The sequence below is a fragment of the Danio aesculapii genome, chromosome 19 (assembly GCF_903798145.1).
Source record: "Danio aesculapii chromosome 19, fDanAes4.1, whole genome shotgun sequence".
NCBI lineage: Eukaryota > Metazoa > Chordata > Actinopteri > Cypriniformes > Danionidae > Danio > Danio aesculapii.
Genome location: NC_079453.1, coordinates 19,751,352 through 19,823,440, shown reverse-complemented (window position 1 = coordinate 19,823,440; position 72,089 = coordinate 19,751,352). Strand labels below are relative to the sequence as shown.

The following is a 72,089-nucleotide window of genomic DNA, read 5'->3' as shown; positions in this document are numbered from 1 at the left end:
TAACAATAATAATATATTTTATTTATAATGTGCTTTTCTTAGACCCAAAGCGCTAAAAGACATCAAAAGACATTAATGATGTCTTTAATAATGTAAAGACATTTATAAAGAAAAATATTTCATTTCAAACAAATAAGTTATTTTGATATTTCATCAAAGGATCCTAAAAATGAAAATCCATCAATTTCACAAACCTGTGAAGCAGCAGACAATAGACAATTTCAACATTGATCATATTATTAATGATTAAATATCAGTTATAATATATCATAATAGAGCACCAAATCAGCATATTATAATGATTTCTGAATGACCAGGTAGCACTGGAGTAACAATGCTGAAAATTCTACTTCGAATCACTGTAGTAAAGTACATTTTAAACTTCAATATAACATTAACCTGTTATAATATTTCACAATTTTGCTAGGTTTTTATATCATACTTATAGGATTCTTTGAAAAACATGAAGAACCCTACCTTAACACTTTTTTTTCTTTTGCAGCATTTTTTTTAATCAAAATGTGCTATAATCTCAATAAACAACACATCTTGTTCAAATGAATAAATAACAGCAGCAATAATAATATTAATAGTAATAATAATACATTTTTAAATGATAGCTCATGCAAACTTTTAATTCTGTCATCATTTACGTTTACATTTAACATTTACGTTGACATTTAGCAACATTATTAATCCCACCTGGAGCAATTAAATTAGGGCAGTAGCATCATGATACAACAAACAAATAAAAAGACAAATCACTTGTAAACAATATTGAAAAAACACAATCCAGCATGCTTCATAATAACTTCATAAATAGTACTAAAAAAAAAAAAACATCAATAAGAAAGGACTCATACTCACCATTTAGTTGGTCCAAACTAGTTTGTGGTTATTGTTTTTTTTTTTCTGTTGAACACAAAAGATATTTTGAAAAATGTTGAAAAGCTGTAACCGGTCACTTTCATTATATTTGTTTTTCCTATGAAAGTCAATGGTTACAGGTTTCCAACAATCTTCAATCTATCCTATGTAGTGCTCAACTGAACAAAAAATCAAATAAAACTGGTAAAAGCTGTGTACAGAATGATGACAGAATTTAAATTTTTGGGCGTACTAAGCCCTATAAGTGGCATTTTCCTAATGTTGTTGTCATAAAATAATGTCTCACAACAGGCCAAACTCTCTCCTGTTTCCAAGGATATTGTAGTGAAAGTGGAATGCGATGATACTGGAATAAACTACGGCATCTATGAGGAAATACAGCAGGAAATGAGGCGGGCAAAAGTGTCACAGGCCTTGTTTGCAAAAGTCTCTGCAGCCAAGAGTCAGGTAAATGTGAACAGGAGAAATCGAATACTTTTAGGCTGATTAAAAACCATGACAAAAAAGGCTACACCAGCACATTTATACATTTATCTTAGCTTTTATCCAAAACTACTACTATCATTCAAATGCTGTATATGTACATTTGAAGTCAGAATTATTAGCCCCCTTTTGAATTTTTTTATTTTTTTAATATTTTCCAATTTATGTTTAACAGTGCAAGAAAATTTTCACAGTATGTCTGATAATATTTTTTCTTCTGGAGAAAGTCTTATTTGTTTTATTTCGGCTGGAATAAAAGCAGTCTTTAAAAACCATTTTAAGGTCAAAATTATTAGCCCCTTTAAGCTGTTTTTTTCCTTGATAGTATACAGAACAAACCATCATTATACAATAACTTGCCTAATTACCCTAACCTGCCTAATTCACCTAATTAACATAGTTAAGCCTTTAAATGTCACTTTAAGCTGTATAGAAGTGTCTTGAGAAATATCTAGTCAAATATTATCTACTGTCATCATGGGAAAGATAAAATAAATCAGTTATTAGAAATTAGTTATTAAAATTATTATGTTTAGAAATGTGTTGAATAAATCTTCTCTCCGTTAAACAGAAAATGGGGAAGAAATGATCAGGGGGCTAATATTTCAGGGGGTTTAATAATTCTGACTGTAAATATTTAATGTATATAATACAATAAATATTTATATTTTTGCAAGAACTACTTTATTTTAAATGAATAGATGTATATTTAGTTCATATATGCAAATAATTAGTATTAATAAGAAAATATATACAGTAAGGGACCAGAATCTAAAACCCTAGCGATACGGTCTTCTTTTGCTCCCCCCCATTTTCTTTGTTCAAATCAGATTTTATTTTCTAAATCTGTTTTGAACAAAGGCGCTCATATGGTTACTTGAGTGCTGACCTAGAAATACTGCAGCATTTTAAACATTTCTCAAAAATTAAATATTTATCTCCTGCACATAAATATTTATTATATATTTAAATATTTATGTCATGGAAAGCATTAATTATTTCTTATTCATTTTATATCATAACATTTTCTCATTTTAAGTGGTTTGAGATCCTAAAACATTACATTAAGGTTCAGGTTAATATAAAGCATTGAATCAGATTTTCAACACTGTCTCAGATGTGTTTCTGTTCTTGTATTAGGGCTGGCTGTGTGAGCTGCTACGCTGGAAGGAGGAACCATCTCCTCAGAATCGTACTTTGTGGGAAAACCTGTCTTTGATACGGCAGTTTCTAAACCTCAGCCAATCAGAGCGAGATATTATATATGACCAGGAAAGCAATACTGGGCAGACGTTCTACTCGGAGAAACACACAAGACCACTGACTGAACAACTGCAGGTTAGTGCTCATGCACTCCTCTTTCTATATAGTAAACAATTACAGTACACTGTGAGTAGGGCCTGACAGAATCTGCAGACATTTTCTGCTATTTCCTCTGAGAATTTAGCAAAAAATCTGCGGATTTATGCGGATTGGTTTTAGGAGTATATTGTCACTAAAAATGTAATATATTAAATGAAAATATTAGCTTTTTAACTTTTATTTAATGTTTACAATGCAAATCCATCTAGATCCACTTATTTGGCAAACAAAGCAAGTCTAAAATAATTCAGTGTTTCTCAATCACGTTCCTGGAGGACCACCAGCTTTGCACATTTTTCATGTCTCCTTAACCAAACACACCTGATTCAGATCATCAGCTCATTAGCAGAGACTGAAAGACATCTAATGAATGTGACAGACAAAGGACACATCCAAAACATGCAGTGTTGGTGGTCCTCCAGGAACGTGGTTGAGAAACACTGATATAAAATATCTACTAAGACAGAACAAATTACTTCACAAAATGTATTGTAAATAAATCACTTGAACACTTTCGTATTAGTCGATAATATTACTGAAATTAATTTAAAAACTAAATAAATATAAATTTACACACATTTACACAAGTAATAGATAGACTCAACGATAGGCTAAAAATCTGCGGATTTCTGCCCACACAGATTCCGTGTGGGCCTAACTCTGAGTAATCACCGTATAGTTCAACCTTATTATTTTTAATCACACATTAGAATTATAGCTTATACTCCAAACTACTAGGGTTACAATATATTACAATTTGTTAAAATTTGTGGAAAAAAAAGTGATTATATTAAGTACAGGTCAGTATATTGTTTCATTTTTACAAAAATATAGTTGACAATGATATGTTTGATATGACAATGTAACATTATTTCACTCATACTTTGACACTTTAATGCAAATAACATATGTGAAAATAAAGTACATTACATTAAATTAGACACATTACATTCATCAAATATGCTTTCCATGTATGTAAAAATCACAATTGTAATTTTAGACAGAACAAAGATTTTTTCACCCATGATTTGACAAAATAGCATTTTTGGAGTAGAACTTTCAGTGTATAATTTACAGGCCATCTGCAAATTAATGCTAAGACATAACATTTAATTTACATATTAACCAATGCAATAAGAGCAATACAAATGAATATCGTAACAAATATAAATGTGATTTACAATGACCAGGTATGGCACAATATTGGTTTTCCCTATCGGGGTAAGGTGTGGCTAAACCAATATGTGGGGGTGCTAAGAAAATAATCAATATTCTTAATATCAAAGTTAGCCTACTTAATAAAAATCATAAAAGCAGCTATGGTATACATATTATACAAGAGTATAGATTTATTTTATTTCTGTCTATATATTTATTTATTTCATGCCCAAATAATAAGCTTATTCACAAAGTAGACAAGCTCAATGTAAGTGACCACAAGATAACAACAAAAACCTCTTAAATACAGAGGTAGAGGACGAAGGTGAAAGAACTGGACAGCAACCATGTGCTCAGCTTGCATTCTTGCGTTTACTTACAGTAGGCCAAATCAGACAGTATTAATATCAGATCCAGTCCACAAGATGTACATTTTAACAACGGTTTTGTGTTTTTGACAGTTGCGTGATTTAATGAGTGATTCCGTTTCATTTAAATATTTCCCACCCATAAAATTTGCATTTGATTGGGAACCTCTTTCAAATGCATATTTAGTAGGGTCAGTTTAAAAACAGCTGTCTTGTATTTTTAGTGTTATTCTTCACTGCTTGTTTTGAGTAAAAACACTACTGCTTAAACGTGAAAAAAATATAATTTGCGCCTATGCAAGCTGTTCATAAATCTAGCCCTATGTTTGCATTTAATATTCTTAATAATCATTTTTTATATTTAATTCTATACGTTTTCACTTTTTATAAAATCACTGTTGTGAATTTAGAAAGTGTAGCATGTCTTTTGAACATTTTATTTTCAAAAATTCTTTAAAACACTAGACACTATACGTGCTCTTAATGCTTGCTGTTTTATACATGCTTTTTAAAAGGAACGTATAATCTTTGACCAACTGTATAAGCCATTATATATTAAATGGTTCAGTGTGTTTAGATTATTTTATTTTATTAAGCAATCTTGAAATTAAGTCTGCAACTGTTAGCTTGCATCAACTATGACAGCTGGAACACTGCAGTTCAAATGTAAATTCAGACTCATTTGCTGTTAAGATAATCTTGTTTTTGCATATATTTGTAACATTTGCATGTAAGTATACAGTTGTAAGATGTAAGTGGTGCACTGAGGATAAAATGTCTCACCAATCTGACAGCACAGCAAGAAGTGTAGGATAAAGCGCTTAATATAAAGAACATCACGTTTAAACCAATATGGCAACAGCTTATTTTTTCCCTTCATTGTTGTTTTTAAATGTGTTTTTGCAACATCAAATAATATATTGATATAAACAATACTGTCCCACTATATGGGGGAATTGAAAGTATTTACATTCATTGCAGTCTAGACATTAACAGTGGTTAAAGAGATAGTTCTATAAAAAAAATGAAAATTCTATTATTTACTCACTCTCCAATTGTTCCCAACTTGTTTCTTTTCAAACCTGAGATTGAAGGTAGTTTGAGTTTGAGGTAGTCACTGACTTCCCCTTTCTTGTTTCCTAAAATGAATGCCAATGGTTACTAGTTTACAACATTCTTCAGTGCGTGTGTGTGTGTGTATATATATATATATATATATATATATATATATATATATATATATATATGAATGTAAATATATGTATATGAATGTGTGTGTATATATATATATATATATATGAATGTAAATATATGTATATGAATGTGTGTGTATATATATATATATATATATGAATGTATATACATACATACATACATATATATATATATATATATATATATATATATATAAAATTATAAAATTAAAATAAAAAAATAATAAATAAAAATCAAAATTATATATATATATATATATATATATATATATATATATATATATATATATATATATATATATATATATATATATATATATATATATATATATAATTTTTATTTTATTTTTTTTTTCAACCACGTGAGGGTATGGAAGTCTGTTTCCGTCATTAAGTTAAAATAATTTAACACAATAATAAGATACAATAATTACTTTTTCACAGTAATGTGATATATTCTCATAGTAATGACTTTGTTTTTAATAATGATGTTCTCATAACAATGAGAATATTTTTCTTGTAATAAAGATTTACTTTGTCATAATAATAACTTTTCTTGAAATCATGAGAATCATTTTCTAAATGGCGAGAAACAGTTCTCATTATTTCAACTTAAAGTTTTCTTGTTATGAGAGTCATTTTTATGAGAAAGTAAGTCATTATTACAAGAAAAAATTCTCATTACGAGGAATTGTCATTATTATGAGAAGTTATTGAGAATCAGAAACAGTTAACAGTTATTATTATTAAAAGAAAATATATCATGACATTTTCAGTATTATGAGAAGTTAAGTCATTTTTATGAGAACATATCTCATTATTATGAGAGCGTTTCTCATTAAGAGAAGTCATTATTATGAAAAACATGTCACATTATGAGAGCATTTCTCATTATTATGAGAAGTTAAGTCATTATTATGAAAATATATCTCATTATTATGAGTGTTTCTCATTATTATGAGAAGTCATTATTATGAGAATATATCTCCTCTCCCTATTATGAGAGAGTTTCACATTATTATGAGAAGTTAAGTCATTATTATGAGAATATATCCCACCGTTTCTCCTCCCTCGGCTGCGTCAGACAACAGACAGACTTAAAGGAAGCAGATCTCACGTAGCGTTTGTGAGAAATACTACAGTAAGAACTTTACCAATGAGTGTTTGTTGTGCAGTTGCATCAATGAGTCACACACAATGTCGTTACAAAGTTCACGCACGCACACACACAGATACACAGCGCAGACACACACACACACACACACACACACAGAGAAACAGACAGAGCGCGTCTAGCTTTGCACTGTTTTTGCACGCTAATGTGACAGGATATAGGTTAATATCCACTGCTGTATGGATATCTGTTATGTTAATGTACAAAATAAACCTGATGTAACGTCCACAAACCGGGATTGAATCGTCTTCTTGTATAATTGTTCTGACACACGGCTGTGCTGATGAAGTAAAGCTGAAGTAAATCTCTGTACTTCATTACACACGTGCACTGTTTTAAAACATTTTAAACCTGTAAAACTCACTCTTGATCACATTTGATGATGATTGATGATCCTATCGAACTGAACAGACCTTTTATTCCCGGTTGCTTTGCGCACGTCTGGTCTTGTTGGTATGATCATACACATGACTACCAGGACATGTTAATACGTGCAGCTGTCAATCAATTCGGTGGGCGGGGGGACCGCACTCTTACGTCAAGTTACAGTCGCTCTGAAAACCGCTCCAATTGGTCCACCGTTTTTATGTTGTTAAATTGAAAAAAAAAGGACTGGGTGTGTTTATATCACCCCAATATGACGGTATATGCACTATACCTACACATAAGTCTGTCCATTTTTCACCATAGGTGCCCTTTAAGTCATTATTATGAGAGAGTTTGCCATTATTATGAGAAGTCATTATTTTGAGAATATATCTCCTTAAGAGAGAGTTTCTCATTATTATGAGAAGTTAAGTCATTATTATGAAAAACATCTCATTATTATGAGAGCATTTCTTATTATTAAGAGAAGTTAAGTCATTGAGAACCTATATTATTATTATAAGAGAGTGTTTCTCATTGTAATGTGAAAATATCTCATTATTGTGAGAGCATTTCTCATCATTAACAGAAGTCATTATTATTATTATTATTATTATTATTATTATTATTATTATTATTATTATTATTATTATTATTATTACATTATTTTTGTCCTTATTATGAGAGTTTCTCATTATTGTGAGAAGTTAAGTCATTATTTTGAAAAACATTATTATGAGAGCATTTCTCATTAAGAGAAGTTGATTCAATATTATTTCGCTATTATGAGAAAGTAAGCCATTACTATGGAAAAGTTTTTCATTATTATGACTTGCAAATTATTATTATTTTTTATTTAATGGTGGAATCCAGCCCATGTGAGGGTTAATAATGAGTCATTTTTTGAGTGAACTGTCCCTTTTAAACCAACACTATATTCGTTTAGTACATGTGCAAACAGAATCATAACAAAATGAATACTACTGCTAGATATAACCTCAAAGCATGTTTTTGGCTTGTTCTCATTTTTATTCATGCAATCTACATTTATTTCTAAAGGTGATTCCACAGCATATGGTGACTCTAAAGCAGCACCAACAACTGCACAAAATTCCACCTCAGCACCATCAGCTCTTCCTCCAACACCATCTCATGGCCGGAAGTCTTAAAGACACTTACATGGCCCCAAATCTCGGAGGCAGGTCTTTACCACCGGAAGCCCACGCCATCCTGCAGAGTTTCATTCAGGAAGTTGGACTACATCCAGATCAGGAGGCCATTCACACATTATCTGCTCAACTGGGTGTAGCCAAAGAGGCCGTTCTCAGCTTCTTCAGTGGTCACAATTGGCTCAGACAAGAGCAAGACAACAGGAGAGAAATTGAGATCGAGGACGTAGAAGACGATTACATGGAGGCGGAGGATGAATTCGAGGAAAACACAGAGAAGACAAATGCAAGCATGATGACGGGGAAACAAGACCTTAGTGCAGACGAGCAGAACGCAGCTACACAAACACGGTTTATCATTACTATTAAACAGGAGGAGGAGTTTCCATGCAAGGAGGAGAATGGTGAAAGCCCCGCCCACTGCCAGTTCATAAACTCATAAATATGCATACACTACTGTTCAAATGTTACAAAATTACAAAATTAATATGTGTATTCAGCAAAGACACATGAATCTATTAAAGGTCCCATGAAATATTTTTTTTTAGATATGATAGACATTTAAAATATGACAAATTCAGTTCAAATGCTGTTCTTTCGAATGAACATTCATCAATCTTGAAAAATGAATCTTCGTTTACACAAAAGTTTGACTTTAGCATCAAATCAGCATATTAGCATGATTTCTAAAGGAACATGTGACACTTGAAGTCCCAGTGAAATCAAAATAACGAGTCAGGAAAGTGGCGGTGATTCCAGCTTTGTTCAGGTGGGAGTGTCAAGTGGCGAAAGAGAGACGGGTTTGCATAAAAGGGGACGTGCACTATTATTACGTGCACTACAACTGATTTTCACAGAGGCAAGTCTTTTTTAAAAAAAAGACGAGTGGCTAATCCGGATTTCACCATTTCCAGATTCAAAAAGCTCTCGGGTTAAAAAAAAAAGTTCCTTACAAACATATTTTTGTTACGTGTTAGCAGACCACTGTAATCCACACTCGTGGGTCCACACGCAAGCTGTGCTTTCATCACGGGGAAATAGAAACAAAACCTTCATTGCGGCACATTTATAAACGCAACACTGACGACCCATGTCTCCGAACAATTCTTCTACTACTAGTTTTAATTACAGTTGGCAACACAACGTGGCGTCTCTCTGAACACTGTAACAGGTAAAAAGAGTCTTCGAAGCTTTATTATGCCTTAATTTATAAATTGCGAGGTCCAGATCGTACAGATCGGGGTAACGGATCCGGCATGTTACCAGAAGAGGGAGAGGTGTCGCGGATGAAAAGGAAGCGTGGGGGTTTGGGAGGTGTTGCGGACGAAAGTGAAGAGCGAGGCATGTGAGGAGGGGGAAAGGTATATGCTGATAGCTGTATGCATATTAATGAAGTTGCATCTCGTTCACAATAGAGCACGCTGATTGGTTCGAACCAAGTCTTTTTCATGAATAAACGCCGAAAACTCAATGACGTCACTTTGTACCGCCCGGTATAGACAGCCACGCTGGAATTTACACAATGATCTCATCGACGTGACGTAGCTTTAAAATGTAATTTTTTTTTTTTTTTTAACCGGAAGAACGAATTTGCTCTAAACAACGCAAAAACAACCAATTTTCACTTGTTAGCTAAATAATTGTTTCCTAATGACTGTCAACATCTCAAAAAATGTGTTTTTGGTGTTTTGTGACCCTTTAAGGTATTCTATAAGCTAGTGTGCTACAAAACCTTGCCAAAATTTGAATTTAGAAGATATAAACATCCAAAGTTTGCAGTTTTTCACTTCCACCTAAACAGACCAAGGTTTTTTTGACGTCACCTCATACTTTTTTCATCAAATCTTCTGACCAATCAAATGCTCTATATTATCTCACATGTCCCACCCCCTTCAACATGCTATCCGCCTGTTAAGTGAGACATCACACAAAACAGCTTCCAAGCGCTGTTTTAAAATGTGTAGGGAGACTTAACGAATGGTAATAATACATGTTTAAGTGTAAGTAAGTGTAAGTGTAATGTAATTCTTTCGAAAATCTTTATCGCAATATATATATATCTATGCCTAATATCCAATGGCCAGAAAGTGATTAGTTTTTTTATAAATTGATAAAATGTTGGTGTTTGTGATGCAGCAAGTCCAGAAACTGTTGTGTACATCATGATTTATACAAAATTCACTTTAATTTGTGATGACTAAAAAGTGGTCAAAAACTAATATCTTCTCAATTCAAATGAGTAGCGGCTTGGACCTGGAAACAGTATTTAATACGTCACGACTTAACAAGCAGATATGTGCTTAAGCTAAACAACTCTCACAAAAAATTAAAAGGGGGAGGGGCTACTCTAAGTCCCACTGTCTTCATGTTGGAGTTTAAATTGCGTTACATTTCGAATATAACGCGTTACATTTTCAAGTACACATTTCAAAGCACTTCATGGGACCTTTAAGGGTGAATTAATGGTGCTGAAAGTTTAGTTTGTCTTCAGTAGATTACATTTTCAAATGTATACACAGAAAATTTCATTATTTACCAATTATTATTTAGTTAACAAATTAACAATTATTCCACCGATTTTAAAATACACTCACCGGTCACCTCACCGGTCACCTTACTAGTACAGGGTTGGACCCCTTTTTGCCTTCAGAACTGCCTTAATCCTTCTTGGCATAGATTCAACAAGTTACTGGAAATATTCCTCAGAGATTTCGGTCCATATTGACATGATAGCATCACTGTAGATTTGTCGGCTGGATATGCATGATGTGAAGCTCCTGTTCCACCACATCCCAAAGGTGCTCTATTGGATTGAGTTCTGGTGATTGTGGAGGCCATTTGAGTACAGTTAACTTATTGTCATGTTCAAGAAACCAGATTTGGACCCACAGATCTGCCGCTCACTGGATATTTTTTTATTTTTCGGACCATTCTTTGTAAACCCTAGAGATGGTTGTGTATGAAAATCCTAAAAGATCAGTAGTTTCTGAAATACTTAGACCAGCCTGTCTGGCCGAACAACCATGCCACGTTCAAAATCACTTAAATCACCTTTCTTCCCCATTCTGATGCTCTGTTTGAACTGCAGCAGATTGTCTTGACCATGTCTAAACGCATTGAGTTGCTGCCAATGGATGATTATGAATTTGCGTTAACGAGCAGTTGGACAGGTGTACCTAATAAAGTGGCTGGCGAGTGTGTTTCTCATCACATACATGGAATTTGGCCAACTATAAGAGACTTTAAAAACATACCAGATTCTTCCCAAAACCAAACTTTTGAACAGTAGTGTATTAAATCCCATACAAACACATAAACAGCAATGAAAACCGGGTGATTTTACAGTTTAATGTAGCGTATTTACTGTTGTGCCTTTATGCACAAGGTGTTTTGGTAAAACCTCAAGACTTTGGATGGACTATGGAGGTGGAATACTGAGGATTTTATGAAGAAAATGCCACGGAAAGCATTAAATGAATCCCACTGTTCTTATTTATTAAAACTATGTTATATTAGTGTTGTTATTATTATTATTATTATTAGGGGTGTAAAAATGTTTCTGACAATGGAATTTGTGGTTGTAATATTTAAAGCAAACCGCGTCACCATTTTTCAAGCATTGAATCACAATTAGATCATTGTTAGAGCAAATATTTACACCCCTGCACTAATATGATTTGCAATTTTATAGTAGTGTTATTTATTGTTTGTCTCTCATTTTCTGCTTAAATGATCAATTGAGGACGGATCATATCAGTCAGTGTTAAAGGTGGCGTATTCAACACACAACAACTGTTACCCAGAGACTTTGAAACCATGATGTATTATACAGTATATTTAGAAGGAAAACGGCACATTACTGTATTATTGTCAATAGAACAAAACACAATAGAAAAAGCACTTTGAATTACAGTGAATAGTTCTCTCTCTAACTAATAACAATAAATCTGTACTGTTTGTTACTGTTCATTATATTTAAAGTCATTTTTTTCAAGAACCAGAGGGAAATTGGGCTGTATATGCATGTTAAATATGGCACTTTTCTTGATAATAACTTTATTTTCATGCGAATTAGTTTTAGTTGACAGTGCTGTTACCTTAAGCAGTTCTTTTAAAGGTTAAGTATTCAGACACGTTCACCACCTGCTACTTCCATTTTCTCACATTTATTCTTAGACGGTATATCGCTCTATAAGGGGTCAACACAGTTTTTTTATTGTTAATTTACTAATTTAGCATTCTGATACTACAGGACTCCAGACATACAATATTAAACTGTCATTTACAGTTTGACAGTATAACTATTTTCTTTATTTCTGACATGCATTAAGTGCTGGAGTCATTTTGTTTAGCTGTATATACAAATATTTATTAAATCAGGAAATATATAAAATACATGTTTCATTCGTTTTAAACGTTACACATTTTTTATTGAAGTCAGTAGTAATGTATGTATACAAACAGATGTAATGATTTTAATACTGTACAAACTGAATATTCTGTCACACTACACAGGAAACAATATGTAATTTTACATTTTCAAAACATGATTTATGAGCTGTTTTCTCTCATGGTAACCAAAAATTTGACCCCACAAGAACAAAATTCACTGGTATTGCTATACTTGTGGGGACATTTGGTTCACACAATGTGACGAATGCAACATGTATATATAAACACACACAGACAATTATAGCTATAGAAACATTTTGGGACCACTTGAAAATCCTGTTTTTCTGGTATGATTAGGTATGGTTTTGAAATATTTTGAAAGTCTACATGTTTGGGGTAAAGAATTTACCCCTTATGGTCAAATTAACAATATTGTAAATTCTTAAATATCATTTTCAAAATAACAAATAATATTTTTTGCATTCAATGTTATCAGCATATTAATTTCAGCAGAAGAAGTAGAAAAAGCTATCTAATCTTTTCAAAAAGATTGCAAACTCTGACAGTCAACAAATAAGGACATAAGGATTTCTCACTGTTTTTACAAAAGAAACAATCTTTCTCAATATCTGAAAATTTACAGAGACATATAAACAATATTTGTAAACAATACAAAAAAATTACATACATTGTCAATGAAAGAAAGATACAAAGAAAGAAAAAAATATTTGAAAAACAGGAAAATATGGTTTGGTATTAGTAAATTTATATTTGTTTATAGAATTTACAAAGAAAGCATATTAAATTTATTACAAAACAAGCATTTCTTCTAGTAGAAACAGATACAAAATAACAAAAAAAACATATTTAAAAGTAACAAATATATCTTGTTGTATATTATCATAAATGAGCCAATATGTTTCCAAAGTTCTAGGCTACAACATAATGACAAACCCAAAATAAGTTAATTCTGTTTCTGTATGAAATTGACAAAATGAACATTTTCATAGTGTTTACCACTCTGTTACCACACAACTGTTAACCACTCGAATTAATCAGACCAGAAGGTTCTGCTATATAAACAGTCCAAAAAAAGTGCAGCAGTTTTAATGTCAACCTCACAAATTGTACAACTATTGTGATCAAAGTTAAATCTATGTCTAAGAAACTCTGAAGATGAAATATTAAATATTTTAGAGTGTACTTTTTGGGAGGTATGGGGAAGGAAAAAAACTCAGTTCTTAATTCAATGATAGAGATCGTGGGGAAAAAAAGGCACATTATTTCGACTAGCTTGTATTGGATTTTTATCTTGGGTTAATATTGATCTTATTAATTTATTAGGTATTTCATTCTAAATAAATTATTGTCCGTTTATCAACAAAAAAGACAGATGAAGTGTGTTATTTATATTGGTGACCACATTACTAACCATCATTACAAATGCTTTCGGAATATATTGTATTGCTTATGATCACACTCAAAATTTCTGACTCAGAACCTCTCCCTCTTTGTCTGATACAGGGGTGCTCAAACTTTTTTGTATGAAGGGCCAAAAATCCAAATATCATTGAGAGCTGTGGGCCGAAAATTTAAAAATAAATCGTAAACATTACTTCAAATCATATTAACTAATGCCGTATAATTTTAAATGATAACTTATTACAATAAATAAAACATTCATAACATTTATAATCAATGCTGAATACACTAGTCAAGCAGAATCTGCCGTTGCCTTTATTTACTCACTGACGTCTCTGCATTGTCCTCTATCCGACAGTACATAAATAAATAATAATTAAAAAAAATTATTTACAGCATTTTATTGAAACATTTCATATTTCAGTTTTTTGTATAAAACAAACAAACAAAAAACAAACAAAAAGATTACATTAAATTAGAAATTACAGTCTCTAAAGCAGGGGCGCCCAAACTCAGAGGGCCCATGTCCTGCATAGTTTAGCTCCAACTTCATTCAACACACCTGCCTGGAAATTTCTAGCATACATTGATTAGCTGGTTCAGGTGTGTTTACTTGGGGTTGGAACTAAACTATGTAGGACACCGACCCTCCAGGTAGTAGGCTTGTAGGCCAGGTAGTAGGCTAGTAGATGAACAACCAACCAAACACCTCACTACTACCATTCTTTATAGAAAAAATATTTGTTTACAAATAAAATGTACATATTGTTCCAAATTGGTGAATTATGTGAGGAAAAATTATGTTTATAAAATAATTTCCAGTGTAAACGAACCTGCTTATGAAATTCTGATAATTTGTGAGGGAGTTTTTGTATTGAAAAATCACAACATAATAAGAGATCTATTCCACCTACACTCTTGAAAATATTCTTTGAAATCACGCGCACTTTTTTTTTTGATTACAAGAATAATAACATCACTGCACTGCACACACACACACACACACACACACACACACACAACACACACTCTTTTACAAAGCCTCAATCATTCTGAAAAAAGATTATCATAAGCTTTAAGAAACTTATAATTCTTATTATTATCAATATTGAACAAAAATTCAGCAAGGAAAGTATTAAATCTAGGTATTGCCTTTAGGAACTTATTTTTGTGTATAAAAAAAATTTACAATAAAATTGAGAGCATGATCATTACCTGAGAAATACAGAAATATATCTTATATAGAAACTGTTTTTATCATATTTAAATATTAAAAAAATGTTACTCCAAAGAAGTTTAACGTGACTGCAACTATAGAATAAGGGAAATAAAGTCTCTTCATCTATATTGCAGAAAGTACACAAGTTAGATACATCCAAAATAATTAGCAATTTGGGAATTTGTAGGATATACATTATGCAAAATCTTAAAACGTATCTCTCTTATTTTGTTGGACATGCTGAATTTTTCAGATAATAACCATGCTCTTCTCTATTGAATGCTGTGAGAAAAATTGGTCCAGAAAAATTTACATTTTGGGGAGGCATATACAGAGTAATGTAACACTCATCTGACATGTCTGTTGTCACATGTTTTATCAAAAAAAGACACTCCATCCAAAAAAAAAAAACGTTTAGGCATAATTGTTTTCTTCTCATTAAAGTAAAGAAACATTTTAAATAAATGCACATAACTTGATGACAAACTCTTAATGACACAATTGAAGGAATTGGCTGGCGGAGGGAAATTATACAGCGTCATAAATTCTTTATATTCCAGAATATTGCTATAATTTTTAAATAATTCCTCTTTCAAACCACCTATCAATAAAAATATATTTCCCACAAATTAAGACATTAGAGTGGGAAAAATTGTGCACGTAACACAATTTATAAGCAAGTAAAATTTGTTTGTGAAAGTTAGAGAGGGAAATTGGCAATTTAGAAGAAAAGAAATTACATTTAAAAAGAAAGTCTAAGCCACCTAATTTATCAAATATAACATTGGGAATATAGTACCAAACTGAGTTATTACTATGGAGACATCTTTGTAACCAATTAATTCTAAATGAGCTAACTAAATCTTTGAAATTTAAAACCTCCAATCCACCCTCTGAGCGCCTGTTAGATAAGACTGATTTCCTAATTTTATGGGATTTATTCTTCCATATGAAATTCAATAACATTTTATTTACATCATCAGCAATTTTGTCACTGACAAAAAGAGACATCGGGCAACACAGTGGCGCAGTAGGTAGTGCTGTTGCCTCACAGCAAGAAGGTCGCTGGTTCAAGCCTCGGCTGGGACAGTTGGCGTTTCTGTGTGGAGTTTGCATGTTCTTCCTGCGTTGGCATGGGTTTCCTCTGGGTGCTCCAGTTTCCCCCACAGTCAAAAGACCTGCGGTACAGGTGAATTGGGTAAGCTAAATTGTCTGTAGTGTATGAGTGTGTGGATGTTTCCCAGAGATGGGTTGTGGTTGGAAGGGCATCCACTGTGTAAAACATTTGCTGGATAAATTGGCGGTTCATTCCGCTGTGGTGACCCCAGATTAATAAAGGAACTAAGCTGAAAAGAAAATGAATGAAAAGAGATATTGCAGAAAAAACACAAGACAGCCTTTCAGCTTTGGATATAAGTACCCTGCCATAAATAGATAAGTCACGTTGAAGCCATGAATTAAAGATAATTGTAGTTTTTGAAATTTTTGGTGAAAAGTTCAGATTTTGACGAGATTTGTCTTTAGTATGGAAAATCTCCAGGTACTTCACACAATCTTTAACAGGTATGTTGTGTATAAGCAATGTGTATCATAGAAGCAAAAAAAATCACACTTTGTAAGATTTAATTAGTCTGAGGTTTAAGAAAAAGATTGAATAATACTAAGGCTTAAAGGAATTTGAGTTTGATCTTTAAGAAATAAAGTGGTATCGTCAGCAAGTAAAGAAATTTTACATTTTTTTGTCAAACAAATTGAGACCTTTCAAATTTGAATTTTGTAAGATGTTAAGTGATAACAGTTTAACGGCTAAAAGAAAAAGAAATGGGGCAGCCTTGGCGCACGCTTCTAATTGCGCGCACTTCAATCCTGTGGCGCGCTGATGCTTCCCGTCGGGAGTCACGTGCTTGATCAGCTGTTCTGCGGCACATCCGCCTGACTCGCGCTCGGCTCGACTGTTTACATGCAGACCGCACGGGGCAGAATGGGCAGACCCGCGTGAAGTACTGCAGGTAAAATACCACCTCAATACATTTTACTGCATCAAAACTGAACTTTACGGTTGTTGGAGCGTTTGTCGATACCGAATGCAGTGACGTCAAGAGCGTGAAACGTTGCGCAATGATTCATGTCGGAAGTGTTTTGGTGCCAGACTCGTAAGGCCTTCAAACTCATGATATGCATAAATAAATTCTGTTTCATTTACTGTTGTTTTTATGTAAGGCTCTATCAATAACCGTAAGAGACGTGCAACATGCCACGTGAGTTATTATAACGAACACTTTGAAATATGGCTGATATTTTGGCAGTAGGGGCGTCTGGAAGTTTCACATCATTTTTTAAGGTTATGCCTTGATATACTGTAACATTACAGATTCTCTTTATCTTTATTGTTTCTTACCATTAGGAAAATGTGATGTTTTGTTAACTAACTAATGACAAGGCTTGTATCCTTCTCATTTTAGAGATGGAGATGGTTAGACGTGTTACCTTTGTAGTTCTCATTTCTGAAGGATGTACCAGGCTTTAAGCAGGACATATATCCCACCTTTAAACTCGGTTTTAAATTTACACATTCAGATATTCTCCTTCAAATTCTAAATAAGGAAATCGTTTTACTGAAATAAAGTTGGTTTCATATTCGCACATTCTTTCAAGTTGTACTTGCATGCTAATTCAGACCGAATATATAAAATAGCATAGTTAAACAATATTTGGACCGTTAAATGAACGAATGTGTGAATATAAAATTATACCTCAATTACACTGCTTTGCTGAATGTAGACAATTACGTTCATCCTGTGATTTATATTAATATGATGTCTAATATTTGTATATGTATGCGATGTAACAGAACTTCATAACTAATATGTACCAGGCTTTAAGTCGGACATATTCCACACTTAAATTCAGAATAAGGTGTGAATGATTTAGTCTTCTTTGGTCTGGAATGTGTGGCCATGGCTATTGAGGTAAAGTTGATTTTATAGTTGCACATTCAAACATTCTCCTTCAAATTCTAAATAGGGAAATCATATTACTGAGGTAAAGTTGGTTTTATATTCGCACATTTGTTCAGGGACAACTTGTGACACTCTCCTTATAATGTTTACCATAATACTTTGAATATTAAGCCTGAAATCACATGCAAGTATGACTTTAAAACAATATTAGCACTATTTAATTGACTGTGAACAATGTTATACCTTGATAGCCATTGGCTGCTTATACGATTTCCCTATTAAGAATTAGCAACAATACATTAAATTTTAATACATTTCTGAATTTATATTATTAAGGAGAAAGTTAGAATGTGCGAATATAAAACCAACTACCTCAATAATTATATTAGCACCAAATGACTATCAAAGTATAACATTATTCACAGTCAATTAAATTGTAATAATGTTGTTTTGAAGTCGTACTTGCATGCTAATTCAGACTGAATATTCAAAGTAGCATAGGTAAACCATATTTGAATCGTTAAATGAATGAATGTGCAAATATATAACACTTTTCCTCAATTACACAACTTTGCTGAATGTAGACAATTACGTTCATGTTGTGATTTATAACAATATGATGTCCAATATTTGTATATGTATGCGATGTAACAGATCATCATAACTAATATGTACCAGGGTTTAAGTAGGACATATTTCATTGTTGAATTCAGAATAAGCTGTGAATGATTTAAGGCCCTACCATACACCAGGCGCAAGGCGCTACGCAATTGTTGTTTGCTAGTTTCAGCTTAGCACAAGAGTCGTTTTGACATTTTGCACCACGCTGTTTAAGTAGCAAATGCAGGTATAAAAAAGGAGGCGTGTTAAGGCGAATTGCAGGCACGTTGCTATTTTGAGGAACTTAAATAGACTGTTCAATAGACCAGATCAAATCAGGTCTATAGTCCAGCGCAGAGCGCGTTAGTTGTGCGCCTCGCATACACATTGCTTAATACACACAGGATGTATAGCAATACGCAAATATAAAAAAAGAATTAAAGGATTAAAATATTACAAAAAATATTATTTTCCAGCCTACATAAATATAAAAACCATACTTTCATGCCTTTTTCATCAAAAGGGGCTTTTTTCAGTTTATTCATAACAATTTGCTTTTGTATAATGTTATTATTATTATGGGGCATAGCATGTGTATTTGGATATAACTCCAAATAACTAATAAATTTTGTTATTATTGTTCATTTATTAGTTTGCTGGAAATTAGAATGGAATTTAGAAATAGTTTTGAAACAAATCTTTGCGCTTAATAAACAAATTTAATTATGTATAGGCTTATAGATGTTTGTGCGTACAACACGTTTCCCTATCCACGAGAGTGAAAGTGAAAGTAAATAATGAGGAGGCCCATCTCTCATTCTCGCGCTGTAGATGCTCTGTTTAACTGTTTTATTGCTAGTGAAGCATTCAGTTTTTCCCACTTACAAAGTCCGCCATGTAAATAGCAAATGCACCATGACGCGACACAACTGACTCTTAAAGGGAATAGGAGATGAGACTCTGATTGGTTTATTCTCAAAACACACCTATAACTCATTAAGAGAATAAGCTCAACCCTGTTAGACCATGCGCCATGGCGCAAAGCAGATTTTTCCATCCTTAAAATAGCAAAAGTGGATTCTGACTTGCCTTTAATGCATTTGCTCCCTGCGCTTTGCACTTTTCGCGTGGATCGTCAAAATAGAGCCCTTAGTCTTCTTCAGTCTGGAATATGTAGCCTATGTAGCCATGGCTATTGAGGTAAAAATGGTTTTATATTCGCACATTCAAATGTTCGCCTTAATAATATAGTTTCAGAAAAGTATTATTTACAAATTCTAAATAGGGAAATCATATTACTGAGGTAAAGTTGGTTTTATATTCGCTCAATGTTGTACTTTGATAGTCTTTGGCTGCTTATTTGATTTCACTGTTTAGAATTTGCAAAAATAAATTACTGAAATGATATTATTAATGAGAAAGTCAGAATGTGTGAATATAAAACCAACTTTACCTCAATAATCATATTAGCAGCCAATGACTATCAAATTATAACATTGTTCACAGTCAATTATATGGTGATAATGTTGTTTTTTGAATGCTAATTCAGACCAAATATTCAAAGTAGCATAGGTAAACCAATTTTGGACCGTTAAATGAATGAATGTGCGAAAATAAAACTTTATATTAATTACACTGCTTTGCTGAATGTAGACAATTACGTTCATGCTGTGATTTATAACAATTAGATGTCCAATATTTGTATATGTATGCGATGTAACAGAACTTCATACTTAATATGTACCAGGTTTTAAGTAGGACATATTCCACCTTTAAATTCAGAATAAGGTGTGAATGATTTAGTCTTCTTCATTCTAGAATATAATGGCCATGGCTTTTGAGGTAAAGTTGGTTTTATATTCGTACATTTAAACATTCTTCTTAATAATATAATTTCAGATAAGCATTGTTTGCACATTCTTAATAGGGAAATCATATTAGCAGCCATTGACCATCAATGTATAACATTGTTCACAGTCAATCAAATAGTTCCAATGTTGTTTTGAATTCGTACTTGCATGCTAATTCTGACCGAATATTCAAAGTAGCATCGGAAAACAATATAGGGACCGTTAAATGAACGAATGTGTGAATATAAAACTTTACCTCAATTACACAGCTTTGCTGAATGTAGACAATTACGTTCATGCTGTGATTTATAACAATTAGATGTCCGATATTTGTAATATTTGTTTGTGTATCAGATGTAACAGAACTTTATAGCTAATATTAGCATTATCAATATAGTGTATATTACATTTTTCAAAACTAAAATCTCAAAATTATAAATAATTAAATTAATTTCCTGAATGGAAATCACTCCTTTGCATTCAAAGTGATGAATGAAATCAAATATGATTAGATTTTCTTATTTATGAAGTTCTAAATGTAACATTTAAATGAATTAATGAAGCATGATATTTCGAGGACTATAAATGAATCTTTAGACCTGAAGGCACATAGTTTGAACAAGAAATAAAGACTTGCCATGGCATCACAAGACCAGCTCACCGCCTGTTTTCTCACTCTCTCTCACTCTGTCTCTCTCACACACATAGACACACACACTCAAAATTGGTGACGTCCGAGTTAAACGCCTGTCATGCTGCAGTATCTAACATAAACAAACCATGTCAGATTGTAATTAGCAAATGGCCCCAGTTAATCTGCGCTAGAAGAAAGAAGTGCTCTTTGAAATGCTGGAAAACACCTCGTAGTTTCTTGACCTCACATTTAAAAAAACGAAAGTCCATTGATTGTTTGTGATCTCATGCGTATTGCAGAAGCAGACTGTAAGCCATGCAAAATAATATATTACTGCTTTATTATTATGACCCAACATATTTCAGTGCTAATGTCATAACGGTGGGTTTTGAGTTTACCCAGCAGCTTGCAGAATTTCTCGGAGTCATGTGATTGGTGCAGGAGCCCTGCGCTGTAATTGGCTGATAAAGTGAAGGCATGTGAGTGTGTTTAAACAGGTTTAGGCCTGGTCTGCTTCTGTAACCCTTATTATCGCTGCACCCACAGGCGTTTGGATGTAATGAGCTGGATTGTGCCTTATGAAACTCCTAGCTGAAATGTTTGGTGGACTGCAAAAAATGCCTAGTTTTTGATTAATAAAGTGAGATTGTTTTGCTCAACCCATTGGCAGATTATTTTGCTTGTTTTAAGGAAAAACTCACTTAACCCTTATGTACTGTTGGGGATGTATTCGTCCACTCCGGGGTGATTCTTAAGTCTTAATTTAGCCATAAGTTTTCCTGTGTTTCCGCTAGTGGAATGATTTTTGGTGACAAATCTTTGAGTAAATGCTTTAAATAAATAAAAAAAATTACTACCCTTTTGTTATGTTAGGGGTGAAAACATCCACTGATATAAACTGCTTCAATAATGCATCAGATAAATATTTTTTTCAATTAATTGTTTTTGCATAAATCTGTTAATCAACCTTAGTCCTGATCAAAACTACTAAATTGCTTGGAAAATTGCAGGATTTTAACTCCTTAATTCCCAAATTCCCAAATGCATACATGATGTCACTGATTTGGTGAAAAAAACACACAAAATGACATTTTCAATTTAAAAAGTAATTATAGACTGGATTTTTTTAACCTTTTATTAAAGTCTTATACATGTGAAACAACATTGCGTTTAATGCATTGTTTTTAATTCATTTTCTTTTTTTCCCCCTAATTTACTGTTGGTGGCTGTTCTTGCCCCTTTGATTTCTATTAAAACCACATTTTTTGATTGCAAAACCATGACACTATATAATCGTGTGTTTTGATTGTTAGGAAGAGGTAAAATTTGTCATCTTTACTGTTGATCATCAGTTGGCACCATTAACCCTTTAGATAGGCCTGTGCAAAAAAAAAAGCTTGGTTTCTGGATTTTATATGGACTAGAACAGCAAACTAAAGTGTGTGTCTGTGAGTGTGAGAGTAACCTTTATGAACTTACCTTGATGTGTCAAAATCAAAATATATATCAAAATATGCATCTTAGCGGTCTGTTCTTCGTACCTCGCTTAAATGATCTTAGATGATTTGGCAGATCCTTTAATCTTGATAGCTGATCTCTGGCTAATTTGGTTCTTCAAACAAGTTCGCGAATCAGATTAAAATGTCTGGATGAACTTATCTGAGATCACTGCATGTCTTGTGAAGGACAGATCTATCAATCCTCGAAATCATGATCAGCAATGCAGTGATTGGCTGACAACACAGCAGAGTAATGACATCATCTGATTAATATTCAGTTATCCATGGGAGCAAAATTATATAAAATTTGTAGTGAACGGTTTATTATGATTCGCAATAACCTTTCACATTTGTTCTTGGCCGCAGGCTTTACACTTTAATGTGTCAAGGGTGTTTAGCAACTTATTTATTTAGTCATTCAGAGCAGATTTTTCTGTAGCCTAGGCCCTATCAAGTTTCTTAATCAGCGTAAGGAACAGGAACTGGTTGTTTAACTCAATTTTGCATCAAAAAAAGCATCAAAAAATGTGCGTGACTGCATAAATTATTATTCCTTTAAAAAAAAAAAAAAAAACAGTCAAATATTGTGCATGTCTATTATCATACACAACTAAAACTGGTACCTTAAAATAGTACTTGTTTGTATCTGAAAAGTTTATATTAATAAATGTTCTCTTTCAACCCCTTGTGGAGAAGCACCCTGTGATGGTCTTTGTACTTTTATTTCGGAGTGCAGATTGCATAAGTTTTATTTATATATTTAAAAAAAAAAAAAAAAAATTTTTAATTATTTTAATTTTATTTATATATATATATGTGTGTGTGTGTTTTTTTTTTTTTTTTTTTTTTTAACTATTTACTATTTTCCCAAGTGTATATAACTAATAAAATATAACAATACGGTATATACTTTCAGTAATACCTTCGCTTGAAAAGACCAGATCTAATTTTGTTTATATGAGATAAGCCTCTCGAGCAGGCTTGAGCTATCAGAACTGTTGTTATGACAACTCTCGGATCAGTTTTGAAGAACGATTGTGTCAAATCGTCAATAACCAAATCCAGCTAATTGAGTAATCCACGTATGAAGAACGGACCCCAGCTTTCAGAACTGCATGGAGTAAATAAAAACAAAGACTGTATTTATGCACCATCAAATGTGGGTATAATGGAAGTCAATGGGGCAAAAACAGCCACCAGCAGTAAATTTGGGAGAAAAAAATGAAAATCTAACAATGAATCAAAGCCAATGTTGTTACTAACCGTTCACATGTTCAAGACTGATAAGAGATATAAAAAAAAAAAAAAAATTATATTGAAAAAAAAACGTCATTTTGTGTGGGGTTTTTTCCCACCAAATCAGTGACATCATTTGTGAAATTGGCAATTAAAGAGTTAAAATCCTGTAATTTTTTTAACAAATTTACTGAGGTTGATTTACAGATTTATGCAAAAAATTAAAAAAAAAATTTATCTGATTTGAATTCAGTTTAAATCTGTGTATGTTTTCATCCATAACACAACAAAAGGGTAGTAAATTTGAACAGTGCGGAAGGGTTAAATTTAACATTATTTCTTAAAACAAGACAAGTTTTTTTTTTGCTTGTGTAGAAAATGCTTATTGATTTAGGATTTTTTGGACATTTGGACTAGAAACAAGACAAAAAAAACAAAGTAAGAAAATTACTTATTGCAGTCTGGATTATTTTGTTATCGCATATTTTAAAATGCAGTTATATTTTAGGTTGTTTTTACTAGTCTAAAGTTATGAAATTACGTTTTTCACCTTGTTACTTCAGCAAGCCATGTTCCTGTTGTTGCTTCCTTTTGGTTTTGCACAGGTTTCTGTTTCATTTATTCATAGTAGCTTCTCAGTTCCTCAAATTTTTTATCTTAACCATACACACATGCTCACTGTAAATAAGGGGTTGCTTAGTTAGCGGTAGTTTTGTGGGATGTTTATTGTCTGTTATAAATACACTACAATTGTTGTTTAAAGTTTGCATTAACTGGAAGTTGCTGAGACCTTTGCTTAAGTAAGTTGATGGACTTCCAACTAGAGCTGGGCAATTAACCAAAAAGTAATCGAAATAAACATTCAGAACCTGTAATCGATCGAATTTTTCCAGGTCAAATTTTTTTTATTACTTTGCTTGTCATGTGTGGAGTCATGTGACCCTGCTCTCTTAATACTTCTGCATCGAGCACATGCATATGTGTGTTTTAATTTTAGTTGTTCAACGTTGATGTTCAATAAATAATTACAAATAGTAGATGGTGTGTTTCCTTCAGTTTTTTTAAGTAATGCACCCTTCATTCAAAAATCTCTCACTTGTGATATGAGAGCATATTTTCTGTACAAAACTTGTCTGTGAACTATGAGGGCAAAAAATAAATAAATAAAATAATCGATCATCAATCAGAATCAAGTTAAGATGTTCAAATAATTGACATTTTCATTTTAGGCCAAATTACCCAGCCCTACTTCCAACTGAAATGAAAGATTGAGTAGGATGTGGGGCTTTCTTTTTGCGCATCATTCCCATATGCAAAGTAATTGTAAGAGGGGCGTGGTTAAGAATATTGTCAAACTGATGTCAACACAGAATCCCCACACTAGGGCTGCACAATGTAACAAAAAATGATCGTTATTGCGATAATAATGTATGCAATATCCATATTGCAGAGAAGTGCAATAACTTTGGTCAATTTAATTTGCTGCGTTCATAAGTTGTTTATGCAAATCTGACCAATCAGATGGGGCCTTTACTATCTTTATCTCCACCTTTTCAGTGGCTGCTGTTAGAAGAAACTAGAGCTGAAAATAAACACCGATGCTGAGAGACAAGAGGGGAAAACGACAACAGCCAATAAAAATCAGAATTATTATTGAGGTTTTCAGTCATTCATGGTGTTTTAATGTCTGAATGTTTGCACCTTGCCTTTTTATTTGATTTAATTAGCTCAGAAATATATGCATTACCTGTTTATTTTAGTATGATCATTACATACTTAAAGGATTTAAAAAAATTGCTGATAAAATAGCATTTTGCAAGTTAGTTATATCATAAGAATTATCGTTATCATGACACTTAACGATATCATGCCGCCTATTTTCTCAAGTTCATGCAGCACTACTCCAAACACGTAAGCAAACAGACTTTAAAGATTACCAAAAATTTTTTTTTGTGGATTAACTTGCATAGATCAAATGTTCTCCTTAAGAATAACAATGCACGGTAGCAAAATAAACATTGTGAATTATGATTTCACATGGACTTCAAACAATGTTCAAGTGAACATTATAGAGTTTTCTTAACTATCAATAATATGTCTTGAGTTCACCAGTGTGTTGAAGTCTGTTAAAATGTGATTATCCTTCTTTTTTTTCTCTTCCTTTTAAGTTCTGCTATGTAAACTAATCTCGCTGTCATCTTATTTTTCTACCATTATACATGGGTAGAGGCTGGGTAATAATGTTATTTTCAACTCTACATTTTTTTTATAACTGTATAGATAAAGAAAAAATAAGGAAAGTGACTCCCAAATTCAAAAATTGTATTATTATTGGACACATTTTTATATAAGCGATTATTTCTTTATCTAAATTATGCTGGATTTTTATTGTAATTCAGCTTTTCTCATTGTTATGCACGTGTGTATACCCACAAACGCACACATGGAAGAGAAGGAAATTTCACCCTGCTTCTAATTCGAGTAATTTCTCCCAGCGCAGTTATTGGGTGCAGTGATAAATATTTATGCGTGTGTGCTGTGTGTGTGTGTGCAAATATGTATAGCTAATGAAATATGCAAGGATTCATTTGAGGAGTGATTGCATCAGTGCTGCCTTTAGCCTGCAGCTGTGACAGGAAATGCATTGGTTGCAATGTTAGAAACAAACGGAACCAACCAAACACTATTTTACATTTCTGTTTTTACTTAAAACAATCATTTTTAGATGCTTTGTTGTATTCCTTTGTCAGGTCCGGTTCATTATTATTGTCATGTTTAGCATATTTTAATTATTATTCATGCATCTGCCTTGACTTAATCATTCCTCTAGTGCTCCCTCGGGCTTTATGCTAATTTCCTGCACTGTACTTTATGGCAGAGGATTGTGGGATTTCCCACTGTACCAGAGCTAATGCATAAATCTAATTGAGCTGGGCCAATGAGGTCTGTAGTAGCTGAAGAAAGCTGTCCGTTAGCATTCACATTCATATGGAGGGTGACCAGCTGGTGCTGGAATCTGCCATCTTTGTTCATGCAATAATTATTTTGTTTATTAGCATTTTTGTTTGGCTGAAAAACGGCTTTTGAATGACTGTTAATAAATATGGGGGCTTTTTACCTTTTATATTATGCAAATAATATATTACATCAAAGTCGTTATTAACAGTAACAGGGTGTCTGCGGGGTCTTAAAAAGTCTTCAAATAAATTAAATCTCAAAATCAAAATTTTAGGCCTTAAAGTCTTAAATGTACTGAAATATTGTCCTGTAGGTCTTATATCTTTTTTTTTCAACAGGTCTTAATTTTCTTTAGTTTATGTATTGCTACCCATACGACCCATAACACCCATATGTTCACCAACAATCCATCTAAATGAAACTTTAAACTATTTTAAAAGGTAATTTTAACTATGTTTACCATAATGGTTTAATTATTTTCCTCACAAAAACATTTGTTTAAAAGTGCTCTGCATTTACTGCTGAGGACATTGACCTGGGGTCGGTCCTTTTACATGGATTACTCAATTAGCTGGATTTGGCTATTGACAATTTGACACGATCCAGGATTGTTTTGTTCTTCAAAACTCATCCGAGAGTTGCTGTCATAGCAACAGTTCTGGTAGCTCAGACCTGCTCGGGAGCAGTTTTTTTTTAAATGTAATCAGGATTAGATCGGCACATTTCAAGCAAAGGTAATACTTAAAGTATTTACCGAATGCTGATATTTTCTTACAGTAGTAACCTATAGATTACATACACTTGGGGGAAAAAGTGAAATAGTCTTAAAGTTTATATATATATATATATATATATATATATATATATATATATATATATATATATATATATATATATATATATATATATATATATATATATATATATATATATATATATATATATATATATATATATATACACACACATTTATAATAATTAATAATATTTAATATTAAATAATTAATAATATTTAAGTTTAAATACATTGTTTTAAAATATATATATATATATATATAAATAAAACTTAGTAAATAAAAGTACCTAAACTGGGTGGTTCTCCCCAAGGGGATCAAAGAGAACATTTATTAATATGGATTTTTTAGATACAAATGCAGGCTATTTGAAGGTACCCATCCAGCTTTAGTACAATTTCTGCACATATATTATAAGAAATATATTATAATAAAATGTTGTTTATTTAATTAGCCTTTTTTCTTTATTAAATTTATCTGTGTTTGTTAATTACTATATTTTATGCACTCCCCTACAGAATCTTCCCAATCAATCTAAAATTATAGATTCTTTATAAACATTCATTCAACTCATCTAGTGAAATTGTATTCATATCACAATATACAGTATATTGAGATATAAATACAAATACAATATATCACAGAAAAATAAATTATTGCAATGTGTTATTTTTCTAATATCATGCAGCTCTAATAGTTTTGGTGGTGATGATGATATAATAATAGCTTTTATATCATTGTCTGTTTTATAAAAATGTAAAGTTTTTACACTTTTTTTTTTTTTTGTAGCATCCCACCACCACAATGGCAATTTCCTAAGCTAATTATTTTTATATAAATCACTTAATAAACCAAATGTATATATAATGCAATAGCTGTGTTTTGGTGTACTGAAATGTAAGACACTATACAGTGTTTATTAGTTTATCTGCATAATTAATTAAGAACATTTGCTGGAGGTTGTGTGTGTGTTCAGACCCAGATACAACCTCATTAAACACAACCGAATGAGAATAGTTTTAAAAATAGAGGAAGAAATGCAGACAGGCCTGTTTTTCCTCATTTTAGTGCCTAATTCTGTCACATCAGCACTGTCTGGCTCTGTATTTTCATAGCTGGGATATTTTTTGGTTTGTAAATGACTGGGAATCACTTATAAACAGCGCCTGGCACCACCAGCCTCTTTGTTCACAGAATAATTACACCACGGATATACAACAGATCAAATGAGCACTGATTGTTTGCCTCTTTGTTTGAGCCAAGACTGCGTTTTAATTCACTGCACATGTGTCAAATGTTAGCAAGGCTGGTTATTCTGGTAAATGAATACTGGATTGTTACTGGAATAATGATCCTAAGGTGGTGGTTTACTCATACACCCAGTTAAACAATGAACTGTTTTTCATCATTTATTTTCTGTTGTGGGTTTAACGTAATTCTGGCTATATTCTGTGGCAGCCAGAATCAACTAACAGAGCCAAATGCTTGGAGAATTAATTGGTTAGCTTAATAGTTTCACATGGTAATCTGGCTTTATACCACATGCTTAAGTGCACTGCAAAAAATGCAGGGTTCCACACAATTTGGTTAAGTTAACTTATCAAATTGAAGTAGATTCAATATAAAACAATTATGTTGTCCAAAAAACCCTGAAGAATTGTGTTGTTTCAGATCATTTTAAATAAGTAGTTTAAACAAGCAGTAAAATCATGTTTTGTTGTTTTTTTTTTTTTTTTTTATTGAGTGTATCGATTAAAAATTTGGTGACTATTTCTAAGACTATTGTACGTTAAAGGCTGACTTATACTTCTGCGTCAAGTGCACCCATGCTCCAGCCCTTGCCGTGGCCATCGCCGATGTGCACCTCTTAAAAAATGTAAATACACGTCGCAACGAAGCTTGGCGCAAGCTCTGTGATTGGTTAACTTGGTAGTGCTGATAAGTGTGGGTGGGACCCGTTGGAGTGAGTGTTTACAAGTGTCGAGTCCTGTGAAGGAGCTCTAGGTGGAAAGTTTTGTTTTGTGTTTGCCTTATGAGCGAGTTTGAATTACTTCTACATTAAGGTAGCGTTCAGAAAAAACAAAACATCAGCTAGCATAACATCAGAAATAAGGTTATTTCAGAGCAACACAAACAGTGTACAGAAGTATAAATGCACCATAACGTGCAAGGCATGAGCTGTGGGTCACGCCGATCACGACGCAGAAGTATAAACCAGGCTTAACATTGTGCCATAAGGCTCCAATAGTTATTTTAACTAAACTCATGTTAAAAGCTTTCATTAATCTTTGGTGATCTTGATTTATTAGCAGTGGTGGAAAGAGTACTGAAAAATCATACTCAAGTAAAAGTACCATTACTTGCCTAAAAATGTAGTGCAAGTAGAGTAAAAAATATCAGTTGTAAATATTACTTAAAGTATGAGTCAAAAGTAGCCCTTTCAAAAGTACTCAAGAATAGTGAGTATTGAGTATTACGCTGTTAAAAACTGATGCGTTTACATGTAATTTGTGGATGTGTGTAAATGTAACATTCTGTAGTGCATCAAGTTATTGCCCAGCAGGCAGACAACATCATTAGACGTAAATATTAGGTTAGATTTAGGTTGTGATGTCTGGTGACCAAAATTCAACATCTAGTCAGCGTCTAAGGACAATGTTATTTTGATGTCCAATAATGACGTTAAATGACGTTGATATTTGGTTGATTTTAGGTTGTTAGAAAGTAACCAAAATCCAACGTCGACCCAACATCTAAAACCAATGTCATATTGACGACAAATACTAACATTTATTCATCAGGTATAGCGAGAGGGGTTTGGATGTAGACCTGGTACAGTGCAATCTGAGCTACATCCAATGCTTTTTAATGGGCTCACGTAACCCCACCCCTAACCCTACCCCTCAGTGACGTCACTTGCTCCATTTGAGTGCATTGTGTATGCTGATATTGCATCGCTGAGTGATAAAGTCATAAAGACTGCATCCAGATACTTTTGGGTATGGCAACCAAAATCCAACATCTGATAAATGTCAATAGTGGTAACGTCCATACACTGTCAATCTGTTACATCATTAGTCGTTGATATTTATTTGGTTTTAGGTTGCACGTTGGACATTAACGTTGGCCTGACGTTGAGTTCTGACGTCAACACGATTTTCATTTCCAAACAAAATGAATGTCCCCATGACATTGGGGTGCAACATCAATCTGACGTCATGTTTGTCTTGTGCCTGCTGGGTGTTTAGACCATTTAGGTCATCATACAATAAACATCCGTCATCTTCTCATCAGTGACATGCATCTAAACAGTCTCTGGGTCAATGCATGTAAAGACTTTGGACATCTTCTTGGACACTTTCAATATTTGCAAACAGTTTGCTGCAATTATAAATTTCCCATGTCTTGAGGTAGTTCATTATGATGCGATTTACCTTCTATGTGTGATTTGATTGGACTCGTAGGACTTCTTTTTCTAATCCCCATAGACAAGAAAAAATAATGTAGTGACTGCAGGTTAAAGGAAAGTAGTGGAGTAAAAGTACAGATACAGCACTAAAAATTTACTCAATGGTAAGTAAATGTACACATTTTTAAAACTACTCAGTAAATTACAATTCCTGAGAAAAACTACTCAATTACAGTTATTTGAGTATTTGTTATTAGTTACTTTACACCACTGTTTCTTAGTCAATGAATTAAAATCGTAGTCATAATCTGATTACAAGCCAAAATGTTTTTTTTAATTAAATGTAGTTATTAACTAATACAAGTTGTATTGCATTGTTTTAGCTAATATTAATGTAGTAACTTTTATAAATATGCTTTTTTTTTTTTTTTTCAATTCATGAACTAACATTTACTAATGAGACTTTATTGCCAAGTCTTAGCTATTGTACTTCATAAATATTTAGCTATTTAATTGGGTTGAAACATTTTTTATGCTTCTGAACTTGTCTATACAATAAAGCAATACACTTAGTATTTTTTGTTAGTTTATAAGTCATTTTTTTGCAGCTTGGGCTAAAACCATATATTGTGATAAAAGATTCAGCAATTAATCTCGACAAGAAAATCTGATAGTGTCATAAGACACTCATCATCAGGGACGTTACTGTTAACTTACTGAGATAAAAGAACACAACTCAATTTAATTTCATGTTGTTAATGAAACATTACACCGTTTGATTTAGCTTAACTTTAAATTTTATCTAAATCAAATAAATGTATTAAAATTAATAAAGATTTGATAAGTATAATAAATAATATATAACTATATGAAAAAATAAATAAATGACAAAAAACACAAAAACGAATTGTTTAACAAATGAAATGAAAATTCATGACTAAAATCGAAAAAGAGGAAACTAAGGCAGAGAACTGAAACACCGAAATAAATTATGCAAATTATTAGTAGCATTGCAATTATGGCTATGACTGTATGCTAATCTTACTAAAACCAAGACATTGCAATTGCATAAATTATTATTAAAGTGTCAAAAAATAAATCAAATACAAATTATGAAAATATTTATTTAGCACATTGCAACAATGACTTATCACTTGTGTGGATGGGGACATATAACATCTAGCTGTTGAGTAGTTGAGCTTGTCGTCTGACTGACATTTGAGCAAGATTTGAGAGAGTGTACTTAAATAGGGCCAGGGCAAAAATGAAGTCACATATATAGTAACATAAGTCACAACAGAATAGCCCACTTATTATTATTTGAGGCAGTTTCTAGCAGGATTTCACTGCACGTATCAAACATCTAGTAAACAGAGACAAGTCTTTTTCTGTACTCTGATCTACTCCTTCTGCGCTGCTACCTCTCAGGTTCTCTGCTTTCATCAAGTTCTGGATCATTTTCATGTGCGCTGCTTTATTTTCACGTTCAAGTAATGGTCTTTTGTAACATAGATCCAGTACAGTGGCGATAAAGTCCTGAGGATCCAAATAGATTAAGTAGGCACACCGCAGACATGCTGCTTCACTCAGACAAACATGTGCAAGCCTTGGTTTCTGTTTGCTTCATCACACTATACTGTTTTGGTCATGTTTTGGTGCTAAAAAGCTTTCGGCCGAAAACCGAAAATGCACTTTTGGGCCTTTTTTGGCCAAGAATAGTCGGTGCCAATATTTTTGCAAAAAGCATAATATAAAAGCAGAAAATATAGAAATAAAAACTAATATAGAATCAATAGTGATGTCAGAATGCTGCTAAAGATGAATGGGCAAACATACCAGTGGAGACGTGCAAAAAGCTGGGCAGCAATTAATTGATTGCTGCAATAGATAAAAATACATGCTTTCTATTGATTGTTTAGAAGGGTATAAGTCTTCCAAATATATTTGTAAAGAATTTCATGTTATCTAGTAATAAGCAAAGTCAACTAAAAGTAAACCATCAGTTTTGTCACTTCAGAGTCTCATTTTGTTTTTCTTAGTTGCTGTTGCCAGATTAATGTTCAGTGGACTGTGGTCTCCAGTGCGATCAGGCCTATGAAGAGAACCAGGCAACTCTAACAGTGAGTGTATCCAAACAATACCTCTGTACATGTAGTAGTTTATCTTTATCAGTGTAATGTTGATTTTGGCTTCAGTGGTGCAAATATACAGTTGAAGTCAGAATTATTAGCCCCCTTTTGAATAGTTTTTTCTCTTTTAAATATTTCCCAAGTGATGTTTAACAGAGCAAGGAAATTTTCACAGTATTTCCAATATTATTTTTTCTTCTGGAAAAATTCTTATTTGTTTTATTTCGGCTAAAAAAAGCAGTTGTTAATTTTTTAAGAGCCGTTTTAAGGTCAACATTATTAGCCCCTTTAAGCAATTTTTTTTTCGATTGTCTACAGAACAAACCATCATTATACAATGATTTGCCTAATTACCCTATCCTCCCTAATTAACCTAGTTAAGTCTTTAAATTGACTTTTAAGCTGAATACAAGTGTCTTGAAAAATATCTAGTCAAATATTATTTACTTTCATCATGGCAAAGATAAAATAAATCAGATATTAGAAATGAGTTATTAAAACTATTATGTTTAGAAATGTCTTGAAAAAAATCTTCTCTCCAATAAACAGAAATAGGGGAAAAAAATAAATAAATAATTCAGGGGGGTAGCAATTCTGACTTTAACTATATGTTTATATGTCTTTAGTTCTTCCTCTGTGATTGTTTTTGTAGGTCATGCAGCACCCAAACTTTGAAACGCGGCACCCGTTGCAGCAGGACGAGCAGGAGACGGGTTATGACCCTCTACAAAACTACAACAGAAACCGAGACCGTAAGACACTTAATGCATTTACATGCAAATTAGAGACCTTGCCGTGTAAATAACAGGGTTGCATATTTTGTAGCAGTTAAATCAATAATATTGACTATTAGCTGATATGGAAGAACAAAAAAGAAAATAATTATTAGAATAAAAATTTTATACTCTAATTGAATCGCATTATTTTAAAAAGTTGTTCAGCCAGTAAAACTATAACGGCAAAGTTTTAGAAGAAGAGCTAAAAAAGGAGAAGAGCTTTTTACTGTCACTCAATCGTTGTTTTCTTAATAATTCATTATTTAGAATTTTAGGTAAAATATCATTTAAAGGAGTGTTTATAAGGCTGTTATGGCCTTTTAATATCACGACACATCATATTCTTGAATATTCATTTCAATTCATCTTTATTTCTATAGCGCTTTTACAATGTAGTTTGTGTCAGCCGAACATAGAAGTTCTAGTAAATTGTGTCCAACTTTCAGAGTTGAAGTTCAGTTTAGTTTAGTTCAGTTCAGTGTGGTTTAAGTTTCACTGCTGGAAGTTCAGTGAAATTTGAAGTTCAAACACTGAAGAGCAAATCCATCGATGCGCACCACAAATCCCAAACCAAGAAAGCCAGTGGCGACAGTGGAGAGGAACAAAACTACTTAATTAACTACTTATTTAATTGACGAAAGTGAAGGAAAAAACCTAGAGAGAATCCAGGCTCAGTTGGGCAGGACCATATCTCTTCTGGCCAAACTACTTGTGTAGTCTAGGCGCTGGAGGCTGGAGAAGCTGCAGGTGTGAAGAGACTCATCTGTCACTGGGTCTTTCAGTAATCAGTCTCATGCTCTCCACTCCTCCATGACTGCATCTGCTCAGGATACGGCCTGGTCCAGGATTATGGATACCTCTAAAAGTTCTTTATAGTTGCCATCATCTCTTAATAGGTCACAATCTCTAGGGCCCTCAAAATTAAAAGCATTTATTTGATATTGAAATCACTCGTATTAAAAATGTCTTCATTGTAGCTTTTTAAAAATCAATTTAAGATATTCTTGCTACATCAGAATATTAATTTATTTACATGCTATATTAAAATACTGTAGTCATGTTTAATTTTGCTAATATTTTTAATATCATAACTTACCTCAATGCAAACGTGAATATGTTTTTAACTAATCGAGTTTTGAATTGATTTGTTTACATGGACTGTTTTGAAAATACTTATAAAAACGATTTATAAGATGAATTATGATATTTAATATTGTTTATGATTTTTAAAAAAAAATAAGAAATACTTTTAAAAACCTATTTTCTACTAATAAAAATTCATATTAAAGGACTAGAATTAATTATTTATTTGATTGATAAAATCGCTATGATTTTATCAACAATATGAAATGCATTGTCTTGTGAAATTCTGCATTATGGAAACGATACCCCTCAGTTTGAATGGTTTTGACCCCTCTGATTCTGAAATAAATAATTTCTAGTTAAGCATTTAGATCTTGAACTATGGTCCCTTTACTATTTATTTGTATAATCTATTGTATTTCAGGAGGATCATTGGACAGTGCTGTTGAATCCACGCTTCAGTCCTACAGGTCTTTTATCTGACGCTCATATCTGAATTTCACTGCTGTGTGCTGAAAGTGTATCTCTTTCTTACAATGCTCTGTCTGATGCACTGTTTCACAGAAAGGAGTGGGATGATTTGTTCCAGAACAGTAACTACCTGCCTCGGATCAGACAGGCAGGCATTAACGGGCGGTTACGGAGCAGCCGATTCCGCAGTGTTTGCTGGAAGGTAATGTCCACCTGACAGCTTTAAGGGTCTTTTTGTTGTTATTGGGATGAAAGGTGAAATGTCGAAATTTTGATGTGAAACGGAGTATAGATTATAATGATGAGTAATGATGATTCCAGCTTTATCTGGACGTCCTACCTGAAGATGAGGCTCAATGGATCAGTCGAACCAAGGAGCACAGAGCACAGTATGAGAAAATCAAGGAGATGGTATGTATGTGGCAGTGATTTATGTGTCTTCGGTTGGTTTTGGAGCTAAATCATGGTTGTTTGTCTTGAATTGCAGCACATCACGAACCCCCGTAAAGCTGCTGGCCAGCAGGACCTGGTGGTGAACAACCCACTGTCACAGGATGAGGGGGTAAGGGGGACATACAGTTCAACAATGCTATACTTGGTCTAAATAAACCAGTGGTTTCCAGTCTTATTAACTTGCAGCCCACTGAAGCAAGCGTGTACACTCATCGGCCACTTTATTAGGTACACCTGTCCAACTGTTAAAGCAGATTTCTAATCAGTCAATCACTTGGCTGCAACTCAATGCATTTAGGCATGTAGACAAGACGCTGCTTTCCACCTACCTATTTGAGCATACTTTTTTTATACACATTTTCAAAATGTATGTTTCTTATGTTTTCTTTGATAAGAAAAAATTTAAATAAAATAGGATGGAAACGCATTTACTGAATAAGTTCCAGCATGTGCATCAAAAATGTGATTTTGTTTAAGAGATCATGTGACATCAAAAATGGACACAATGAGACACCATTAATCAAGTGGAAATTAAACCAGTGGACCGACCACATTGTCCATAACATCTGAATTTGTTTTGGTCACTAAATTCCCTTAGCTAAAGTTTGTCATCATAGGGGTTCTGTATTTTTACCTCTCATAGCTGTCTTGAGCACCTTCTCTTGAGGTCTCACACCCAAAAAAAAGCCATTGTGCGTTCATTGGGTTTTTGTCTTCTGAAGCGCAAGTAATTTGATAAATAAGAAATAAGGCCCACAGTGGCTTCTCCTAAACAGTAATTTCCATTTATGTATTTATTTTATATTTGGTGGTAGTTCATCAGGAAGTGATGAGTTTCTTTTATTCAACTCATTGGATAAGAAACATCCCCCACGCCATGTCCCTACCTATGACGCAACACTGACCAAGTCTGTAAGAATGGCATATACATGTTCACCTTTTTCTCTTTCTCCATGTTTATTGCTTTCAGAGTCTATGGAATAAATTCTTTCAAGATAAAGAGCTCAGAGGAATGATTAAACAAGATGTTTTACGAACGTAAGTGGTTGAAGTACTTCAACAAATGCACTTATATTTATTAATTTAGGTCATGATTATTTTATTTTCATCAGTGATGCAGGATGTCTTTTTTTTGTTCTGTCTTTTGTGCTCACCTATAGGAATGTGTGTTCTATTTATAGTTTATGAGAATATATTTTGTTTTAAATAGTTGTACATCTCAGAACAGCACTGTGTTTTGTTACTGAATGAATGCTTTTGAAAGAATCATTTCAAACAGTGATTCATTGCTCTATTGATAAAGACATAGCCATTTATTTAATTTCTACTTGAAATGTAGTTATTTAAATAAACTGTTATTAATGAAATAGCATCAGCATCACAAACTATTAAATAATTAATTTTTAAATCATATTTTATTCCTTCGTGAAAGCAGATTTTTATTTTGCAAATTCATTTTTTAAACAGTTGAGCAGTCAATTGTGGATTTTTTTTTCTCTCAACATTTAAAAAAAATAAAATGTTTAAAAGGACAGCGTTTAATTGTTTTAAATATTAATAAATTGATTTTTTTATCATTTTAATATTTTTTAAATAGTAGTGTTAATTTAAAAAAATATTAAACCATAAATGCTACCTTTTGATTTGCCAATTGTACTAGATTAATATGATTCTAAGCATTTGCTTATTTAATATTGTAAATCAGTCTGTACTAGCGCACAATTTACATTTATCTGCTTAACTCATTGAAGCTTTCAAATGTAAGTCTTAAAAAAACTAGGTTAATTGTTACATAATTCAAAACAAAATGCTAGAAATTACTGGCTAATATAATATAACATAACGTAATGTAATGTAATCTAATAGAGTTTAATACAATTATCCGCAGGTTTCCAGAGATGCTGTACTTCCAGGAAGAGGATGTCAGGACGAAGATGACTGATATTCTTTTCTGTTATGCTAGAGAGAACGAGCAGCTTCTGTATAAGCAGGTTTAAACACACTTAATGATTGTGACATGCTGCCACACCACAACATAACCTGTTTAACTGGTTCTGTTGGACCTTAGTATAATTTCAGCAAAAAAGAGCATTTTTTGTTGTTTTGTCATTGTTTCCCTCTACAGGGCATGCATGAGTTGCTGGCCCCAATAGTGTTTGTTCTCCACTGTGATCATCAGGCATTTCAGCATGCCAGTGAGACGGCCAATCCCAGGTCTGAAGACTCAGATTAAACTTAAAAATGTTCCTGTGTAGTGTTTTGATATTTTGCAATTTTTCTGTATTTTCTTGCACTGTAGATTTGTGTAAATTTTTTCCGTTTTCATTTGCAGTGATGAGATGAAAGTCCTTTTGGATCCTAAATTCCATGAGCATGATGCATAGTGAGTAAAGTAAAAGTCACATTATCACACAAGATTATCTTCAAACCAAACACATCCGAATATTTGTCATCAAACCTAAGAGAAGAGAATTCAAAAGCATGTCATGTTTAGGCAGATTTTTTTTAGTTCATCAAGTCTATTTATTTACTTATGTAAATAATATAAACGTATGCTCTTTTTATAACATTTTCTGCAATAGTTTTGACTAATATGCAAATTTTATATGATTTATTTACAATACAGTTTGTAAAGTAATATTTTCTGTCCTTTCATTGGTGTATTAAATGATGAAAGGCTTGCTTTGTTTACCAAACAAGAGGATCGAATTAGATTTGCATTGTAAAGCATGAATAAAAGATAAAAAGTTATAATTTTTTATTTCATGTTTGACATTAACAAAGTCAAGTTTTTCCAAAGCGACTTCCAATTGAGAAGGCATTTCAGCGATTCAACAAAAGAGGCAATACACATAAGAAGTGCTAGTTATATAAAGTAACTTATTTGCACTCAGAGAATTTAGTGCTAGAGTAAAAGTGCTAGAGTTTTTTTTTTTAAATGGAGAGAAAGTGTTTCTACAGGTGGTTTGTCAAGCCCACTCACCTGAGTGAAGCACACTTCATAAATGCACAGTGTTTGTGTCAGTAAGATGAATGGGGGAGTTTTTAATAGGTGATTTGGTAAGCCCACTCACCTGTGTGAGGCACACTATTTTGGGTATTTTGGGTTGGTGTATGATGAGGTGGGGGAGAGAAGAGGGGTCTTGGTTTTATTCATCGGACTTCAGGGGCTCTTGGAAAGGATGGGTTTTTAGTTGTCGTTTATCAGCAGTCCGTGTGGGATTTAAAATTTTAGCTACTTGTGCTCACAAAATCTTTCTACATAAATCTGCTGTTTTTTTACAAAATTATGTGCAGAAATAGCAAAAAATGCCTGCAGATTCTGTCTGGCCCTAGTCATAAGTCTGAAAATCAAGTGGCAGTATTTGCAACAAATTTAATGCATCAAGCTATGCATCACAGACCAATGGTTACTGCAGAGGCTAAGAACTCTATTTTCACTATCTAATCACATGGTCTAAAGCTCCCAGCTCACACACAGGTCTGAATTCACTTGTTATTTTAGGGACAGAAAAAACAATCTGTCCAACAATCTGCATCTTGCGCATGTTCTAAAATTGTTGTCCTTTTTCTCTTATCACTGGAACTACCAGATTTCTATAACTACTAGAATTACCATAGTGGTCATTTTGACCATTGTCATGTCATATTTACATTTAAAGCTTCTATTGAGATAATAAAATTAAGCTTTGAATGTCTGTCATCATCCTAAAATACTATCTTTTTGGTAATAGATTCTATAAATGTATAGTTAGGCTACCAGACCACTCACTTTCATTATCAGAAGGTTTTATATTAAGAAGGTTTTTAGCAGCACTGAATATGCTGTTTTCAAAGACATATTTGAAGAAAAGTTGTTTTTGCCAACAGAAAGTTATATTTTTGTTAGCAGGAAGTTGCTAGGCAAAATGGGGATGTATATTTAAAGCCAGGGGCAGAAGTAATAGTCATTGAAAGGTCATTTTGACCCCTATGGTAATTTAAAGTTAGGAATACTCATAGCTCTTATGGACAAAACATAAAAGTGTCCGATAGAATATAATAATAGAATAAAATTTATTCTTATTTATGAGAATATTATTTTTTTATTTTAACAAAGTTAAGTGCTATTTTGGGGTTTCCGCCTACCCAAATTCAAATGCTTCCCAAATCTACGCGCAGAGGTGTAAATGTTAAAGTTTGGTGTCATTTTGAAGAAAACCCTTTGAATTTTTATAAAACACTGTTAAAAATTGATAAAAATAATTGTATTTGTTGTCTGTTATAATACACCTCTTTTGTAAGCTCAAATTTAAGTGTACCTTTTAGCTGCTGTGTGGTCTAGGTTGCTGTGATTAATTTTGGTGGTTCCTGCACATGTCAGTAATCATAGGAAAAAAGAAAAATGTCTCTGTCATAATCTATGCAAAAGTTATTCTATTCGAACTGATGAGAGAACTGAACCACTTATGGGGTTATTGGGCCAGTACGGATTTTTAAAATTTAAAGAATGCAGAAGTAAATGATGTCATGGACCCGGTAGCAAAAAATTTTAATGGTCTGAATGATCGCTTCGGAAGTTCTGGTGTTATCTATACCTTTAAAGAAAAAAGATAGGTGGTCTTAAAATCTCACTAAACTGCTTAAAGTGGGATGCTCATTTTGTTCAGCCTAATGCATATATTTCCTGTTTTTCACCAAATATCCTATAGTACTATGTTTTCACTGCTCATGGAGACCGCAGAACCCTGGTTCAGCAGTTTTGAGCGGGAGGTCAGAAAGGTACAAGGCATGGTTTCAATTTTTTTTGAACATCAACATCGAACTTGTTAGCACGACTTTTTATTGTGGTTTTTATGTATGTTGGTTTCAGGGCAAGGAAGAGATGTTAACCAGCATCCCCTTTGCAAGACCGCAAGACTCTGGCCCCTCTGTTGCTATAGTGACCAAAGTCAACCGAATTCAGGACCAGCTAATAAAGAAACATGATATTGAACTGTACATGCACCTCAACAGACTAGAAATAGCACCACAGATTTATGGAATGTGAGTATGAATATGTATATGTGTGTATATGCATACATACATGCATACAGTTGAAGTCAGAATTATTAGCCCCCTTTTGAATTTTTTTTCTTTTTAAAATATTTCGCGAATGATGTTTAACAGAGCAAGGAAATTTTCACAGTATGTCTGATAATATTTTTTCTTCTGGAGTGTTTTATTTCGGCTAGAATAAAAGCAGTTTTTAAATTAAAAAATATTTTAGATTATTAGCCCCTTTAAGTTATATTACAGAACAAACCATCGTTATACAATAATTTGCCTAATTACTCTAACCTACCTAATTTACTTAGCTAAGCCTTTAAATGTCACTTTAAGCTGTATAGAAGTGTCTTGAAAAATATCTAGTCAAATATTATTTACTGTCATCATGGCAAAGATAAAGTAAATCAGTTATTAGAAATGAGTTATTAAAACTATTATGTTGAGAATTGTGTTGAAAAATCTTCTTTCCGTTAAACAAAAATTGCGGGAAAAAATAAACAGGGGGGCTAATAATTCTGACTTCAACTGTATGTATGTATAGTATGTATGTATGTATGTATGTGGAACACTGGCTACTATCAGACTACTTGTACATACAAAAATCTCACTGGATTATTACAATTCTAACAATCTTTATTTTGGCTATTATTTATAATATGTAATATTGTACTGTCAATAAAGAGTGGTTATTTTATTGGTGTGTGTGTTAAAAAAACAAGCTATTTTATATACAGTATACATGTAATTATGCATACTTTTGTTTAGAATAACATTTAATTGTACATAGTACTTATTTGATAATAATTTCTTGTAATTCTCTGTGATTGATATAAACAGTGTTAACTTAAACTAAATTATACATGTTGTCTTTATGAATTTTTCACTTTTCATTAGTTATTCATTCTCTTGTTTTGTCGAGCAGTCGCTGGGTTCGATTGCTGTTTGGTCGGGAGTTTCCTCTGCAGGATCTGTTGGTGGTCTGGGATGCTCTTTTTGCTGACAGCATCACTTTGGACTTGGTAGATTACGTGTTTGTCGCTATGCTTCTGTACATCAGAGATGCTTGTGAGTTCAGTTCAGTCTCATCTGTGCTTCGTTAATTACACAAACCAATACAATCAAATATATACAGTTGATTAAAAGGGGCAGTTCAAAACTAAAACAAAAATAAAAACATATATACTCCGCCACAGGTGGTGCCAAACCTTTTATAAGTTTTTTTTTCTATTGAACACAGAAGATATTTTGAAGAATGTATGTAACTGGTAGCCATCGACTTGCCAATGGGAAAAGAAGCTATTGGAGTCAGTGGTTACTGGTTTTACATTTTTCAAATTATCTTATTTTGTGTTCAACAGAAGTAAAATAAATCTAATTGGTTTGAATCAAGTGGAGGGAGAGTAAATGATGACAGAATTAAGATTTTTGTTTGAACTCTTCCTTTAATTTCAACATAAAATTCAAGGTTCATGTTGATATCAAGCAACGTTTAATGGAATAGTTCACTCAAATTTAAATTTACTCACCCTTAAGAGGTTTTTGTTGATTGCAAATGAATGCTGCAAACTGGTATTCATTTACTTCTGTAGTATTTATTTTCTTATTAGGGAAGTCAGTGACTAGTGTTTTTTAACATTCTTCAAAATAATAGGAAAAAAAAACTTGAAACAAGTAAAGGCTGAGTAAATAACATTTTGGGATGAACTATGTAGATGTGTACTTTTACCCACAAACATGTGTTTAGTCATAATCTCATCACTTTCACATAAATAGCCAGTCCAAACACAGAAACTTAAAGCAACACTAAACGACTTGTAAAATGAACCTATTTACAAAAAAATTTAAAGTTGTAGTATACTTTTACCATTTCTGAATTAATTCAGTCAGGTCTTGAGGAGGCACTTTTAGCTTAGCTTAGCATAAATCATTAAATGTTCAAGACACCCTGGAGTACTTTTTTTTAAATTTCAACAGATTTATAAGAGTTGAGCATTATTTAAGACAACATTAGCACCGGTCAGCTTTAATTGTGGGGAAAACTGGATAATTTCTTAAATTTTCAGTTTTAAAATAATTTTTGGGATGGGACGTAGCGCGAATCTGCTATTTTAGTGATGACGTGTCGGTTTCTCATTATTATTCATAGCTGAGTTGTCTTATCCTATGAGAAGACCCTGCTTCTTAATTATTCATGGAGCACATGCTTTCCGAAGGCTAGGCAGACCTGCCAAGCGGTGAGAGCCAATGACTGGGTGAGACCGCGTCCGAGCACGACATGGGTCGTATGTGTTTGTTTACATGATCCACGGGGTTTGTTGTATGTTTTTCCCCACGTGCTGTCAGGGCCGATACAGCAAAGCTGTTGGTTTGCAGCAAGCATTTTTGTCGGGAGCGCTGTACGAGAATTGTAGAATGGTGGACTGTGCCTTTTATCAGTTGAGTTCGTTACAATTCAGACACATCGCCTATATATGTGCTGCTGTATTCGCCTATGTTTACAATCTACCAGATTACCGGCAAGGCTAATGGTTGAAATGGATAGGAAAAGAGACCTGCTCTCTTGCAGCACTCTACGCCTATAATGAAGCATATTTAGAAAAAATTCTGAGGTAGACCTGAACCGAAAGAAGGGGCTTTTATTGCCCTTTATATTGGATTAGTGTTTGAGCATCTCACTCCAACATTTTTATGAAGAGTTTAGTAAATTATGTGTACTAAGACTGACAGAAAATTAAAGTTTTGTTTTATTGGCCAACATGGCTAGGAACTGTAGTCTATAAAACTATATTCTGGCGTAATAATTAGAGAATTTTGCTGCTATACCATGGCTGCAGCAGGCAAAATGGTATTATGCACCACTGTTACCTAGCTGGGGACTATTTTCAAGTGCTGCTTAATGTCATTTTGCTTGCTGCATATCGACCTAACAAATAGTAACTTTTCATTTTCCGTCAGTCTTCGTACATGATGTAACAACAAAATAATGCAGCTTTAAATAGGGAAATTATTTGAAAAACTTTTTTTTTCTTTTTTTTTCAACATGTTAATGGTCTAATCTGATTCAATAATCTATGCTAAGGTAAGCTAAAAGTGCTCTGACCAGATCCGGAGATTGACTGAATGGATTCAAAACTAGTAAAATTGAACTGTTTAACACGAAAAAGAGCTTATTTCTAAATAAAGTGGAGTGTTCTTTTAATATTATGCAGATGAGTTGGCTTTTCCCTGCTGGCACTGAACATGCAGCTTTACCAGACCTTTATGAGTTTATGTGAATAATACGTTTCTCTTTTTTTCATGTCCTAGTGATCGCTAGCAACTTCCAGACGTGTCTTGGCCTCCTGATGCACTATCCTCCTATTGGAGACATTCATTCACTGCTGCTGAAAGCTTTATTCCTCAGAGACCCTAAGGTACTTCAGATAAAAATAAATGAATGACTAAATAAATACCATATATATAAATTTTTAATAATAATTCAAAATCATTGCATAAAAAATCTATTTCATTTTCTGATATTATAATATAGAATATTAATATGGTCACATTAAAGTAAGGTTGCATTGGTTAATTTTAGCAAATGAATGTGCTAACATGAACAAAAAATTAACAAAACATTAAGTTAATATCAATTTCTACATTTACTAATGCATTTTTCAAATGTAAAGTTGTTCTTGTTAACATTAGTTAATGCTCTAAGTCAACAATGAATGACTTTAATTTGGTTAGCAAAGATTATTAAATACTGGAATTAATGTATTGTTCATAGTAAACAATATGTAGGAACACAACATACAGCTAAAAGTACAGTACTATAGAACTATAAAACCTGTTATTTTTGTCTTTTTTTTTTAACTAGAATAATCCACGGCCAGTAAATTACCAGTTCCAGCAAAACCTCGACTACTACAAGACTCGTGGGGCTGACTTGGTTAACAAGACACGGTATGTTTCATAATTTTTATTAATTAATTTAAACAAAAAGAAACTTAGCATAATTTTACATCAAATAATATAGTCATTTAATTTGTGTTTGTGTATAAATACAGTTGAAGTCAAAATGATTAGCCCTGCTGATTTTTCCAAAATGATGTTTAACAGAGTAAGACATTTTTCACAGTATTTCCTTCAATATTTTTTCCTCAGGAGGAAAGTCTTTATTTTATTTTGGCTTGGATAAAAGCAGTTTTATAAAAAAAATAAATAAATAAAAAAAACTATTTAAGATCAACATTATTAGCCCCCCTTAAGTTATATTTTTCTTAATTGTCTACAGAACAAACCATCATTATACAATGATTTGCCTAATTAACCTAGTTAAGCCTTTAAATTGCACATTAAGCTGAATACTGGCGTCTTGAAAAATATCTAGTCAAATATTAAGTACTGTCATCATTGTAAAGATACAATAAATCTGTTATTAGAAACGAGTTAATAAAACTGTTATGTTTAGAACTGTGTTAAAAAAAAACTTTCAGTTAAACAAATGGAGAGGGGGGGGGGGGGTATACAGGGGCGCTAATATTTCTACTTCAACTGCATACAGTCTTATGCAAAACAATGGGTACCCCTTTGTGGCTGCATAGTAATGTGCTCTTTCTTTATAATAGAAGATCACAGTGAAATGCCATTCGGTTTCTAGAGAAAGCTAGATAATGTCATGTTTATCAGACAGAAATATTTAGTGTAGTAGTATTAAGATGTGTAAAACTAATTGAAACTGAAAAATAGGTTGTGCAAAAGTTTGGACAGCTTCTTTTTTGTGTGGATTTTAAAACCAGTAGTCATTTAATGCTGATTACAACACAAAATTGATTTGAGTGAACCTTAACAGTCCCAATGCAGGTGCAACCAATCATGAAAAAGGATATTTAAGATAGCTGATTGCTAGTTGGGCTTCACCTCATTGTGAACCTGAAAGTAGCAACATGGGAACCCCAAAATAACTTCCTAATGACCTAAAAACTAGGATAATTCATCAACATAAATTATCAAGGTTTAAAATCTCTATTTCCACAGTCAGAAATATAGTAAGAAAATGGAAGGCCACATGAACAGTTCTTGTAAAGAAAAGATGTGGTAGGCAAAAATATCTGCAAGACAAAGTCGCACAATGGTTGGAATGGTCACAGACCACCTTCAAAGAGCTCCAGGAACATCTTGCTGCTGATAATGTCATTGTACATCATTCTACAGTTCAGCAAACTCTTCACAAAGAACAGCTCAATGGAAGTTGATGCAGAAGAAGCCTTTTCTGCATTCTGCCAATGAGAAAAGTCATTTGAGGTATACAAAGGCTCATCTGGACAAACCTGAATCATTTTGAAAAAATATACTGTGGACAGATGCCACAACCATAGGTGGTTTACATGGCAGAAAAAAGAACACAGCATTCCAGGAGAAGAACTTGCTCCCTACTATAAAATACAGTGGAGAATCCATTATGCTGTGTGAATGTGTGACAAGCCCAGGTACTGGAAACCTTGTCAGAGTTAAAGGTCGCATGGATTCCACCCAGTATCAGCAGTTTCTGAAGAACAATGTTCAGGAATAAGTCAAGAGACTGAAGTTACGACAGGGTTGGATGTTTCAGCAGGACAGTGACCCAAAGTACAGTTCCAGATCTACCAAGGAATTCATGCTCAGACACAATACAATGTTCTAAAATGGCCATCCCAGTTCCCAAAACTGAACATCATCAAAAATCTATGTATTGATTTTAAAAGGGCCATTCATGCTTGGCACCCATCAAACCTGATTAAACTGGAGAAATTGTACAAGGCAGAATGGCCCAAAATGCATTCAGCAAGAATTCAGGGACTTATCCTTGACTATAAGAAGCATCTACAGGCTGTTATTTCAGCAAAAGGTGGCTGTACAAAAGATTGATGTCATTATTCTGTTGGGGTGCCCAAATTTTTGCACCTGTCTGTTATTGTTATGACTTGCATTGTATCTGTTGATTAAATAAATGTTATGTCAGAACTGAAATGTTGCTTTTTCCCTAGAGTATAAAATATATCCAAATGAGTTAGCTGATTTGAAAGGCCAGCAGGCTATGGCTTGCAATTATGAAAATCATCAGGGGTGGCCAAACTTTTGCATAGACTGTATATTATATATCATTTCAATTTTAAAAATAATGAATTAAGAATCATTTATTTACACTTATTTTTTTCCTTTAGGGCCAGCACCAAAGCAGCACCTCTCAATATTAATAAAGTATCCAGTTCTCTTCTTAACTTTGGCCGGAAGCTCATCGCACCGATGGGAGGCGGCTCTGGCGGCATCTCTCCAATTAACAGTGAAGTATTATCAGCCCCTCCCCTTCCAGCTCCAGCATCACGCCCATTAACCGAGGCTCCGTCATGCCCCGCCCCTTTAAATACCCAGATGAAATCACAGCCACTCCCACAAACGCAGCAGCAGCACCGGCTGCTGAAGTCTGAAAGTATGCCGGTGCACCTCAGCAAAGGTGAGCTCGCACAGGCAGACCTTTTGGCCACTTTACACTTTCTGGTTATTTCGGTTACTATGTTGCTTATTATGGTTATTCACTCTTTGACTTGTGACATTTTACTCATATACATGCAGAAGTTATCAATATTTCAGCATGTATGGATTATGTGAATGATTGAGAATAGGTACATGTGATAGAATAGATGTGTTGTAGCCTTACTCTGCTGTCTGTTAGATGTAGGTTCATGTGGAGCATCTCAGATTTCTCTCCCTGCCCAGATTCACTCTGATATCACAGGTAACTGCTGCCATGACAACAACATCAGCATCGGAGGATGCATGTGCACTGTATACGTGGATTTTATTTGATCTTGTTTTTTCTGTATGCTTTCACTGTGATTTGTCTGCTGTGTGATTATTGCATGTCTGTCTGTGTTCAGATATAATTCTATATTTTGTAATAAGTATGCTGCTTTTTGCATGCAGGTATATCAGTTTAAGAAAAAAGTATGTCTAAATGGACAAAAAAGTAAAACGATGAGCAAACAGTGCCCAAGAATATGTTATTATTATTATTATTATTATTATTATTATTATTATTATTATTATTATTATTATTATTATTATTTAATTGTATTTATTTTTTTTAATTATTAGTACAACTCAAATTCCAAAAAAACGGGAATGTTTTTAAAATGCAATTAATAAATGTATGGGCCATCATGAAAAGAGGAAACAATATAGATATGATATATGATAATGACCACTGATTGTTGAGCATTTGACAAAAAAAAAAAAAAAAACTTGTAAAACTTTCTTTACACGTTAAAAATTAGCTTGTATAAAACTTCCAGATGGTTAAACATTGTATTAAAAGAAAGTGAATGTAGCACAGTGTTAAACATGCCTCTGTTACAACCTTTTTGGACTGTGTTGAGGTCATCAAAATGAACATTTGTTAATATTTCCAAAATACAATTCATTTGCTTGCTGAAAACATTGGAAATTTTGTCTTTGCACTTTTGATAATTAGATAAAAGTTCAAAAAAATTTACAAATTGCATATTCTTGAATTTATTGCATTTATAAAACGTCCAAACATTTCTGCAATTCAGATTTTATTTTATTTTATTTTATTTTTAAAAACCACACTGAAGTTAGTTTTGCTGCTTAATATTAAGGATATTTTATCAAGGATGTTTTTATGAATAGAAAGTTTTAAAGAACTATTTTGTATAATTATATTTTTACTGTCACTTTTGATCAGTTTATTGCCTCCTTGCTTGATGAATTTATTATTAATTATTAAGTTTTAAACTGTTTAATTAAGTTTCACTTTGTAATTTAGCTTTCTGTCCATGCCTTTAGTTGGTTATCTTCATAGTAAAAACCTTCTGTTTTCCAAATCAGGTTTTGTTTCATTTGTCTTTTTCTGTGATTTACTGCATGCGGTGTAATATCTTATTATTTATGTTGCTCACGTTTGTTGAAATTGTTCTCTTACCTGTTACCTTGCTATTATTTGTCCATCTTCGTGGCTTGAAGCCTGTCTGGGACTAATAAGTGTTACTGTTCCTCTTATGTCTACTTTTCAGGCAACACCTCCAGAAACGTTAGCTCCTCCCCCAGCACTGAGAGTTTGTCTTGTGGGCGGGACCATGCAATGTCATCCCCTCCTCTACCTGTGTCCAGGGGGCGGGACTCTAGCACATCATCTCCGCCCTCCTCTGCTACAAAGAAAGACTCTTTCTTTAATATCAGTCGCTCTCGGTCCCACAGTAAAACTATCAACAAGAAGGACGCGGTAAAGAGAACTACAACTTTTGTTTATGATTTAAGTTAATCCATGTTTACAATCAGTATTTTTTGAGGCCATTCTTTCCTATTTTTATGTGTCATGACACTTATTACATTTTAGCTCCTACATTTTTTATATTATTTATACAACAAGTCAAAGTTTTTAAAAATGTTTTTTAAAAGAAGCCTATTCTTTTAATAAGCCTATGCTTATCATTTATTTGGTCAAAAATACAGTAAAAATATTTGAATGTTTAATAATTTGATTGATTTTTGTGATTCAGAGCTGAATTACTCTAGTGTTCAGTGTCATGTGATCCTTCAGAAATCATTCTAATATGCTGATTTGCTGTAATACCTTTAGATTATTATCTCAATCGTTAATAATGTGTTTTTTATAATTATCACAGTATAATTATTTATTTGATTTTTAGGATTCTTTGATGAAAAAAATAAAAATAATAAAAGAGCTCAAATGTAAAAATCTGATTATACATGTTTTTACTTTCACTCTTGAACATTTTAATGTGTTCTTGATAAGTAATAATAAATACATTTTAATAATGCTTTTGAATGGTACTGTATTACAGTTTAAAAAATGCAACAGTTTTTAAAACTGATAATGGTTATAAATATTTCTAAAGAATCACGTCACTTAAGATGAGTAATCATGCTGAATAATAAAGCTTTAAATCATTCATTCATTCATTTATTCATTCATTTTCTTCTGCTTATCTGGGGCCTGGTCGCGGGGGCAGCAGTCTCAGGAGAGAATCCCAGATTTCCCTCTCCTCAGACACTTTCTCCAGCTCCTCCTGAATAAGTAAAAAAAAAACAAATAAAATGTAAACCACATATAATCTGAAGTAGTTATTTGTAAATTGTAATAATATTTCACATTTTACAGTTTTACTGTATTTCTGAACAAATAAATGCAGAAATAGTGAGAAGACTAGGGTTCTTTTAAAATTATCAAAATATTTTCCTGATCATCAAACTTTTTAGTGGTAATATATTTGACCCTGAACCACAGAACCAACCAGTCAACATTTTTTTAAAATTGAGATTTATACATCATCTAAAAACTGAATATACAGTTGCAATCAGAATTATTAAACCCCCTGATTTATTAGCCCCCCTGTTTATTTTTTCCCCAATTTCTGCTTAATGGAGAGAAGATTTTTTCAACACATTTCTAAACATAATAGTTTTAATAACTCATTTCTAATTGATTTATGTTATCTTTGCCATAATGACAATAAATAATATTTGACTAGATATTTTTCAAGACACTTCTATACAGCTTAAAGTGACATTTAAAGGCTTAACTAGGTTAATTAGGTTAACTAGGCTGGCCAGGGTAATTAGGCAAGTTATTGTAGAATGATGGTTTGTTCTGTAGACTATCGAAAAAAATATCGCTTAATAATATATTATTATATTAATAATAATATTATTATAATATTGACCTTAAAATGGTTTTAAAAAAAAATCTAAATCTGCTTTTATTCTAGCCAAAATAAAACATTTTTTCCAGAAAAAATATTATCAGACATACTGTGAAACTTTTCTTGCTCTGTTAATCATCATTTAGGAAATATTTTAAAAAGAAAGAAAAAATCAAAGGGGGGCTACTAATTATGTTTGCTACTGTATAAGCTGTATATTGATGTATACGTTTTTAAAGAATAGGACAACTTTTGGATGTACAACTCTGTGTTAAAACATACTGAGAAAATCACCTTTAAATTTGTATAAATTTAGAGCTTAGCAATGCACATTACTAATCTAAAATTGAGTTTTGAACATGGTCTTTCTTAATCTAATGTTTTTTTGGCATAAAAAATTACACTTTTACCCATACAGTGTATTTTTAGTTATTGCCAAAAATATACCCATGCAATATAAGACCATATATAAAACCAAAGTCACATATGCAAATGATTGTATTTTATCCCCTAATATTTATCGTATTGTATAAGTCCTGTATGTATGCTAATTAATATTTATGTATTTTTCCACACAGGAGGAGCTGGAGGCTCAGGTGTCGTTCCTGCAGGGTCAGATTAATGACCTCGAAGCCATGAGTAAATATTGTGCCAAGATGATGAACGCGCACATAGGTGAGTCAGTGAGCCGGTCAGTCACAAAACAAACACTGCTGATGGAATCGTAATGATTGTGCTTTGATTTATGAACAGGCAAAATTCAAGATGTGATACTGCAGGAGCATCTGGAGAAAGAAGATGAGGTTCTAGTGTCACTTGCTGGACTGAAACAGGTATTAATGCTGTCTCTGCTAAAATAAGTCTGTCTTTTTCTTTTTTTTTTTTTGGACATTTACAGTTGAAGTCAGAATTATTAGCCCCTCTGAATTATTAACTCCACCCCCCCCCCCCCCCCCCCCCTCCCCACCCGTCTCAATTTCTGCTTAATGGAGAGAAGTTTTTTCAACCATTTCTAAACATAATAGTTTTAATTACTCATTTCTAATAACTGATTGACTTTGCCATGATGACAGTGAATAATATTTTACAAGACATTTATCAAGGCACTTCTATACATCTTAAAGTGACATTTAAAGGCTTAACTAGGTAAATTAGGTTAACTAGGCAGGTTAGGGTAATTAGGCAAGTTATTGTATAATGATGTTTTTTTTTTTCTGTAGACAATTGAAAAAAATATATATCTTAAAAGGGCTAATAAATTTGACCTTAAAATGGTTTTTAAAAAATAAAAAACTGCTTTTATTCTAACCGAAAAAAAAAACAAATAAGACTTTCTCCAGAAGAAAAAATATTATCAGACATACTGTGAATTTTTCCTTGCTCTGTTAAACGTCATTTGGGAAATATTTAAAAAAGAAAAAAAATTAGAAGGGGGCTAATAATTCTGACTTCAACTGTACATAAGTGTTTTTATTGCATCTTTTTATTAATATTTTAACAATTAATCACAAAACACATTGAAACAAACCAACAGACCGTGCCCATTTAACAATACTAAAAAAAGACTAAATAAATTCTCTCTCTATATATATATATATATATATATTCATAATTAATAATACAATTATAAAAAATAAATTATCGTAGTAAAAGATTTAATAATAATTTTAGTAGGTAAATGAATAAAAAAATATATAAAAATAATGATCAAATAAATAAATTCAATTATGACATACCATAACAAACTCAATAAAATCCAAGTAGGGAGTCCAGACTTAATGAAAAGCCTCAGTGGACATATGAATGACACAGGTAAGAAACTCTATGGGAATCATTTCCCTAATAATACTGTGCCATCCTTTCAAGGATGGGGGTTTGTCACTGATCCAGTTTATTAGTATATTTTTTCTGGCAGCAAAGTGTCAAATAAACGATTTGGTGAATTTGTCAGGAAAACATCCAACTGGGAGACCTAAAATCAAAGACAATGGATCCAACTCTAGCTGAAGTCCAAACATACGGCTCAGAACAGTAACGATGTTTGACCAATAAGTTCTAATAACAGGACAATTCCAAAATAGTTGGGTGTAGTCTCCCTCTTCCACCTTACATTTAACACATAGTGGTACATAGTGACTCCTGTCAGCTAAGAATAGGAAACTGAGGCTATAATTCTTACAGTCTCACCAAAATTGGACAATAGAAGGTTGGAAAAAAGTTGCCTGCTTTGATAAGTCTCCATTTCTGCTGCAACATTTGGATGATATGGTCAGAATTTGGCATCAACAACATGAAAGCATGAATCCATCCTGCGTTGTATCAACAGTTCAGGCTGGTGGCGGTGGTGTAATGGTGTGGGGGATATTTTCTTGGAACACTTTGGGCCCGTTAGTACCAATTGAGCATTGTGTCAATGGCACAGCCTACCTGAGTATTGTTGCGGACCATGTCCATCCCTTTATGACCACAGTGTACACATCTTCCGATGACTACTACCAGCAGGATAACGCGCCTTATCATAAAGCGCGAATCATCTCAGACTGGTTTCTTGAACATGACAATGAGTTCACTGTACTAAATTGGCCTCCACAGTCACTAGAACTCAATCCAATAGAGCACCTTTGGGATGTGGTGGAATGGGAGATTCGCCTCATGGATGTGCAGCCAAGAAATCTGCAGCAATTGTGTGATGCTATCATGTCAATATGGACCAAAATTTCTGTGGAATATTTCCAGTACCTTGTTGAGTCTATGCCATGAAGGATTAAGGCAGTTCTGAAGACAAAAGTGGGTCCAACCCGATACTAGTAAGGTGTACCTTATAAATTGGCCGGTAAGTGTTTATAGTAATATAAAAGAAAAAACGCTTATTGGTTCTCAAGTCTCTGGGTTTGTAATCATTAAGTATGTGTCTCTATGTTAGGGCATTCATTTGCAGAAAATGACAATAGGTCAACAAAAAATATTTGTGTTCTTAGACCTTAAAGATAGAACATGGGATGGAATTTTAGAATATTTATTTTAAATATTTAAATATGCCACAATGTGGAAAATTTTATAATGACCTATTATCATTTTCTGCAAATGAATGGTTTTAGTTTTATTGTGGGTTTTTTTTATAGCTTTTTTTAATTAACGTGATTATCACTTAATGTAATTTAATAACTCCTGTAATTAGTTTCATGTATTTACTTACTGGTAAGGACCTATATAATTAAGTACACACAATTAAAATACACAAATTATAAAACATTAATTAGTACACAAAATAACGAATGTGTACTAATTATGATTATGAATTTTTTTTTTTATTAATTTCAATTAACTAGAATCATTACTTATAACTTGGGCTACTTTTATTATGTCCATTTATTTATTTATTTATTTATTTAATTATTTGTTTATTTATTTATTCATATATTGCCAAGCACCAACCTAATTAGTACAAAAAAAGTACACAGCTAATGAAAGGCAAGAAATACTGTTTTAAATAAAACTCTAAAACACCTTCCCTTCATATCCAAGTATAATAAAAGGTCTCTATTTAACATGTTCTTTCCAGATTAAGGACATCCTGAAGGGGGCTCTCCGGTTCAACCAGAGTCAGCTGGAGTCTGAGGACAACGAGGAGATCACCATAGCAGATGATCACTACTGCTCCAGTCAATACAGCACACTAAAATACCACAGCGATCTTGAACATCAGTCTGCAGACAATGATGCTGATACAAGCAGACAACAACAAACTCAACTCAATGATCATGAAGTAGTAGATGGGACAGCAGATAAAGAAGAAGAGCTGCAGGAAGAGGAGAAGGTCTTGACCACTAAAAATGTCCCCATGACTCCAGAGCTGCAGGTTAGAGATGATTAAACAGATTCTTGTTCATATGACCATGTTTTTATAAATTAATTTGAAGGGTTTACAGTGCATTCAGAAAGTATTCATTATGGATTAAAAATCCACATGGATTAAATTATTTTTTCTTTAAAATTTTACACACAATACCCCATAATGACAATGTGAAAAAATATTTTTTTGAAATTGTTGCAAATTTATTAAAAATAAAAAACCTGAAAATTACATGTAAATAAGTAATCACAGCCTTTGTTCAATACTTGCACCTTTGGCAGCAATTACAGCCTCAAATCTTTTTGAATATGATGCCTTTTTAATAATGTGAAAATATGATGACAAGCTTGGCACACCTGTCTTTGGGAATTTTTGCCCATTCCTCTTTGCAGTACCTCTCAAGCTCTATCAGGTTGGATGGGAAGTGACGATGTACAGCCATTTTCAGATCTCTCCAGAGATGTTCAATAGGATTTAGATCTGAGCTCTGGCTGGGCCACTCAAGTACATTCACCGAGTTGTGAAGCCAATTCATCGATATTTTGGTGGTGTGCTTTGGATCATTGTCCTGCTGGAAGATGAACCGTCATCCCAGTCTGAGGTCAAGAGCACTCTGAAGCAGGTTTTCATTCAGGATGTCTCTGTACATTGCTGCATTCATCTTTCCCTCTATCCTGACTAGTCTTCCAGTTCCTGCTGCTGAAAAACATCCCCACAGCATGACGCTTCCACCACCATGCTTCACTGTAGGGATGGTATTAGCCTGGTGATGAGCGGTGCCTGGTTTTCTCCAAACGTAACGCCTGGCATTCACTCCAAAGAGTTCAATTTTAGTCTCATCAGACCAGAGAATTTAGTTTCTTATGGTCTGAGAGTCCTTCAGGTGCCTTTTGGCAAATTCCTGTGCTCATTGGAACTTTCAAAGCAGCAGAAATTTTTTCTGTAACCTTCCCCAGCCTTGTGCCTCAAGACAATCCTGTCTCTGAGGTCTACAAACAATTCCTTTGTCTTTATGCTTGGTTTATGCTTTGACATGCACTGTCAACCCTGGGACCTTATATAGACAGGTGTATGCCTTTTCAAATCATGTCCAATCAACTGAATTTACCACTGGTGAACTTCAATTAAGCTGCAGAAACATCTCAAGAATGGTCAGTGGAAACAGAAGGCTGTGAATACCTATGAACGTGATTTTTCAGGTTTTTTATTTTTAATAAATTTGCAACTATTTCAAAAAATCTTTTTCACTTTGTCATTATGGGGGTATTGTGTGTAGAATTTTGAGGAAATAAATGAATTTAGTTCATTTTGGAATAAGGCTGTAACATTAAAAAATTTGGAAAAAGTAAAGCGCTATGAATACTTTCTGGATGCACTGTACTTCAGCACACCAAGATTGTTCTGTGTTTATTTATTTTAATTACTGTATATAAAGAAATATTTTAGATTTGGAATAAAATATATAACTTTATATGGCCATATTGCATGCATTTCTTCTTCTACAATAAGTAATAGGGAGATTCCTTAACAATACATATTAATAAAAATAACTAATAGGCTTGATTTCCTTTCTACAAAATATATTTGGGAGTTGGAGAGGGTTAGCCTTTAAAATCAATAAAGGCCTGTAAATTAATTAGTAAAATTGTATTCAAAGCTACTATTTTAGTATATTAGGCTTTTTTAATATTGATTAATATTTTAAGTATTTTCAGTTCATTTTAATCATTAATTGGTTTATTTGATATTTTTAGTGCTTCAAGATCTTTGTAAATATCATACTATTCTATAAATACATCTAATATTACGTATTTATTTACTTATTTAATTTTAGCTTTGTTTTAGTTTTTGTTTGTTGAGTGGTGTGTTTTTTAGTTTTACAACTGATTTAAAATAATGGCATATTGTGCTTGTATTGAATGGATCTGTTTCTATATTCGCCCAAAAAAGCCCAGGTGTAATAACAGGGTGTCCCTGGGGTCTTAAAAAGTATTAAAGAGCCCATATTATGGGTTTTTGAAAATGCCCTTCCATGTAGTGTGTACCACAGCTCTAAGTGAAGTGAAATATCCAGCTAAGGCTTAAATCTGTAAGTGTACAGTGTTTAAAACTATTGATTCATCTATAAAAGAGTCGACTCATAGTGCTTCAAACGAGTCGCCTTGATAACGAGTCATTAGGTGTTTCGCGATGACGCAGCCACGAAACACAAGCCTCGCCAGTAGTTACGCGCGCAAACCAGGGAGATTTGAAACCTGCGGCCCCGCCCACTAACACAGAAAAAACACTAGACACACACACACAGACGCCGCCGGTCCAATGAAGTCACGCTGTGCTCAGATGGATAATATTGACAGTCTCTACCCAAAGATGAGTTGTTAACCTGGTACAGTACACGCGGTTACTCTTTATATTCTCTTATCACATGTAAGCCACGTTAAAAATGCGACGCGTGCCGCTTTGTTTACGGATTTAACGTTAAAGGCTTTTGTGAGCTCGCGTTCCACTGCCGTTTGTCGTTGCTATGGCGATCGATCATAAGCTAGGAGACAGGACACTCGTGTCACTTTCCCTAGTTCTTCTGAGGAGCGTTGTGTGTATGTGTGTGTGTGTGTGTGAGAGAGAGAGAGAGAGAGAGAGAGAGAGAGAGAGAGAGAGAGAGAGAGAGAGAGAGAGAGAGACTCGCGTCGCTTTCCCTAGTTCTTCTGAGGAGCGTTGTGTGTGTGTGAGAGAGAGAGAGAGAGAGAGAGAGAGAGAGAGAGAGAGAGAGAGAGAGAGAGACTCGCGTCGCTTTCCCTAGTTCTTCTGAGGAGCGTTGTGTGTGTGTGTGTGTGAGAGAGAGAGAGGGAGAGGGAGAGAGAGAGACTCGCGTCGATCTCCCCAGTTCTTCTGAGGAGGGTTGTGTGTGTGTGTGTGAAAAAAGCCTTACACTATGAAGCGCGTGTGCACTGTGACTACTTTTATATAGTTGATTACCAGCTGGGCATTTCACTCTGTCTCGCGCTGAAGCCTGTCACTGTCGACCAATCGCAGCAGGCTGTCATCGGTCCAATCAGCGCAGATTAGCTTCGCGCTGAGGAGGGGGTTGGGAACAAATGAATCGCTGAACGATTCATATGGGAGTTGTTGGGATAATTAGGTAAAAATAAATGCAGGTTATAAGACCATCAAAGTGTTTTATGACCTTGCATGCATATTAGACTGTTGTTGGAGACCCTTACAACCTAAATATGACCCTATTTCATGTATAATATGGGCTCTTTAAAAGTTGATAAATCACTTTTCAAGAGAAATTTAAGGATTAAAAAGTCTTAAATGCTATTTTGCAAGGTATTAAATTTTATATAATTTTTGCTTTTTCAATGTATGGTTGTATACTAAAGTTTGCCTCAATTAAATCTGCGAATATTAGGATGCTGTGTATTTTATGAAATCAATAAAATCCTACTAGACTTGACATGATGCTGCTTTGTTTATTGCAGTAATCAAGGCAACACCATTATTTCTGCAGTTCTATAGGGGCCAACCTGCTGAATTAGCTAGATTTAATAGATTTTTATTCAGTATATGAATAATGTTTTAGTTTTGGATTAGCTTCTTACATTAATATTTAGTAAATATACTGTAAGTTAAAATCTCGCCAGGGTTTCCGTTTGAAACCTAAAGTGTTTATAAGGTCTTAAAATGTATGGAAAGAGTCTTAAAAGGTATTGAATTTCACTCTCTGATTCCTGTATATACTCTGAAAAATGTGATCCACCCTAACACACAACTATAAATACAACATTTTCTCAAACTTTAGTACTACAAGTGTTCTATTTTAGCTTAATTGTAGTTCATTATGTTTTACTGTATTTGAATTGTATCACTGACTTAAATAAATGATTCACAATCATAAATGCACTCATTTTCTTTCACACATTTGTAATTGTTGTAGGCGACTGAGGGGAGAAACTGGGATGACTACATCTTAGTCTCTCAGGACGGCGAGCCATCTGAGAATGAGGAGCAAAGCGTGACCACCACAGCTCCGCTCTTCAAGAATGTACGAGGCTTGAACAAGGCAGATTTTCAAGACCCTCTGATGGGAACCACATCTGGCTCCTCAAGTCCGGATGATGGCAGCACTCACAGCAAGGACTCCGACTTCACCATTGTTAACCCTACTGACCTTTGAGCATCGATTTCCACTAAATATGATGCATCTTCAACACTTAAGAGACTTCGCTGGATGTTTGCACATATGAACTCAGGCTCATTGCCTCATGTGCCCCCATTGCCCACCAACTAAATCCCATTCTATTTGTTTTTTAAATCCTGGAAATCCTGGCTGTGTATTTAAGTACGTACTAATTCAAGACGGCTCTTTTCTTTGTGTCCCAATTGTAAGACCCTTATTGTGTACTTTTGCTCCATTACCTACAGTAAATGTGGTATTTAAAGCCATAAAAAGGCAACCTCAGCTCAAATGAGATTCTCCATACTGTAATTTAGTTTGAAAGCACCCTAACGGCTAAAAGCTTTGGACCTCACCTTGACGTTTATGTAGAAAACTTAGCTTTGTATTCTCCTAAATCAATATCCTGTGAAGTACATTTAACAAACACTTTCTGCCTCAGATAAAAGCTGTATTCTGCTTTAGTTCTCCCTCTATCTCTGTATTTGTATTTTTTTTTTTTTTTTTTGAGTAGTGAGTGTTGTAATAAGGATGGGACATTGACAGATGCTCAGTCTAATAATAACATTCGCTCACTTGCTCACTCATCATTGATTTTTCATGAACCAGTGCCTGAACAGTTGTCCATTTTCTATTTTTGTCTGTATGTTTCTTTTTCTTTTTTTAAAAAAAGATCAGAATTTTAGTCCACGACTGTCATTTGTTAAATTATGTATTTTTTTGTTTCCCATTTTCATATTTGGTGTTATTTTTTAAGACAAAGTTATGTGAAACTTTTACTTTGTAGTTTTTCTTCTGCTGTCATTAGCTCCATTTTGTCTTGATTCCCGTGATAACTGTGTATTGTTTTGCACACGACACGAGGGATGTTTCTAATACTGATATCCTATTAACTCTGGATGAATAAAAATCATTACTGTTGTCTAATCCAAAGATTTGTGCACGAAGTACTTTCTTTCAGCCCTGATGTTGTTTTTATGCACCTAGCGGTGGGCAATTGCTATATCATTGGCTATAACAGTGTAAATGTCTGGATTAATAAACATTTACTTAACTAGTAGCATTTCTTCAAAGTCGTCAACAGATTCAGATTCTATTATAATATTTTAATCTTATTCATATAAATTTGTCTGTTAAAATAATTGTTATCCTGAAAACTTCCCAAAATCCAGGAAGTACGTGGTACTTTAAACATTTAGATTCTTGAAATTTAAGTCACATTATTAAAAAGTAAAATAATTAGCGCATGTAGTAATTGAGCTATGAATGAATAATGATTTAAAAATAAAGTTATTCAGTATTACTTAATTTAATATTCGCCATATTTGGTATGATGTTTTCCAATTAGGACTGAGAATGGGAGTGGCGCTCTAATGCAGCTCCAGCAAGAAGCACTGACCCAACGAGCCGCTCAATTCATTAACTTATTTTGATATTTTATTCATTTTAGATATGGTAAGTAACAGAACTGATAAATTACTTAACTGTTACACTTTCAGCTGCATTCCACATACATCCGCTGCTAACATTATCGACTTTATTCCTGTAAAAAAGTTCGCGCGGCAAATCGCCATCACAAATCAACCCGTCGTCGATTATGTGCATCTGTCAGGAGAGCATAAATATTCGTCCAATTAAGATTTTTTAGCCTAAATGCCCAGATTGCCTAATGAAGAAACACGAAAGGACCGTGTTCGATATCTTTCCGATTTCGGCCGCGTGTGGATTGAGCATTTAGAAACTTAACGTTAGCGTTATTCGTTTAGCTTTTCGACTGATTTTGGGGTTGTTTTGCATATAGCTTGGGTAACAGAACGCGTGGCCTTGTTTCACATCCAAAATGGTTCAGGGCGTTCAGTTACCCGTGTGCCTCATATGTGGTTTGTATTCACAGGTAATCGTTTTTCTTTTATTGCATCTCAACACCTGGTTGTTTTTGAGGCCTTGTTTTGTGTGATGATATGCTCACAAAGCGTCCATTCTCTTTTTTTTTTTTTTAATCAAATGTATGTTGAATTTAGTGATGAAAATGTTCTAAAACACACACAGGATATCCAGAAGCATCGTCAGGGCTTTCCGTCCTCCCTGAAGTTGTCTAACGGTTACATTTTACCTGAGGGGAAAATGACGCCCAACACACTGTTCGTCGGCGGTATTGATATGAAGGTAAAGACGACGATGCTAAACTCCTATTCGGTTTAAGAGGCCTTTGCGATTTCAGATTCAGTCTACAGTTAACGATACATAGTGTTTTTCTTATGTCCAATCGGATATATTTTCCATCAGGTGGACGAGAACGAGATCAGGGATTTCTTTGCCAAGTACGGCTCTGTGAAAGAAGTTAAAATCATCACTTATCGAGGAGGAATTTGCAAAGGGTGAGTGAGAGTTAAAGTTTTCCTGCTAAAAACAACTGGTCTCCAAGACTAATTGGCTAAAAAATGTTCAAAACCTTGTCATACTAGCATGCTAAAGTAGCTGTTGGTAGATTTGTTACATCTGGCAAAAATCAGATGTAAATACAGTGAAGCCTGAGTCTTTGTTTTCTGATTCAGTTTAGTTTAATTAGACTATAATGTGTAATTATTTTAACTTGAATATTTCATATAATGGTTTGGAAATTACATGGATTAATTAAAGGAGTAGTTCACCCAAAAAATTAAACTTTAGTCCCCTTTAGGCCATTAGATTAGATTCAATTTATTGTCACCACACATGCACAAGTACAAGGCAACGAAATGCAGGAAATGCATTAAAGAGGTAGGTGACCTAAGTAGAACATTTAAATATGATTTCTTTGCCGAATCTTTGGTCCTTGGTGATTTCATATGATGCAAGTCAATATTCATCTGTTTTGAGAGAAAAAAAATCTAATAAATGCATACAAATCAATTCCAATGGCTCCTGGTGATAAACTGCAATTTTTTTTAATTAATTCATTCATTTTATTTTCGGCTTAGTCCCTTTATTAATCAGGGGTCGCCGCAGTGAAATGAAACGCCAACTTACCCAGCATATGTTTTACACAGCGGATGCCCTTCCAGCTTCAACCCATCACTGTTAAACATCCCCACCCTCTCATTTACACACATACACTACAGACAATTTAGCTTACTAAATTTGCCTATAGCACTTTTCTTTGGATTTGTGGAGGAAACCGGAGCACCTGGGGGGAAACCCATGCAAACACGGGGAGAACATGCCAACTGACTCAGCTGAGGCTTGACCCAGCGAACTTCTTGCTGTGAGGCCACAGTGCTACCCACTGTGACGCCGTATAAACTGGGATTTTATGAAGCAGAACAATCAGTACGTGTAATAAATTATATTTTATTTTCAATATTATTAGCTTCGTACTACAACCTCGGCAAACAATTCTAGACACGTGCATTGAGCGCGAGTTTCCGGTCGCTTCGTGGTGTCATAAGGCACACTCAAGACACTAATTTATCAGAATGGAGTCATGCCTGCATGTATAATTTATAGCAGTTGCTGTATCTTCTTGAACTATTACAGGTAAGAACCATTTTGACAAAAACATGCATCTTTATTCTGTCACCTCATGCCTGAGTGGCCGTGAACGTTATCAAGCAAATGATGATTGTTGAGTTGCATAATGTAATTCACAGAGGTCCACTATGATTTGAGAATTCAGTTTTGGCAGAACTATTTTAAGGGGTAGTTCACCCAAAACTGTATTATGTCATTTATTCACCCTTGATTCAAATCTCTTTGAGTTTCTTTCCTCTGAACACAAAAGAATGAAGAAATGAAGAAAGCTGGAAACCTGTAATTGACTTCCATAGTAGGAATAACAAATACTATGGAAGTCAATGATCACAGGTTTTCAGCTTTCTTCAAAATATCTTAAGTGTTCAAGAAAATAAAGAAACTCATAAACCGTTGGAACCACTTGAGGGGGAGTAAAAAAAAGTTTCTTCAGTAAACTATCTTTTTAATAAAAGCTGCTATTAAAATGTCTTTGGAACTGATTATATTTTTTCCCCATTTCTAATTTATTGTCTGTCTTTATTACAGATATGGTTTCGTTTATTTCAGTGAGGACGTTGATATCCAGACTATCGTTGATGTAAGGTCTCTTTTAAATGTGGATGTGTTCATGTTCTCCATTTTCTGTCAGGGTGCTGATATTATAAGTAAGTCTTAAACGTTTTAAATCTATTACAGCAGCCGATCAGTTTTAAAGGGAAGAAACTCAAACTGGGACCTGCAATCATGAAAGAGCGAAGTTCTCGTGAGTTCTTTGTTTTTCACTCTGTATTTGATCTGTCTAATATAATGAAAATGTCTGTTGAATACACATTTAATGAACCCAATTGCATACTGTATAACAGGCCCAGCTACAGCTTTAATTCACAAGATATAATGGCTAAATAATATATGTGGCTTTAAATGTAATATTGTTAGTGTAATAGAGCCACCTGATTTTGGATAAAATAAGAATTACAATATTTTTGCTTTTAGATTTACCTCTGAAACTTTTTTTAGATGTTTTATATACTGTATAATATATATATAAAAAAAACAAGATGGCAATAAAATTAGACTACTTTGGTTCAGATTTATTGTAATTAATGTAATTTATCAGAAATTGCGTTATTAATAATGTATGCTTCATATTGTATGCTAAAATAGTTTATATTATTATTATTGTTGTATCTAAAATTAAATGTGGGCCTACTATTGGTTAAAATGCCACATTTTAAATACAGTAGTCTACATTTGAAGTGGATCACATTCTTTCATAAGAGTTGTCTTAAAACTATTGAATAACATTTTTTTCAAAAATTTCGAAAAACGTATTCTTTCATTTTTTCTTCGATTCCCAGGGTCAGTGTCATCTCCAATGATTGGTCCATCACAGTGGGTAAACCCCACCCCGTATATGTACTGCAGCTGCTGTCCTCCAGGCCTGGCCCCACAATCACCTGTCTTCAATGGTGGAACTCAATACATGCAGGTAACCTTTTCTACAAACCATGCATTAAAATGTTATGTGGAGAAATTAGGAATTGATGAGTTAAATTTTTATTTTTATTTTTTCCCTTTTTCCCAGCCTTATTCTTACTCCAGTCCTCCAGGAATTATGGTTCCACAGGTGCCAATGAACTATGCACAGACCACGTATGCCTATCAGGTACATAATCACCACTCATCGATGATATTGCTTTCAATCCACCTCTTAGGCTGCATTTACACGGCAGATCTTGAAGGTCAATTCAGATTTTGTCTTTGTATCTTTTTTTTATGACCCACTTCATTTAATAGCAAATTGAATTAGATGTTTGCATTAACATTATGGTTGGTTATTGTTTTAATTTTAGCCGTTCCAATTCTGCTTATCAGTTTCAATTTCAACATTTTGTGGAGAGAGAGAAAAAAAGAGCAAATGCTTAAACACATTGTCAAATTTCTGCTATAATCAGTAGGATATAAGTGTTAAAGGCATGGCTCATCCAAAAAGTAATTAATTAATTTAAATAGTTTCCAATCTTTCTTTCTCTCTTCTGTTAAACAAAGGATGATGTTTTAAGAAAGCAGAAACTTGTAACCATTGACTTCCATAGTAGAAAAAGCAAATACAGGTTTTCAAAAAACCTTTTTGTGTTTAGCAGAAAAACAGAAAAAAAAGAAAATCTAAAATTTTGAAACAAATTTTTATTCATTTTGGGTGAACTATCCCTTTAACTGAGAATTTGTCAAATAATCAATACTTTATTTATGGAATAAAATAAATTACAAATAGTTTAAATTGTGAATACTCCGATCATGATTTTTGCAGCTGATACTAAGTACCGATTTCTTGTCATGGTGATCGACCGATATGAAGAACTGATTCTGATGCTTTAATCGTTATATAACTTTGCCATTGCATAAGCACGTTTTCTCCCCAAGTATGAGATCTCGCCCTTACCTAAGAGAAAAAATTAAAGATGTTGCATACATGTAATGGTTGAAAGCAGCTTTACCAAAAAATAATAGATAAAACAGATATGATAAAAAATGGTAAGAAGAATTATAAACAATGCAATTTGGAAACATTGCTCGTGTTGTAGTGCTGCTGTGCGTGCACCTGCATCTTTCGCTACTTGCAAACAAACACTTGTGATCGGTTCACGAGACCGGTTAGTACAGAGTCATGGTGTGATTATTGGCCAATGCCGATCGATTGGAGCATTCCTAGTTTAAATACAGTAGAACATGTTATCTAGCTGCCAGATTATCCAGATATATATATATAAGGCTTTAGTTTTAAGGTGACCATCTTTTCATATGTTTTGAGTGTGAGAGGCTGCTGTTCCTAATATTAGCTGTATCTGGTACATTGTCACAGGTCTCAACGATCCATTAAAAACTGCTAAGTGTTTAATAAATTTCCCCAAGAATGGTCTGGGAAAACTCTACCTTAAGAGACACTAGACTGTGTGTTATGCTGCGTTCACACTAGATGCGGATGAAGCATCAAGTGAGTTATTTACATGTTTAGTTAATGCAAAGAAGTAAATAGACATCCTTCAGCGCGATACGCGGGAATGAGGTGGTGCAAATGACGGGATTTGTGTGAATGAGGTGGCATGAGTTGAGCGTTTTGCGCGATTGATGTGCTTAGTGCGCATATCGCATGTTTCGTGTGAAATGCTTGAGTTCGAAAATCTGAACTTCAGCGGACATTCGCGCAGTGTTAACCCATCAGGAGATTGCTCTTGTAAGGGTGTGATTGTGATCCAGATATAGTTTCTGGAGGAATTGATGAAGAACTGGGTGCACCTCTGAAAGGATCTAGTGGACTCACAGCTTCAAACGAATCAATGCTGTTTTTCAGCCTTCATAAAGCACATAAACAGCTATTTTCTCAATAAAATCCTTGTTAGCCATTTATCAACGAAGCTAGAGTCACCGGGTAGACTGTAGCCCGGTCCATCATGCGAAGATGCAACATGTTGTGAAGTGAATTTGATGCGCAAATGAAGTGGATTTGACGTGTGAATAAAGCAAGTAAACTCGATGTTCACGCATCTATTTACGTGCGAATAGCGCATATTATTTTATGCAACTCTTCTCGATTGCCATCCCTAATTTAAAGTGGGCGCTGACTGACCGCTGTGATGATAAAAGAATGCTCTTTTCTCCGTTCCTGTATTTATTGTGCGCAACATGTAATTTTTTTTCATGTACTGTATGTATATGCATTATACAGCATCCTTAAGCATGGTTTTATTTTTCTTTCTCAACACTGCTGCCAAGCATATATTTTGACTAGTTGTTTTAAGTTCTCAACTGGCCACCTTCTTTTTAATAATATTAATTTACATTGTTATGGCAGATGTTTTGCTCTACTGTGCTTCTCTCTATGATGAACAAGCTGAATTGCATCAGGGCTCGAAATTAACATTTTGTTTGGTATCACTGGTGCTCCCAACTTAAAAAATTCAGGAGCACCAGCAAAAATTTAGATGTACCCAACAAAAATTGAGCACCACTGCAAATTGTATATTAATGGATTTATTGTATTTGAAAACGACACCAATCAAAAACAGCAACAACAATCTTACTAATGCTGCGACGACTTATTGATATTTGTGTAACAATTTCAAAATGAATGTCCAATAAATATAAATATTAATAATGATGATGATGATGATGATAATATAAAAAATTACATTTCTCACCATCATGCTGCCTTGAATGCTGCCAATTATGAATAACAAAACATTTCTGCTATAAAAAGTCCAACTGTTACATTATGAAAAATAAATCTACGGTTTTCATCAAACAAAAATTAAGATTGCAGCAAGAAATATACTTTTTTGTTTTACTGGTTCCATTATTATCACTGGTTCCATTGTTATTACTCTAGGTAGGTTTACAAACCGGTTCTTTTCCTTGCTTTACACTATATCCCTTTGCATTTCCCATGGTAATCATAGTTCCCTGTCATCTGACAGCATTAAGTGACAATTAATATCTACGTGGCACGGAAGACGAGCGTTTTTTTTTTTTTTTTTTTTTAAGAAAAATCAAAACAGGTCAAACTATGACTATTATATGCACTTGCGTAAATGCTCCCAACTGTATTATGAGGGTGCATAGATAATCTTGGGCGCATACATATGTCCTGTGCTGCATTATATATAACATCCATGCATAGAGCTTTTTTGTGCTTGTATATGAGATTTAAGGATCGAGACTGTTCTGAAATAACATCTATATATTAGTTTCTAAATGATGCCTGAAAATGATCTGAGTTTATCAGAATCTAACATTTTTATTTTATTTTTCTGTTTACAAATGTGGGCCAATCTGATCTATATTAAATGGGAGGGAAAAAAATCTGAATTTCTTACAAGGTGTAAATGCAGCCTTAGAGGACACTTGGATATCATGCTCTTTTTGCCCACTTTTCTAGACCCATTAGTAAAATAAATGCTATTTGAGAGTCTGCCATTGTGATTTTTCTCTTAGTATCCCCTGCCACAGTGGTGTGGAGAGCAGAGGACAAGGCTTGTCAATCAGGTCAGCTTCAGTCTTTTTTTGGTAAACTGGCGAGTGAGCAAGTTGAACTGAAATGTTGTTATTGTTAGTTAAATTGCCATGCCTAGAAAAACTAACTTGTGCCTTTGTTGTGGTTGTTTGTATTTTGGGGGGGCTGTTTAACAAGGCCATACATGGTATACAATACAACATAGGAATAATTACAGACTTAGTAAGACTTAAGACTTGGTCTTAGTTTTCTTCCCACTCTCCCCTCAAAATAAAATGGATGAAAACATATATACAAACATATATAAAAATAAATAAATAAATTTTTCTCAATTTAAAAAAAAAAAAAAAATATATATATATATATATATATATATATATATATATATAATTTTTTTTTTTTTTTTATTATTTATTTTATTTTTTTTTTTAATTGAGCAAGTTTACAATAAAAGTGTTAAAGTTTGTGTTGAGTCAATATATCCTCTTACCAGTTAATTACTGTGTATTCGAGCTGATACCAACAAGACTTGGTAAGCCTTTGATGTAGTCTTGAGAGATCTAGATTTGAGAGATCCTGCAAGTAAACATCTTAACTTAAGTTTAATGCAGCTAAAGATTTCTCTGCTATCTCGGATCCTCGATTCATGTGATTGAGGAAGTACCTGTTTCCAATTGATAAGAATGGCTCGTCTAGCTAAAAGAGTAGAAGAAGCAATAACCTGGTGAGATGCAACAGTCAAGTCAACTCTGAAATACCAAAAAGGGCTGTCAAGGGTTTAACGTCAAGATTTATGTTAATAGCTTTAAGTGTATCAAAAACACTGAAACGAGTGTTTTTTTTTCCCCAAAAAACATACTCTAAAATGCAACTATTTAATTTTAGAATGTCATGAAGTTTTAAATTTAAAAAATGTTGTTCAAATGAACTTTGTTCACCAAAGAATAAAACATCATGGTTTCTACAAAGATTAAATGCAAATAGAAAAGTTGTTCCAGTTTAATTGCAGTGATCTTTGCAATATTGGTGAACATGACTTTCTTTAAATGCGCAAACACTACTGTTAACATGTTTCAGATCTGTAACTGAAACTGTGTAATCCAGTCCAAAACAGCTGCCTCCAGCATTTTAATAATGTTTGAAGAGCTGTCAGTGCAGTTTACCAATAAGTACTTGCTTCATGATGGCGCATGGTACAGATCCTAAGGCCATAGATGCTCAAGTGCTCACAAACGGTTTACAGTAATTTTCCCAAAGTTGTGTTTTGGTGCTTGTGGTTAATGTAGCAGGATTAAAGTCTTATGACTCTGTGATCGTGTTCTTGAGGGTTAGATTTTAATTTTTATTATTATTCTTATTATCATCATTACTAATGCATTGAGAGGTATGTTACTATAGAATAGTAGTATTTTGGTGTAAGTTGGTCATGTGTTGTGCTTTTTCAAACCTTTAGATGGCAGTGGCGATTTACTGTGAAATAAATATGCTATATCCTCCTGAAGCTTCATTAATATAATATAATAAGAAATGTATGTTGCTTTGTGTTTCAGAATTTTGTGGATTGTGGAGTGCAGACTTTGCTAACCCTGATGTAGCCTTCACTACTAGCACAGACATTTTGGTAAGTTTGTGAGGAGGTGATATGAATAATTTCACCAGATGGTTTAATAAAGAAAAGATGGAATTTAGACTGATAGTGGTGATTTTGTAGGGAAATGGATCATGAATGAAAAATAAAACAAATTGCAAGCAAAAATAAATGCAATAGAGCAAAGAAAAAAGTATCCAATTAAATCGAATGATCAAATGCAAAGTAAAATAACACTGCATAGACTACATTTTATTAATAATTCAGTAGAACTGTTGTTTATCAGTCTCAAATGTTGTATTTTTTGTGCAATGTTGTATGATTTGAAATATCTTTAAAACACATGCAAATGATAAACTTACCTCTGTTTCGGTTAAACTTAATCTGTATTCTAAACGCACACTACTGGTCAAGTTGTTCATCAAGGCGGCATTTATTAAATGTAAAAAAAAATTGTCAAATATTTATTAAAATCCTAAATAACTGCTTATTGTATGTAGTTTGAAATGAAAGTATTACTCCAGTCATTATTGCTTTTATACTATTACATTAATAATAGGGGTGTAACTAATCACGGTTGATCCATGATCGGTACGGATCACAAACCACAGTTCAGAACGCACGTGACCCACATATTAATAACTTTTTTTTTTTTTTTTTGAACTTGTAGGTTAATCCAACATTTATATCATTTGCAGAGAGATCGCCTCCCGTGTCATTCAAATCTTATGTAATGAACGCATTTTGGCTTCCCTGTAAAATATAATGATGATGGAAAAAGTTGTGGTGGGACCTACCTAAATGATTTCTTAGGTTATTAATTAAAGGTGCCTTGTCACTGTTTTAGCCTGCAATAATGCATTCAGTGTAAAGCTGTACAATTAAACATTAAAAGATCGTGATCTCAAGTCAAACCCGTGCAACATGAACAATAAATAATAATGATTTACACTTAATGATCCTTCGAAGCAGTGCATCAAAATCTCTGAAGTTTTTACACTTTTTCAGTTAATTACAAACAATTAAATAACACAGAAGTACTGGGAGAACAGTTGATAGTTCAGATATTAACACTGATGTTTATGGTAAAGATTCAAGTCACCATTTAATGGACCTTGATGCTGGTGATTGTTGTACCAATTACATTGTGTAAGCAATGGGTGGCAACAAACCATCAAAATTATGTCACCTGAATAGGTTTTTTAAAATGATCCACCTATAGTAAAACAAAGTTTTATGTGCGAGTTGTTGAATCATTAATTGAAAATACATGTTGTACAAGATGTTAGAGTTCTATATTTAGCATGATCAGCAACAGTAGCAAAGATAATTTTTGTATTGAATATTTTCCTTTTTTTTTTTTTCAGCTGGTTCTTTCTTGATTTCGTTTTTTTTTTTTTTTTTTTTTTTTTTTTTTTTTTTTTTTTTTTTTAAATGACAGGTTCTAAGTTATGTTTGTTAAAACCAATGTTTTTTTGCAGTAATATTTTTGTATAAATCGAAAGAGCCAAAAATGGTCCGATCTGTGACTCAAACTGTAGTGTGATCCGAACCATGAGGTTTATGATTCGTTACACCACTAATTAATAATAATATCAATGATAGTAATTATTATTATTATTATTATTATTATTATTAATAATGATAATAATAGTAATAATAATATCAGCGTGATTGCTGAAGGATCATGTGACTCTAAAGACTGAAGTAATGAAGCTGAAAATTCATCTTTAAAATCACTGGAATAAACTGTAAACTGGATTAAATTATAAACTATTATAATTATTTAGTTATATTATAGTGGATGACATTTTACAATTTGTACTGTTTTTTTGATTAAATAAATGCAGCCTTGGTGTGCAGGATAAGCTTATTTTAAAACATTTAAAAATCCTACTGACCCCAAACTTTTGATCTGTAGTGTATTCTGAACTGTGGTGCCATTCAACTAAAACCCAAACACATGGCAGATCCTGTGATGTGACTTGCGGACATACACATTGCAATATCGATGCTGAAACTATATATTGTGCAGCCCTATGAGGAAGTAGTTTTTAGTATTTGTCTGTAGTCATTTTTATTGGCCTCTTTCTTTCTTTCTTTTTAAGGTAGATGCCCAAAGAAGCAAGGGAGAGCAACCTGATGTAGCATTGTCTGTGTGTTTTAACACACCGTTGCAGATAGGGTCAGCTTGAGCGTGATGTGAAGGTGTGTTTTGAGGAAACTACATTATGACGGGATGAACATACTTTAACCTCACATCCACTGACATTTGACAAGCTTTGTTTGCTGCATTTTTTTTTTTCTTCACCCATTTATTTGTAATGTCTGTTTTCCTTTCTTCGTCATGACCAACTAACTTTAAAGACACTTTTAAGCTCACGAATGCGTATTTATATTTTATTTGTTTCTTTATTTTAAAGTTTGACTCACTGTTAGTGATGCACCGTATGCATTTAGGTAACTGTTCGATTGCGTTCAGTGTGTTTTCAAGTAATGTTATGTTTGCGCGTTCAAGCAAGTGTTCACCTTTTGTAGTAGTTTAATTTCTGAGTTTTCACAAGGGCACATGTTCAGAGTTTTGTTTTTTTTTGGGTGGTTAAACACTAGGGTACAGTGGCTCCCCCTCCTTTTTTATTGGTTTAATTTTGCACATCTGCTTATTTCATAAGTTATCACTGTACTTTTTTTTTTTTTTTTTTCCTATTAAGATGTTTTTCTTCTGTCAGCGCAGTTAAAAGGTGTAAATAAAATTATTGCATTAATTCAAATTTTACAATAAAATTTTCTACTCTGCCCTTAAGTCACAGCAGGTCACAGGATGACTGACCTGTTTTAAATTAAAGCAATGATGGAATATTGATATCACTGTGAACACGGTCATGCTGCATTTTTCAGTTTTCCAGCACTTTTTCACACCAGTTCATTTTGATAATAGTGTTTGTTTTTAAATTGTGGTTTTAATAGTTTGCTAAGAGTTATGGGGTGTTGTACTGAACACAAAGCACTGTTATTTTTATACATGTTGTTGCAACACTTTTTGTTCTTATGGGGGACACATTCATCAGATTCTTTTAAAACCCAATTCTGACAGACTTGTATTGAAATTTCTCTTTTATTTCCTCATTTCCCATCGGCTCATGGGAGTTGTGGTTTCTATTGTGCCTTG

The 72,089-nt window shown here is 33.4% G+C and overlaps 3 protein-coding genes across 4 annotated transcripts in view; all 3 read left to right on the top strand.

The window, feature by feature from the left end:
* satb1a (SATB homeobox 1a) overlaps positions 1–12,149 on the top strand; it is a 23,797-nt gene extending 11,648 nt beyond the window's left edge. Inside the window, exons 9-11 of one of the 2 annotated variants that reach the window (XM_056480291.1) lie at positions 1,204–1,335; positions 2,512–2,709; positions 8,073–12,149. In XM_056480291.1, the coding sequence (XP_056336266.1) occupies positions 1,204–1,335; positions 2,512–2,709; positions 8,073–8,624 (882 nt within the window). In that variant the 3' untranslated portion in view covers positions 8,625–12,149. Of the gene's footprint in view, positions 1–1,179; positions 1,336–2,511; positions 2,710–8,072 lie in introns of both variants that reach the window. The other variant, XM_056480290.1, reaches the window with a different exon arrangement.
* A 4,981-nt stretch (positions 12,150–17,130) lies between these two features.
* On the top strand, positions 17,131–59,762 carry tbc1d5 (TBC1 domain family, member 5). The gene is made up of 23 exons (XM_056479651.1): positions 17,131–17,224; positions 33,195–33,275; positions 33,937–34,036; positions 35,568–35,613; positions 35,708–35,816; positions 35,936–36,025; positions 36,102–36,176; positions 37,038–37,105; positions 37,956–38,058; positions 38,193–38,281; positions 38,400–38,450; positions 40,759–40,828; positions 40,920–41,092; positions 42,018–42,160; positions 44,402–44,508; positions 44,955–45,040; positions 47,281–47,570; positions 47,790–47,852; positions 49,150–49,358; positions 51,378–51,474; positions 51,553–51,632; positions 54,362–54,658; positions 58,590–59,762. Exons 3-23 carry the CDS (start codon positions 33,940–33,942, stop codon positions 58,827–58,829), a joined length of 2,583 nt encoding a protein of 860 aa, XP_056335626.1. The 5' UTR covers positions 17,131–17,224; positions 33,195–33,275; positions 33,937–33,939; the 3' UTR covers positions 58,830–59,762.
* A 907-nt stretch (positions 59,763–60,669) lies between these two features.
* On the top strand, positions 60,670–71,184 carry dazl (deleted in azoospermia-like). Its single transcript, XM_056480265.1, has 11 exons — positions 60,670–60,723; positions 60,879–60,995; positions 61,116–61,207; positions 62,868–62,919; positions 63,018–63,084; positions 63,680–63,810; positions 63,907–63,987; positions 65,844–65,846; positions 67,314–67,364; positions 68,883–68,953; positions 71,029–71,184. The coding sequence occupies exons 1-10, from the start codon at positions 60,670–60,672 to the stop codon at positions 68,925–68,927; spliced, it is 693 nt and encodes a 230-aa protein (XP_056336240.1). The 3' UTR covers positions 68,928–68,953; positions 71,029–71,184.
* The last annotated feature ends 905 nt before the right edge of the window (positions 71,185–72,089 follow it).

Bases quoted from the DNA above. Each gene is read 5' to 3' on its own strand.
- tbc1d5 (XM_056479651.1), top strand. From the start codon at position 33,940: ATGCAGCACCCAAACTTTGAAACGCGGCACCCGTTGCAGCAGGACGAG. The intron at 36,177-37,037 runs GTAAGGGGGACA...TATTGCTTTCAG, and splicing joins CACTGTCACAGGATGAGGGG to AGTCTATGGAATAAATTCTT. The intron at 49,359-51,377 runs GTAAAGAGAACT...TTTTCCACACAG, and splicing joins CTATCAACAAGAAGGACGCG to GAGGAGCTGGAGGCTCAGGT.
- dazl (XM_056480265.1), top strand. From the start codon at position 60,670: ATGGTTCAGGGCGTTCAGTTACCCGTGTGCCTCATATGTGGTTTGTAT. The intron at 60,996-61,115 runs GTAAAGACGACG...ATTTTCCATCAG, and splicing joins TCGGCGGTATTGATATGAAG to GTGGACGAGAACGAGATCAG. The intron at 61,208-62,867 runs GTGAGTGAGAGT...TCTTTATTACAG, and splicing joins CGAGGAGGAATTTGCAAAGG to ATATGGTTTCGTTTATTTCA.